Here is a 70,976-nt window from a genome sequence, read left to right on the forward strand (position 1 = left end):
CTACCAAAATATTATTTCACGAAAACTAGTTCTTGCATTTTCCCCCCCCCAAGCACTAGGAAGAGGATATACAGAGCATGGAAATTCTTAAGAGTATTCTCTATTTCCCTCAAACCCTTCCCCTCACGCCCCTATACATTTCTATCTCCTATCCTTGCCTCCTTAAAAAGCACCTAGGCATTCTTCCCTTTTCCTCTTGATTCTGTGCCACAGAAGTACAGGTAAACCAATTTGCCAGAGCAATGTTTTCCATAGAGAATGGGCAAGGCAAAGAAAAGGAGTAAGGTCCAAAATCTCCTCTATGGGTCAGTGGGAAAAAGAAGAGGCTAGAAACACTGTGTTAGTGGCTACTTTGTCCTATGGCTACTTTGGACAATTTACAGTGTCCCCCAGTCCCACCAATATGCATGAGGTGCTATGGCCACATAAAATCATTTGCTCTTTCCTGGCCACACCCTGGCCACACATGGAACTCCACTGTTATGCTGTTTCCTGGGCAATTCTCCCCTGTGAATGCACTACTCTCCTGTTTCGTAGCACCTTTTTCCTTTTTTTTTTTTAAGATTTTATTGAGAGAGAGAGAGAGCAGGAGCAAAGGTACAGAGAGAGAGGGAGAAGCAGGCTCCCCACTGAGCTTGGAGCCCGATGCGGGACTTGATCTCAGGACCCTGGGATCATGACTTGAGCCCAAGGCAGCTGCTTAACAAACTGAGCCACCCAGGCCCCCCTAGGTAGTACCTATTAACAGTCCTCCTGTGTTATATGAGGGTTCATATTCAGAATAAGTTTCAAGAAAATGGGCATTCCATTTCCGTAAGAATGTTAGGTGGATGGATATTGCCTCCCCCGACCCCAGCATCCAGATTATCCATTACTGCCACTGCAGAACATTCAATAATGCCTGAAAATGCATTTCATGAATAACAAAGGCAAGTGCATTCTCACCTTAGAAATGTTGCCTCTGTAGGGGCGCCTGGGTGGCTCAGTGGGTTAAGCCTCTGCCTTCGGCTCAGGTCATGATCTCAGGGTCCTGGGATCGAGCCCCGCATTGGGCTCTCTGCTTGGCGGGGAGCCTGCTTCTTCCTCTCTCTCTGCCTGCCTCTCTGCCTACTTGTGATATCTCTCTGTCAAATAAATAAATAAAATCTTAAAAAAAAAAAAAAAAGAAATGTTGCCTCTGGAAGAATTTGGGGGTCATGCTAAATTGTTTGCAGGAAAGGCAAGGGGAAAAGCCTATCTCTAGAGAGGGGAGCAGGGTAGGCATCAGGTAAGAACAGTGCCACAAAATAGTGCCTCGAATATTTGCTGCTGAATGAATGGGTCTACCTCTGACACCTACTTCCCAGGGGCTAGATCCAGATAGAAGGCAAGAAGATGGGATTTGTTAAACTTGAAGATTCTACCATTTCTTTCTCCTTTGAATAAGTGAAAAGTAGGTGGTTTTCTACCATAGATTTTAAGTTCAAGAATCACAGGATATGGTCATGTTCTCTTAACTGGGGTCATAACTTGTGTGAACTTTTGCACCTGCTAACATTTAAATTTGTCCGCATAAAGCAGTATCTTGCTTGTTGGTAGGCCGAACTGTAAGCCTTTTAGGGCAGAGCCCATGCCCTGTGGCTTTGTGTAGCCCAAATTCTTTCAGATTCTTTATCCTGGTAGATCTCAGACAGCTGTAGGATAAACCCTGCGGGAGCCCACAGCCCTCATTTATTAAGGTAGGGGGGGGCTACTACCACCAATGAGTTGTTGAGGCTTAATGGGATAATCAAGGTATTTGACTACTCAGGGGTTTTGGAGCAGGGCCCTCCCTCCTTGGCTGCAAACTGGACTCACCTAGAAGAGTTAGTACTGGGTCGCATTCCTTATCAGTTCTCTTTTCGTTGATGTACGTTGCTGCCTGGGTTAGGGTTAGGGTTTAGAAAATAAATCTCTTCAGGGGCGCCTGGGTGGCTCAGTGGGTTAAAGCCTCTGCCTTCGGCTCGGGTCATGATCCCAGGGTCCTGGGATCGAGCCCCGCATCGGGCTCTCTGCTCAGCAGGGAGCCTGCTTGCCTTCCTTTCTCTCTGCCTGCCTCTCTGCCTACTTGTGATCTGTCTGTCAAATAAATAAAATCTTTAAAAAAAAAAAAAAAAAAAAAAAAAAAAAGAAAATAAATCTCTTCAGGTGATTCTACTGAGCACCTGGGACTGTTAACTACCTGTTTAGAGGCTGTCAAGGGAGGCTCCAGCCGATCAGGACCTAATGTTTACCTTCCTTTTCCTCCCCACAGTCTCTGAGGACTTACCCCCAAACCTATGCCCGCCCAGCGACCCCCTAGCAGCGAATTTCCGGGACAACGGACCCGGCCAGCGAACGCGCGTACACACGTGGGGACCACGCCTCACCTGCAGGCGGCCCTGCGGCCTCGGGAACACCCGCGCGCCCCCGCCCCGCGCGCCCCCGCCCCGCGCGCCCCCGCCCCGCGCGCCCCCGCCCCGCGCGCCCCCGCCCCGCGCGCCCCCGCCCCGCGCGCCCCCGCCCCGCGCGCCCCCGCCGCCAGGTCCTCTCGCGAGGAAGTCCGGGCGCCGGAAGTGCCTGCAGCGCGCGGCGGCGGAGCGGCGCTCAGGCTCCGGCGCAAAGGCGGTGGTGGGTGAATGAGGCCGCTGGGGTCGCGTGGGCAGCGGAGAGGGTTCTCGCAGGTACCGCCGGGGTCCGAGCTCTCCGGGGAGGGCCGGGGGCAGGGCAGTCTCCGGCCCCTGCCGGTCTCCGACTGGGGTGTCATTGCAGGGCCGCCCCCATGTTGCGTTTTCCGACCTGTTTCCCGTCCTTCCGGGTGGTGGGAGAGAAGCAGCTGCCGCAGGAGATAATTTTCCTGGTCTGGTCACCCAAGCGGGATCTCATCGCTTTGGCCAACACGGCGGGCGAGGTGAGTGAGCCCGACCCGACAGCAAGCGCGTTGCAGCCTGGCCCAGCCTCAGTTTCCTTTTTTGTGGACTTGCTGGGCCGCCTGTGGACACGGACCCCAAGCAGCTGTAAACCTTAGGTGAAAGTAGGAGGGAGAATCTACGGGAAGGATCATTTATGTGCCCATTTCCCCTATTTCATGGCGAAAACAATAGTTTTCACACAGCACACTCAGTCCTGCATTCCCCAGTCTCCTTTAGTCATTTGTTAGATGGGCTTTTTAAAAGCTCATAATGTGTCACTCATCAGCTAGACATCATAGATCCACAGACCCTGCCCTGAATTTGCTTAGGGTTCCATAGCAGAAGGAAGATGAGTTTCTCTCAGAGCTGAGCTGCGAATGTGCATACATGCAACTGCCACAGAGAACAGGTTAAAAAATCGAGAATCTCTTGTCCAAGTTCGCTACTGTGGAGGGGATCACCACCTCCTCCTGAAAATACCTTTGAATTTAGGAAGGGAGTGATGCTTTCCTGGGTTCCTGACGGAGTGTACATGAGTGGTGTCACTTAGGGGTTCCAGTTCATACCACACTAGGCTTCATCAAGTATACCCGCTGCATCTACCTTTCTCTGGAGAGTCCCTGGTTACCTGGCAAGCATTTTGTGAGGAAACCTTCAGCTCTGCATCTTTCCCCCTTTGGCCTTTGGGCAGGTTTCCTAGGAATTACCTGGCCAGGTGAGAGTTGTGTCGTGTGCAGACAGGCTTGGACACCAGGTGGTAAGCAATACTTAGCATCTGCAAAGCTGCGTCGCTATGCTGACTACTAATAGCTTCTCACCAGGCACTGAGGTCTCCTTTCTCGAGGCCCTGATGTCTCCTGGTCCCTCTCCTTTGCCACTGGGCCTTGGAACTCTTCATGCTCTAGAGAGGAGTGTAGAGAGGAGAGCCGCAGCAGCAGGATGGAAGGGAGAGAATGGGGCATCGGTGGGACTAGATGTGTAGATGTAATAGGCACTTGTTTCAGTGAAAAAGAAAGAGTGGTGTCCAGGAGTGAGGATGGAGAAGAAAATACTGTAAGTTTGAGGAGAAAGGAGGGGTATGGAAAGCTGACGAGGCAGGCGGACTAGGGAAACTTAGTGAGATTGCTGGTCAGTGTTAAGAGCCATGGGAGGTTAGTGGTCTTGTACTTTGAGAGACTCTAGTGAGCACAGTTGTGATCTGTTGTTCTATTTGACTGGATGAGTGTAGACATGGTTGGGGTTCACCAGGGTTGTTGTTTTGCAAACGAGACATAGCCAGAGAGATGCAAGGGAGTTAAAGTTACATGTCAGAGGTGCGATGGTAATGATCCTTGGATTCTAATATGATTAAGTATGGAAGTGGGGGTATGTGTGAGTGAGGGACAGTGAATAGGTGGAATCCATGGATTGTAGGACTTGGTGAGGTTGAAGAAGTGAAGTCGGGTATTAATAGGGGTGAGTTAGAAGGGTAGAGGCAGTGATGGAAGGTGGGAGGTTTGAGACATTCTGGCAGTGCTTGTAACTAGAAGGATGAGGTCAGGGCATGACCCTGGGAGTGGCTGAGGTGAGAAGAAGACATGGTCATTGGAAGGAAGGTAATTGAGAACTGAAAAGTCAGGACATTGTGGGTCTTGAAATCATCAAAAATGGTGATGAATAGTGTTGGAAAGCATGAGTGAACCGGACAGGAGTCTGCATCTTCCAGGAATGAGGAGAATGCCTAGGGGTCTTTAAGGAACGGCAATTAGGGGGAGTGGGTGGTATAGTGTGATTGGATATAATTCAGAGTTAAAGGATTTTAGAGAAGAAAAGTCATCCAGAAATGGCATCAGGGATCAGGGAGGAAACTTACTTTATCTCCTGGCCCAGTAGAATGGCTGTCAGCTGAGAATCCTCTGGAAAGTGGTGTCCTAGGGTGAGAAGCAGATTTCAGAGAAGAGAAGGAAGATACGAGCATCTTGATGATACCTGACCGTGAATTTCAGAGGGTGCAGAGGAAAGGTTTTGGAAGTAAGAAATGGCAGAGACAGGCTCAGAAAAGAGCAGTGTGTCTAGGGAATGAAGGATTCCATGGGAGTCCTGGCTTCCTGTGGGGTCTGATGTACCAGGAGTGAAGAGTGCTGTGAGCTAAGGGCGGGAGAGGTGAAGCTGTGAGTGTGGGGACCTGAGAAGGTGTGGAGGCTCTGCAGGGGTACATACCATTTCTTATTTTCCATGGTTGTATAGAGGATGAAGTAGGCACAGCCTTAGTTTTGAGTCAGAAAGAGCTCTCGGGGCAAGAAAGAGCTCTGGGAATTTTCCCTTATGGAAGTGGAAATTTAGAATGACTAAGTGACTTGTCCAAGATCTTTGGCCAGCTGAAATTCCATCCCAAGGTATCTGATTCCAAGTTTGGTGTTATTTGACTATTACAGCGAGTTTTCTAGTGCTGTTTATGTTCCTTGTTTCTTTCTCTGTTGTGATCTTCTTGGACAACCTCATTTCTTTCTAAGAAATAGGTCTCTTGTTGACATCGAAGATAGGAAAATGTATAGAGTACAGGGTTAAATAGGTCTTATTTCACCCATCACTTTGAATATACCTTCAGTTCATTCAGACCTTGTTGTCTTCTCATTTCTTCTGATAGCTAAATATTATGCTTTGAGATTATTTATTTATTTATTTTTATTAACATATAACGTATTATTTGTTTCAGGGTACAGGTCTGTGAATCATCAGTCTTAATTCACAGCATTATGCTTACGATTATTTTTAAAGATTTTATAGTGATGATCTAGGTTTATTTCAGTTTTGGAAATGGGTTTTTTATTTTTTGCCTTTGTATCTGTTTTGTCTTAGGTTTTACTTCATCGACTTGCAAGTTTTCATCGAGTTTGGAGTTTTCCACCCAATGAAAATACAGGAAAGGAAGTGACCTGTCTGGCATGGAGACCAGATGGCAAACGTAATGATAGGAATCTTTGAAAATACATTGTTACTATTATTATTATTCCCCAAAAAAGTATTTTGTAAAGAAAGTTTATTTATGGAAAGAATTTATTGTTCTTACTATATTCTTATTCTACTAAATATCAGTTTGGAAACTTTGCTTTTTGGAAGCTTTAAAGTGTTTTCATAGAGATGAGATTAATTTTGCTATGTTGTTTCCTTGGCTGAGAACTCTCTAAAATGAAATTTGACTTCTTGGCAAAGGTAAAGCTAAAATCAAATCTGATGAAATGTGCAAAATACTTAGGCTTTGCTCTTGATGCTGTCTTGTCCTTCCATGATGGCCCAAGCTCCAGCTACATTCACTAGTCCGTTCAGTACTGTTGTGGTCTCTTCTCCCCAAAATGTATGTTAGCATTAAATGTGTGGCTCATAAATATTCTCTTAGCATGAATGCTTATCTCACCTGAAGGACTATCAGCTCTGACCCCATCTGTTTCTCTTTCTCCTCTAACCTTTATTTTGTAGTTTCTTACAGCTTTGACGGCTGAGCGCTGTGCTTCCACCTGTTGTTTTTACAATGACAGTCATAATTTGAGCTGCTGTACACATAGAGTCAGTACAGTAAAATGCTATAAATTATACAGGTTGAAGTTCATCTGTTATCATTGGTGCTTTGAGGAAAAAAAGCTGAATCATTTTTGTAAAATGATATGTACTCCTTATTGCCTGTTTTTTTCTAGTGAATATAAATGAGTAGGTTAAAAACACGCTGAAAGCCTCAACTACCTGTCCATACTCATTTTGTTCAGCTCTCGTTCTTTTAGTAAAAAAAAAAGGGGGGGGAAGTGTATGTGTAAAATTAGAGGACTTTTGTAAGTAACATCATGAGATCTTGGCACTATTCATCTAAAAACACCAGAATCTCAAAAATAAATCACGAAAGTCCATGTGTGTTGAAATGTATGAAGTGGATGAAGTTTTTATTATTAAAAAATATGCCTAGTGTTTTTGGACAGTGAAATAAGGTTTTTTAAGCAATGATTATTTCAAGATTGCTTTAAATTGTTTGAAGAAGAGGAGATGTGGATTGCCTCTCATCTTGTAAAACTGTGTGTCTTGATATACTGTGAAATGCATAGCTCCCTACTTAGAAATTCTTAAGTTTGATGTGTTAGGAAGATGTTAGTGACATACATGGAGAAACTGTACTAGATAATTCAGCCACAGTGAAAGGAGGAAGACTCATCAGCATTTGATAGTCTCGTTTCCCATTAAGGGTTAGAGACAGAAGGGGACACTGAGCCTTCTAAGAACCAAGCAAATGGAATCGCTTCTTAACATTTTAGGCTTATTCACGAGACCAGCGTCTCTTGGTGATAGGATATAATTGTTTGTCTGTTGAGACCTATTCTGTGTCTTCTGCTGGGAAGCAGGGCTCCAGTCCAGAGGCTTTGATGTGTGAGATGTGTAAGACATTAAGTACAGTACACGAGGAAGTAGTAGGTCACTCACGAGACTTTGAGCCTTTGAAAATAAGCTTAGATAACAGCATAAGTACATGTAAAGATATCTTTCTATATTTAAAAATGTTATTGGAAGGAAGGATTTTTAGGTTAAGTAATTTCTATGATTATGATGCGTTTAAAATGTAAAACTGGGCAAGAAGTGAAATAGCCATTTTGTTTTCTCGAATGTTATGGTAATTTGTCCTGATCATCTCTTCTTGTTTCAGTTTTGGCGTTTGCTCTTGCTGACACCAAGAAAATTGTTCTGTGCGATGTAGAGAAACCTGAAAGCTTGCACTCCTTCTCTGTGGAGGCCCCAGTGTCTTGTATGCATTGGATGGAAGTGACTGCAGAAAGCAGGTAGAGGAGTAGAAGGAGGAACTCCAGCAGCCACAGTGAGACAGTTGTCCACTTGCCGGGACTAAAACAGACACTTGGGAGGATCTGAGTGTTGAGCCTTGGCACATTGCATTTCACTTTGGATTTTCAGTTTATCAGTTTATTTATTTATTCAGTTTATTTATAAGATTTTGTAATGCTTTGTTAGTTTTTTTTTCTTCTGAAAAAAAAAATGTTTTCTTTATTGGAGCAATAATGCCTGAAAAGCTAAGATTTTTCTTTGTTTTTTTTTATTTTTAGTAGTTATGTCAGTGATTTGTACTTTCTTTATTATTTATTTATTTTTTCCTTAACTTAAATTTTAGGTAGTTAACAGTGCAATATTGGTTTCTGGAGTAGAATTCAGTGGTTCATCACTTAAATACAGTGCCCAGTGCTCGTCACAAGTGGCCACCTTCATGCCCGTCACCCATTTAGCCCATCCCCTGTCTGCCTCCCTCCATCAGCCCTCGGTTTATTCTCTATTGTTTAGAGTTTTTATTGCTTATTTCTCTCCTTTTTTTCTTTTCCTCCCTTCCTGTGTGTGCATTTTTTTTTTTTTAATTCTACATGAGTGAGATCCTATGGTAGTGATTTGTACTTTCAAGTAATAGAAATTAAAATCACTGATTAACAAGTTGAGGTTCTTTGTTCCTTTTTGCCGCCAATTTCTTTTGGAGCTCGGGTTTTTTTGCATCTTAGTAAATATCCTCAGAGTATAGAAAGTGCTAAGTTAAGCACTCTGGGGGTTTTGTTTTGTTTTGTTTTGTTTTAAGATTTCATTTATTTGAGAAAGAGAGTGAGTGAGCATGAGTAGGGGGAAGGGCTGAGGGAGATGGTGAAGGAGCCCCCCCACTGATGTGGGACTCCATCCCAGGACCCTGATCATGACCTGAACTGAAGGCAGATGGAGCCACCCAGGCACCTCTGAGCGCTTTGTTTTGATGCTGAATGAGTTCTTTCTGTGTCTGTGGTCCTGATAGCTTCCTAGTCTCATGAAAATAACTGCCTTAGTCTGCATTCAAGTCATATACCAGGTTTGCAGTCAAGATGGCCTGAAGGATGAGTTTGTTTAGCTAATACTGAAAATAAAAGGTTTTCTTGTTTGTTTGTTTTTAGGAAGTGTGATAATTTTCTTACCAATAGCTTTTCCTTTCTAATAAAATGTTAAGTTAATTTCAAATTAACTAAGGGGTCGTCTATAATAAAATAATAAGGATCTCAGCTGGTGTTTGAAATTCACTATAGATAAAACATTTATCTATAATTGATATATCATCAAATAATTCAGGGTTGCAAGTAGCCATGTGAATTTATCAATGCTTAGAGGAGCAGAGTATACCATGTCATTTCTGTCCCATTCCAGGTACCTGCCAAGTGTATTCCTAACATACTTTCTGCCAATAGTTTAGAAATAAAATGTGGAGATTCCAGGATCTCTCAGGACACCTAGTTTGTGTTTTAAGTGGGAAAAAAATGCATGCCAAGTCGCCACTTTTTCACCTTTTCACTCATTACCACCCTTATTTGGAGGTAGAATTGAGAAATAGGAATAAGCAAGACTATTTCAGAATGCGTGGTGCCGTCTTAGATACCTGTCAGGTTGTCAAATCCCAAATGCGTATAAGCCATAGAACGCACAGTTAAATGAGGTACTAACTGCAGTGTTCTTTAAAACCACTCATCCTTGGTACTCATGTATGTTTAGTGTTGGTTCTTAGAGTTAAAAAATCATAAATTCTTGGGGCACCTGGGTGGCCCAGTTGGGTAAACGTCTGCCTTCAGCTCAGGTCATGATGCCTGGGTCCAGGGATCAAGCCCCATGTTACACAGGCCTCCATGCTCATTGACGAGTCTGTTTCCCCCTTTTCCTCTGCTCTCCCCCACTACCTCCTGCTCATGTGCTCTCTCTCTCTCTCTCTCTCACTTACTCTCTGTCTCTCAAATAAAATCTTAAAAAGGAAAAATTCTAAATTCTTAGTATCTCATACTGAATACGTAGAGAAAATTGTTTATTAGTATTTTTCCTCTAAGTGGCTGGGTTTTTTTTCCCCTCACAAACAAAGCCCCTTATAAAGGAAGAATTTCCTATTTTTCTCTTTGTTGTTTGTGATTGTTACAATGACTGTTTTATAATAGTAAAATATGTGTGGCATCTGTTTACTTGATAATGTATAAAACTGGGCAGTTTTTAAAAAAGTACTTTTTAATGGAAAGACAAAATCTTTGGTATTTTTGTAATGCCTCTTTGTTTTTCTTTTCAGTGTTCTAACATCCTTTTATAATGCTGAGGATGAATCAAATCTTCTCTTACCTAAACTACCTACCCTGCCAAAAAAGTAAGTATCAGTTTAATTTCATTGGAATCCATCTTGCAGATTTCTCTTTCCTTTACCTTTATTATTTTAAAAAAAGATTTTATTTATTTATTTGACAGAGAGAGCGAGCAAGCACTAGTAGGCAGAGAGGCATGCGGGGAGGGGGGAGCAGGCTCCCCGCTGAGCAGAGAGCCCCATGTGGGACTTGATCCCAGGACCCTGACATTATGACCTGAGCCGAAGGCAGAGGCTTAATCCACTGAGCCACCCAGGCACCCCTTTCCTTTACCTTTAAACATTGCGATGATTTTCTCATGTGTTTTAAAAAATATATTGTTATTGCTTTTTACACTAGTCTCTGTTTTTCTCTAGTTACAGCAACACCTCAAAAATCTTTAGGTAAGATATGTCTTTTGTTTTCAGGTAAAATAATCTTTTATTAGTTGAAAGATGTAGTTGAAAGGTAACCCAATTGTTTTTATATTTTAGTGAAGAAAATTCTGATGAAATTATTAAGCTTTTGGGAGACGTCAGGTAAATTTTGCAAATATCTTAAATAACAAGTCTAATTTCTTAACATTGATGTTTGGTATTTGAGACGGAGTTCAGAGTTTCAAGGGCAGTTCCTTTATGTGTTGTTATTTCCCTGCTGACAAACACCACTGAATAATATACAGACATTAGTGTCTATTACTTACTTGTTTTTATTGTATGGTCTTTTAAATATGAAGTATTTACTTGTTTTTATTGTATGGTCTTTTAAATATGAAGTAAAGGAAGATAGATGTTACTAGAATTTCTAAAATTTAAATTTAAATATTCCAGATTTTTTAAGCCCTTTTAATGCATTTAGCATCAGAGCCATGATACCACTGATGGCGCTTTGCTCAGCTGGAAAAAAGATTGTGTTATTGAGAGTATATAAATACAGTAGTTAAAATACTGTATCCTTATTTTACTATAAACTGATGTTTTTTAGGCGACAGCAAATTTATGTTCCTCTGAGAAAAGGAAGCAGCCCAGTGTGATTGAATATTGAGTATTTGTGAACTTCTTTGGGGCTTGTTTCCCGCAGGGGAGCCTTAGCTTGCAGATTATCTGAGAGCAAGAACAATTTATATCATAGTTTAAGAACTTGGTCTTTTCTGTTGTCCTCAGCTTGTTACATTCCTTTTAATTAGGCTTAATATTCTTGTCCTCGGAGGAAGCTCTGGATTTATTGAGCTTTATGCATATGGAATGTTCAAAATTGCTCGAGTCACAGGGGTAAGTTTTCCTTTAAAATTTTCACATCATTTCTCTTAGACTATAACACCTAAAATATACCAGCTAACTGATTTATGGGGGAAAAAAAAAACAACTAGATTTTTTTTTCTCAGTTTCAATTAATGGAGTTATTCATTTTTAAAAAGTTAGGATAATTTTCTTACTAAGATAAAATAGTGGTGATATGATATCTGTGAAGCTCAGGTACTGTTAGTGGAATTAGTCAACTTTTTCTTAACAAAAAGATTGATATATGATACACTTGATTCTGACTCAGTGTCTTTCTAGCCTGTAGTCAGGGTGAGAGCTGCAGTTTGTGACTGGAACGTGAAGGAACATCATGAGAGGCACCCTTCTACTGAGCACCAGATCTGTGCTGGTTGCTCAGTCTTGGTCTTCTCCACAGCTTTTCCGTCCTATTCTCACCATTTCTGAGGGGGGAGAAATATTGTGGGCTCTCCAGTACTTGATTTGGTTCCCCTGATGGAGGGATGTGTGTCCATGAGGGGTGTGGACTGGGGGGACACACATTTTCCCTCTCTTGCACGTGTGGAATGTGTCAGGCTTGTGTGGTTTTGCTTCGGAGAGTTCCATTAGTTTCTGTTGCCTGTATTGTAAGCAGGTACAGACTAGCAGTGATACTAAATGGACCAGGGGATTTGACTGTCTTACAGATCGTTGGTACTTGTCTTGCATTGTGTTTATCCAGTGATTTGAAGTCATTATCAGTGGTCACAGAGGTTTCTGCTGGCGCTGCTTCGGAGGTCTCATACTTCCAGGTAAGTGTGGAAACCTGGTAGCAGCAGACGGTAAATATCTATATATTTTTTAAAGATTTTATTTATTTATTTGACCGACAGAGATCACAGTAGGCAGAGAGGCAGGTGGTGGGGGGTGAGGCAGGGTCTCTGCTGAGCAGAGAGCCCGATATGGGGCTCGATCCCAGGACCCTGGGATCATGACCTGAGCTTAATGCAGAAACTTTAACACACTGAGCCACCCAGGTGCCCCAGTAAATATACTTTTTTAAGGTTTTATAGTTTTTATTATTCTTATCTTTGGATTCTAATGGTTATTAAAAGAAAGCAAAAAAAAAAAAAAACACCAAAAACAACTTGGAGCTTGTAAATCTCGTGTATAGAATCTTACTCTAGTGAACACTTCATTATTCCCAGAGTCCAGTATAGTTTTCATAAAAACAGTGTTTTGATAGTTTATTAATGACCATGTTAATTGCTTGCTATATCAGTCTGTCTTTGTACTAAGTATTTTCTTTTTTTTTTTAAGATTTATTTATTTGAGAGAGATAGTGTGAACAGGGGGAGGGGGAGAGGGAGAGAGAATCCTAAGCAGATTCTGTGCTGAGCGCAAAGCCTGTCATAGGACTCCGTCTCACCACCCATGAGATCATGACCTGAGCTGAAACCAGGGGTCAGACACGTAACCGACCAAGCCACCTAGGCACCCCTGTATCAAGTGTGTTCTTCGGACTCTGATCCTAGGGACACCTGGGTGGACCTTTTGGTTAAGTGTCTGCCTTCAGCTCAGGTCGTGATCTCAGGGACACCTGGGTGGATCTTTTGGTTAAGTGTCTGCCTTCAGCTCAGGTTGTGATCTCAGGGTCCTGGGATTGAGCCCTGCATCAGGCTCCCTGCTCAGGGGAGAGCCTGCTTCTCCATCTCCCTGCTATTTCCCTGGTTGTGTCCTCTCTCTCTGTCAAATAAATAAATTATTTTTAAAAAAAGCGGGGGGGACTCTGATCCTAATACTAATAAAAGCTAATACAGATCAGTTGTTTAATATGTGCGAAGTACTGAGTGGTTCAGTATAATTCATTTGAATCCTCACAGCAACCTAATAGGTAGGTCCTATTATTATCCCCATTTTATAGATAAGTAGAAACTGCAGAACTTGCTCGGCATCACTCACATGGAAGTGATGCTGGGCATTATGGCTCCAGAGTCCGTACTCATCACCAGCACGTTGCCTCTTGTGTCAGATGATCATTTAACGTTGGGAAAAGCTTTGTACTCTGTGCTGTTTATATGGAAGCCATGTGGGCTCCTATAGAGTATTTAGGTTATAGCCTTGCCTTTAAGAAAGTATTCGCTAGATAGGTGGTTTTTTTTTTTTTTTTTTAAGATTTTATTTTTAAGTAATCTCTACACCCAACAAAGGGCTCAAACTCACAACCCCAAGATCGAGTTGCACTCTACCAACTGAGCCAGGTGTCCCTTCCCTAGATTTTCGTGCCAGATAACCCTTCTGCTTAGCCTAAGGATACACAAATTCTAAACAAAAATAGAACAAAAAGATGCACTGTGCACTCTGTCTGATGATTTCCAGTATTCATTGTTGTATTCAGAGCACCAGGGAGCTCTTGACTTCCTAATTGCCCGGAATAGTTGGTCACGTTTGCGCTTCAGCTAAGGGTTCTGTGAAAATACGATTTCTAGGATTGCATTTGGTGCTGTAATAAAAAGATTTGCTATTTCTTTGAAGTTTGGAATGGATATTTTGTTAAATAATAGCTTTTTAAAGGTATGATTCTTATTGTAATGGATATGTAACGTGTGTTTATCAGTAGCATATAGTTCTTTAAAAACTTTTTATGTATATTTGTAATCGTTTTTTAATTTTATCACAATAGTGTTACAATATAGATTGTATTTATCTAGCTATGGAGATGGCACTGCAAACCTAGAGAGGGTTGATCTGTGCACAGGTAAACATGTCAGATTAGAAAATCCTAAAGTTCTGTTCTGTTAGTCTTCAAAGTAGTAGGCTCAAAGATAGCAGAATTCAGACATGGTCTTTCTGACACATACTTAGACCTTGACTTTGACTCTTTAAATTGTAAGATTTCTTTTTTTTGAGCTGGGACTGATTTATCTTTAAAAGAAGTGTGTGTGTGTGATTGTAACTCACTTTATTTTGGTTTTACAGCTTGAAACCAATCTACTGTACTCTTTCTTACCTGAAGTAACTAGGATGGCTAGAAAGTTTACTCACATTTCAGCACTTTTACAGGTATTTATTTGTAGCTTGTTTTATGTGAATATTTACTCTTAAGTTTCTCACAGTCTATAAATAAAACACTTGCAAATTTCATTCTGTAAAGCTAACTATCTGTGGTATAAATGTCTGTTCTGATAATTTTATAATGTCTGTTAACAAGAAAAAGGAATTTAATTGAAAATCTATTCTCACCAGAAAAGAAAGTAGTAGTTCAAATCTTTTAAAAATACTCCCCTAAGTGAAATAACATTTTGGAATTTTAAAAGTCTTACTGCAAATCAAGCATTATGGAAAACAGCCATTATGTCAGTTCACTCGTATGTGTAAAAACCCACCCCAAATTAGCTGATTCCGCAAGTCACTGTCTTAGTTTGGGCTGGGCTCAGCTAGAAGGTTCTGTCGATCCGGGCCAGGTTCAGCTCATCTCAGCCGGGCCTGGTCAAGCATCATTGGCCAGCTGGCTATTCTGAGTGTCCCTCAGCAGTGGTGGCTCCCCACGTGAAATGTCCCAGCAGGCTAGCACAAGCTTGTTCGTGAAGTGGCAGCCACAGCAGGGGTGCAAGTGAGAACATGCAGAGCCTTTGGAGGCCTTGGACTCGGTGTCCCTTCTGCTATGTGTTGGTCACAGCATGATACAAGGCCAGCCCAGATTCAGGGACTGGGGAGGCCGAGTCTTCATCCAGATAGAGGAGCTACAGAGAACTGTGGCTTTTCTCTTTCAGTCTGCCACAGTCCCTGACATGTCAAAGATTTCTGGACGGTATCTTTTTAAGGATTTTGTTTGAAAATTGAATAGCTGACTCAACCAGCATTTTGACAGTTAGTGTACATGAAACATATATATATAAAAAGCTGGAGGATGTCTGTTTTACCAGATAAAAACTTAATTTCAAGAGTGTTTGATGGTTAAGTGGTTATCAAGCATTAGCTGTGGTCTTCTCTTTCACAGGCTGAGTGAAAAATGATTGAAAGTAAACTCTGGATTTCTTTCAGATAGTTGGCAGGAAGAAGCTTATATTACTTAGCACATTGATTTAACATAGGGTTTTTTTGTTTGTTTTTGTTTTTTTGTTTTTTTTTTAACTATTCTGATATTTTGTTTCCTTCTTGTTAATAGTATATAAATTTGTCACTAACATGTATGTGTGAAGCTTGGGAAGAAATACTGATGCAGATGGATTCTCGTCTCACCAAGTTTGTGCAGGTAATGTTTGTGATGTTTCCCCTGGATGGAGTGAAAGCAGGCATGCTGTGCTGCTTTCATTTCATTTCATTGACTTCATGAGCTACCTGGTGGATACTGGTCGGGTTTGTAAAAGGTGAAGGTTAAGCTTTCAGATGGCTCGATCTGACCTCACACTGTTTCCCCATAGAGGAAAGGCTCTCCTTGCATCGGGACAACGTAGGTGGGGACAGGTCTGTGAAGTGGAGCCAGTGGGGAGTGGAGAGTCAGGACAGGTACTGGAAGAGCTGACTGGCTACTTGCTATGAACTGATAGATAATCAGTTTAAATAAGGATTTGAAGGAAGTTTAAGGAAAAGGAAGGGATTCATGCTCCTATAGTTTTAATTTTGAATTATACATATAGTTAAAATTTTAAAAATACATATCATGATGTTATCCATTTTGTCTAGGAGAAGAGCACAACCACTTCCGTGCAGGATGAATTCATGCACTTGCTGTTATGGGGGAAAGCAAGGTAGTGAACTCATACTAGGTGCTCTTGTGTTTTCTTCTTTTTTTACAGTTTTGTTGTTTTTTTTAAAGTAATTCATGTTTGTTGTAAAAAAAAAATAGAAAATTCTGGTACATAAGAATAAAAAATAGTATTGATTTTTCTATTCATTTTTTGTAAATGTAATCACTTTCTGTGGCTACAATATATGTATGTATTTCTACATGCGTAAAAAAATTTTTAATTTTTTATGGTCCCATCCGTTTTCTCCTTTATGGTATCTGCCTTAGTGTTATTCTTAAAAAGACCTTTCCCATCTTAAGAGTATTCAAAGATTAATCTGTATTTTCTTTTAGAGTTTTTGTTATAGTTTATGTTTTATTCCATCTGCATGTTCCAGATGTGATTTATTTGGTTATATGCTATGGAAGATTTAACTTCTTCTTTTCTGAAGGTTTAGATAATTGCCCAGCATAATTTATTGACTATTATACTTTCTCCTTATGGATTTGAAATGCCATTTTAGCATTTCGGTATGTCTTAAGTATACTTCAGTCTGTTTCTGGACTTTATTGTTTTCTGTTTTCTGTCTGTTCCTTAAGTCTTAATTTTTGTTGGAGTTTCTTTTTGTTTGTTTAAAAATGTCGTTTTACTTTTAAAATTTAAAAGTTTTAAGTGATGGATTTACATTTTGAATAGGGAAGACTAAAAATACTTCCTTTTTCATTGTAGTGCTGAACTTCAGACCCTCTTAATGAACCAGTTAACAGTAAAGGTGCAGTTAAATTATCTTTGTCTTTAAATGGCTATGTGCACTTTCTTGATTTTTTTTTTAGAGCAGCATGCAGTGTCTTACTTATATGCTAAATATATATATTTTTTTCTTACTTAGGGCTTAAAGAAGCTTGGACAGTCTATAGAATCATCATATTCCAGTATACAAAAATTGGTTATAAGTCACTTACAGAGGTATGAAGGTGATGTCGAGTTTTTGGTGTTGTGTCTGTATGTACTTGGTGTCGATGTTCTTCATCAGCTGTCATTCTCTCTTTTTTAGCCTTTTCTAGCTAAAATTGTTGCATTGGCACTTGAAGGGAATCTTGGAGTGCCCAAGATATAAAGAGCCAATAATGGTAAATCTTGAAATAATTTTCAAACATCTTTTCACTGGAGTGGGCTCTCTGTCTGGGTTTTTTTTCCCTCGGCCAGACAGCCAGGAGGTATATTTTGAAAAGACATATACCATTTTTTTTCTTTTAAAGATTTTACTTATTTGTCAGGGGGAGCTGCAGGCAGAGGGAGAAGCAGGCTCCCCACTGAACAAGAAGCCCAATGCAGAACTCGATCCCAGGACACTGGGATCATGACCTGGGCTAAAGGCAGACACTTAACCAACTGAGCCACCCAGGCATCCCCATATACCCTTTTTTGATCAAGGAAATTATGTTTATCATTTTACAGTTTATAAAACACGATACGTGTTTTTACATTTAACGCTTTTGCAAGGTGTTGATTATGATTATCCTTCTTTCACACAAAAAGAAACTGAAATCCAAACTGGCCTGAAGTTACTAAGTGTCACAGCCAGAGTCTGATCTTCAGTCTCATGCTACTTCTATCCACAGCTCCCTCGTGAAGCAGTTTGCATGTGGCTGCTCAGTGTTTGACTTAAATTTGATATATCCCTTTATGCTGAGTTCCCTAGCCCCTACTGCATCACCTCAGTCTTGGATCACTTCAGTGGCCTTTGGCCTGGTTTCCAGTCCACAAATAGATTTGTGCCCCTCAAGTAAATTCCCCAGAGCAGATCTGATCATGTTACTCTTCCTTAAAAACTTCCAGCGCCTTCCTATTGCTCTCAGGACCAAGACTTTTGCATGGTCTTTAACACACCTGCCTCTCTGCTTCATGCACACTGGTGGCCTTACCAGACTTGATATTTTTTCTTCCTACCCAGGGCTTTTGTGCATCCATCTTGCCTTCTGGAACACTCCCACCCTGCTCTTCACTTGAACTTCTTAACTCAAATCTCACTTGTTCCGAGAGGCTTTCCCTAATTCCTCAGATTAGGTCAGGTTATTCCATTACACCTACGCTGGTGTGCATTTCCTTCCAGGCACTTATGATAGTGGGAATGATATGTTGTCTGATTGTGGTTATGAGTGTCCTTCCCCCATGAGACTGTCAGTGCTATAAGGATCCTTTTGTTTTGGTTACTGTTGTGTCTCCAGTATGTAGCACGGTGCTGACTTAAAGTTAGAGCTTAATACATGTTTGTTGAATGTTAAATACATATCTTTTGGGTGAATAGGATGACCATCCGACTGTCTTCAAGGTGCCAGGTCCAACTGTAGAACATAATGTGATCTCATAAGATTAAATCTTGCGATTGTGTATTCATCTCCATCGTTAGGATGGCCGGATGGTTCTGTTACAGTTTTTAGAGAAAAGTTTGAGAAATGATCATTTCTCATACAAAGAAAATTGTTACTTTCAGTTTTTATTTCTGAAAATTTGGAAATGTTTAGGCGAGGTCGTAGCTGTCTGTCACCTTGATGATGGTAATGATAATAACTTATTTCTGCTCTGTTTTGATAGCGGTTCCGAGTCTTTATTATACCATTTGAGTGAACTGAAAGGAATGGCTTCATGGAAGCAAAAATATGAACCTCTTGGACTAGATGCCGCAGGAATTGAAGGTAGTAATTTAATTTTTTGGTAGAGTACATTAAACACACTTTACTTAATGGACAAATGATATTTATTTATTTCTCTTTAGATGCTATTACTGCTGTGGGTTCTTTCATACTCAAGGCAAATGAACTTCTTCAGTAAGTATTGGGGATACTAGAATCATTGATGTGAGAATATTTTATTCTTAGAAGCAAGAACCCAGCAAATGGTCATGATTTTCTGAAAATTGACTTTATAAGTTTTTATCAAAATTAATACCTTTACATGATTAAAACAAGCCAATAACATAGCTGTCTTACCAGTTAAAACGGTATTGTATTCTGCCGCCTGTCCTCATTCCAGTCCCCTCTCCAGGGGGAATCCTTGAACTCCTTAACTGTTTCTGTTTTTAGTTCTTACCTCCATACCTCTAAATTGTGTAACTATACTGCAATTCTTTTATTTATCCAGTTGTAGAAATTCTTCTGTGTTTGTTTCGTTTTTCCTAGACTTTGTTTTCTCTTTTCTTGTGTTGTTTGCCTTTTTTATTTTTATTTATTTATTTATTTATTTATTTTTTAAAGATTTTATTTATTTATTTGACAGAGATTACAAGTAGGCAGAGAGGCAGGCAGAGAGAGAGAGGAGGAAGCAGGCTCCCTGCTGGGCAGAGAGACCAATGCAGGGCGCGATCCCAGAACCCTGGGATCATGACCTGAGCCGAAGGCAGAGGCTTTAACCCACTGAGCCACCCAGGTGCCCCTGTTTGCCTTTTTTACATCCTTAGATTCTTCCCCTGTCTCCAAGGCAGGATCACACCCTGGGATTCCCTCCCTCCCTGACATTTCTCCTGCGGCCTTCCCTCCCCCGCGCTGGTCTGGATGCGCTGTTGTAGCTGCCCCAACAACCTGCCAGGCAGGCATTTCGGTGCTTTCTTGGGTTAGGTCCAGACATCACGATCACCTTTGCTGCTTGCTTCCTTTTATCACTTTGTTGGGAAACATCTCCAGTAACTTGCTCAGGAAGTATGTTATGCAATGATAAACTCTGTGTCTTTTTTCCCACCTTCATGCTTTATTGATGGTTTCCAATGGGTATAGGATGATGAAGGGGAAATCATTTTCTCAGAGAACTTTGAAAGTATTGCTTTATTATATGCTGATCTTTCTGTCGCTGTTGGAAGGTCTGGTGCTTCTGATTCTCATCCCTCTATAGGGTTTTTTTTTGTTTTTCATCTCTCAAACTTCATTCTTTATCCTTGATATGTTGAAATTTCAAGTAGTGTTTTTAGATGTGGGTCTTTTCATTGTGCTGATAATAAGAAAATATTTGAACCTGAATTCTACTGTGTTATTATTTTAGTAATCTTCTTTTCTCTTTCTCCTCCTCTCATTTTTTTTTTTAAATTAGATTTTTTGTTCTAGAAACTTGGTTGGTCAGATACTAGGCTGTGAACTGACCTGTGTCTTCTGTTTTTCTTCACGTAATTCTCATAACTATTTCTTTTCTATTTCCTGAGAAATTTTCTTGACTGAATTATGCAACATTGTCATTCATCGTGGACCTTTATTGAGTACTTAAGTATATTTTAAACATTATTCTAGATGCTGAGAATATAGCAGTGAACAAAACTGATAAAATCTATATGGGTCTTATATTCTAATGTGGTGAGATAGACAATAGAGAAATGAATGATGAAATTAAGTAGCAAGGCAGATAGTGTCAGGAGTGGTGAGAAAAACCAAGCATGGAAGGGGGACCTTTGGGATGCGATTTATATAGGGCAGACCTCACCAAGATGATGATGTTGGAAGGAGTGAGTCATCGATATTTGGTAAAAGAGATAGCAAGTATGAGGGTGCTGAGTTTGGAGCGTGCCTCAGGAGCCACTCTAGTTGAAGTGAATGGAGCAGAGTGTGAGAGATAGAGGATGAGCTGAGAGAGCTCATGGAGGATAGGCCACATTGTGTAGAGCCTGTAGGCAGTTGGAAGGACTTTGGCTTTTACTCTGGATATAAGAAGCAGCAATTAAGGTTATTATGGTACAAGATATGACTTAGGTTTTTAAAAGATCCTCTTGTTAGTTGCTTAGTTTTGAGAATAAATTAAAAGAGGGCAAGGACAGAAGCCAAGAGAGAAATGGTGGTTACACTCCGAAGAGGTCAGAATCTGGCTACATTTTCAAAGTAGAAATAACAGGATTTGCTAAATGATTGTGTGTGGATGGTAAAATAAAAGAGTTATGGGTAATTATGAATTTAGGGTCTGAGCACCTGGAAAAGTAGGATTGGCATTTACTGAAATGTGGAAAACTAGGGAGAGAATATATAAATTATATATGTGTATCTTATGTTCCTCAATTTGGGTTTATCTGTTATTTTTACAATTAGATTTAGGTTATACATCCCTGGCCAGAATATACATAACTGGTGGAGTGTCCTTCTCAAGGTGTCACATCCAGAGGCAAATGATGTCTGTCTGCTTCTTAGTGGCGTGAATTTTGATGACCTGATGAGTGTGTCAGCCATATTAAATTTGAAATGTCTGTTAGATATCCTCATGGGTAACTGTCCAAGACGTTGTTGATCATATTAGACTAATATTCAAGGGAAGGGTCCAGGCTGGAGATGGCAGTTTGAGAGCCATCAACACATTGGTGTTATTTTGAGCCATGAGGCTGGATGAGGTAGTCTGTGTGCTTAGAGAAAAGGACAGATCTGAAGACAGCGATGAGCATTCCAGCATTTAGAAATGGTATTGATGGGGAGCTAGCAAAGAAAACTAAAGAGGCAGAAAGACCAGGAGAGTAGGTGGGTATCCTATAGGCTGAGCAATGGAAACATCGTAAAAAGGAACAAGGGATCAATTGTCAGATGCTGCTAAGTCAGGTAAGATGAAGACCAAGAATAGAACAGATAATCAGAGTATTACTAGAAACGATTATTAGTGACCTTGATCAGAGCCATGTCATGGAGTCTTGGAGCCATTGGGATGCAGAATGAGAGCAGATACAAAGAAAACAGCAGGTATCTTCTCTTGAGTAGTTTCGTTGTGAGTGGAATGGCCAGTGGTTGCAAATAGTTGTTGGGTTTTTCTGTCTTACAATAGGAGAAGTTAGAGCATATTTATATATGATGGGGTGTTCTGGAAGGGAAACAGTCGATGATGGCGGAGAGAGGAGAGGTTTGATGGAGTAAGAGTATGAGAGGGGAGGGCCATGTGGTGCATGTGGGGAATGGTCTGGAAAGATAATGTATCTATAATTACAGGAGAGAAGGCTGTGTAAAGGGTCACAGACGCTAGTATCTGGGCACATGGAGGCTTGGGGAGGTTCACTTCTAACTGTTCTTTTCGTCTTAATGAGATAGGCAATGTTCTGTCAGCTGGAGGTAAGAGTGGGGAGGTGGTTTAAGAATAAAGGAAAAGCTGTGAGCCAGTTACCTTCAGGGCAGTGGGAGAAAGAACAGGCGGGTGAAACAGGCAGATGCTGCTGGTGCTGAGGGCCACTTGGGGAGCCCTTGTGAGAATGTAGATGTGCCCCTGGTCAGCGTGGCAGCTGGCTTTTCTCCAGCCGGGGTCAGCCAAGTGTGCCGGGGCACAGGGCAGGTGAGCACTTAGATTTGCTACACTTGGTGACCAAAGCGAAGCCAAAGTGGGGCCAGGGAATTAAAGGGAGGGCATGATTCAAATGAACCTGGAATTGGAGCTTGTTTGGGGGAAAGTGGGAACACAGTGTGAGTGAGAGGGAGGAGAGGTGGGGGAACCAGTAGGCGGTAGTTGGGGAGACAAAAGCTGGGGTGCTGAAGAGAGGTCCCTGGGAAGACAGGTGGTTGCTGGTGAGTGGCATGCTTGACGTTGAGAGTCAGAGGGTTCAAGCTGGTAGTGACGGGGTGTAGGCTGTCAGCTTTGGAATTAGTAGTCAAGGTGAGTAGAGGACTTGACCGTTACCTGAACTGTCACATTGAATTCTTTATCACAGCAGTCCTTGTCTTTCAATTTCCAAATGTGTTTTCTTATTTCTTTAATCATTTTTCAGAGCTGTGATCTTGCTTTGTAGATGACATCTTCTCAAATCTCTGAGGACATTAATTAGGTATTTTTATAAGCCTGCCGTTCCCTGAATGATCTCCACTTCCCGGGTCACTTATCTGTTTGTCTTGGTCTCGTTGCCAGCTTTCTTCAGATACCCGATGCTCCAGTGTTTACTCATGTTTATTCGTGAGATGATTTGAAGTTGCTTGAAATCTGTGTGGACAGGGGCAGCAGAAAGCTGGCTTTGGGCAGGCGTGTAGAGCTGTGTGGTGGGCCGCCAGCACCTGCACGGGACCACCTCAGCTCTTCCCAGTTTATGTGCTTTCTTGGGAAAACCCTGTTCATTTCTGTTTGGGGCATAGACCCATAGGCATTCATGTTTAGGGGGGAAGAACATACTGACTGCTCTGTATTTCAGTTTGTCCTCCTGTGTCCAGCCCTGTGTGTCATCTTGAGGGCTGCTGTCGAGCCTGACATTTGCAAGGTCCGAAGTGTCCCTAGGATTCTGTAGGCCGGAAGTGTCCTTGCTGCTTGTCCTCTCCGTGTTCTGCGTGTGACTGCCTCTGTTGAGCTTCGTCAGCCACGTGTCTTTTCTGACATTTCTGAAATTAATGTCTTTTCTAACATCCTTTTTGTTTTTGTGAGTTTATAGTACACCCCCCCACCCCATTATCATTTTAATGGGGTTTTAGAAGGTAGAGGTTGGAGACATTTGTGTTCAGAAGACAAAATGAGAGGAGAGATGACATTGCTTTTCCTATATGTTGAATTATTTTTTGGTTCACCGTATTTGCAGAGAGTAGATATAAAATACTAAGCTTTTTGTGATCACTTTTCAATATGAACGGAAGGTAGTTTATTTAACTTTTTTGCTCCCTGGAAGAAGTTGAATATAGCATTGTTATTTTAGGTTATAGATGAAGAAAGTGAGGCAGTGAGAATTTTGATGTTCACCTCCAACAGAGCAGGGATTGCTTGCCCGGTATAGGGGCCGGTCAGAGTATTGATTGGGAAAGACAGAAAGGAACTTTTCTTTCCTTTTTTCGTTTTGCCACGAGAGAGTTTTGATTATATTACTTGGTAATATCAGAAATGTGGCAGTCTTTTTATGTCAGGTGTTTTACTCTAGAGAGCTAGGTTAATGATGGTGACCCACTTCTCCAGTAGTATGAAACTTCTTTCTTGGAAGGGGCTTTGAAATTTAGGAAAGAAAGATGCAGGTATTACTTGCTTAGAGTAGTATCCTATAGATGTGAGCCTAAAGAGATTTTTTTAAAAGTGATATCCCTGTCCATATTTAAAGATAGTTTTATCAAAATGAACCTGACTTCCACTTTTAATACTTAAATTTGGGGAGTCCATTTCTGTAAAGCTCAAGGAAATTCAGTTTTTGAGATCAGTTACTATAAGCATCAAAAATCAGCTTCCAAAAATAATGTCCACTGATAGCAGAGATAGTGACATAGTACAAATTTATAATCCTGGTTTTCTGTTGGCGTTGATGTTTTTTCTTCTTACTGACCAGTGAGTATTTTTTTTAACTGAGAAAAATGCTGAAAACGTTTTTTTGCCGACTTCTTTTGTTTGCAAAGTTGAAAAAGGATTTCATACTTTACTGAATGGTGGGAAAGACCATTACACAGTTTGTGGCAAGACTGTTATAACCAGTTAGAATCTGAGTCATTTGCTTTATTTTTGAGAAGAATCAGGACTTGCTCCTCTGAAGCTTTATTTTTAGGTATGTTTTTGATTTGTAAAATCAAAGGTTTAAATGTCCTTCAGATAGGATAAAAGAGAATGGTAAGGATTATTATATCCCAGAACAATTGAACGATGATATATGAACCACACATTATAATTTGATTTCTGATTTCTTTTATTTTTATCTTTTCAGAGTTACAGATAGTATGAAAAACCCCAAAGCATTTTTTCACTGATTTCTTTTATTTTTGTCTTTTCAGAGTTATAGATAGTAGTATGAAAAACTTCAAAGCATTTTTTCGCTGGCTTTATGTGGGTAAGTTGATTGAATGAAGCATTCTTGTTACCTTAACCCTTCTTTAAAAATTGTGGGTATATCAATTTAGAATACTTCAGTTATTCTGGTAAAATTCCAAGTAACTGTAGGAGTAGAGCGAGTGGTATAAATGACCCGTCTTTTACCCTTCACGGGTGTCAGTGTTTTCAACACATGGCCCGCCTTCCTCCTTCCGTACCACCAGCCCCAGCTGTCCCCCAGATGCCACTTGTAGCACCGATTGTCCCTGTCACTCACTGCTGAAGGGTAACCTTTTTTTTTTTTTAAATTTTTTTTTACCTAGTAACTTCTCCTTAGGTTAAAATAACATTTTTGCATCTCTGCTATGTAGCTGTTAGGTTTTTTAAAACAACACGGGGAAAAGGCAAAGATCTGGCCTCTGCTCTTGAGTAGCTTATTTTCTGTTCTGTTTCTTAATCTTCCGTTTCTAGAGGTATGCCATCCGTTAGGGTAGCCAGTAGCCACCTGTGGCTCTTCAAATTATTTGAAATTACAGGGCCTCTGGGTGGCTCTGTCCATTAAGCAGCTGCCCTTCAGCTCAGGTCATGATACCAGGGTCCTGGGATTGAGCCCCGCATCTGGCTCCCTGTTCAGTGGGGAGCCTGCTTCTCCCTCTCCATCATTCTTTCTCTCTCTTTCAAGCAATAAAGGAATAAAATCTTTAAAATAAATAAATTAGTTGAAATTATGTAAGTTAAACATTCGTTTTTTTTGTGACATTATGCACCTTCGAAGTACTCTGTAGCCACACACTGTCAATGCCTGCCACATTGAACAGCACCAAACAAGAAGTTTCTAGCATCCTTTCCATCAGACACTAGTGCCCTAGCTAAGTTAAATGCAGACCACTCATTGCCTTTCTTTGTTCTACATAGCATCTTTTCATTTGTAGGTAGTTAACCAGGATTTACTGACTTCATAGTCCATGTTCTAATGCTTACTCTGCAGCGTGTGCATATTTTATGTAGGTCCATTTGAACTATTTTTGTGACCCCCCCTTAATATCATTGAAATAATCCAGCATACATTCCCTTCCAACACAGGCAAAAATTTGGTTATAAATGAGATTTATTCCTCGTTTGTTAAAATTCTAAAGAGTAAATAAAATAGAAGTTAAATTATCTGTAATGTGCTCACATCTTTTAACAAATGTCCAGATCTTCAATTCTGGTATCTTACAAACAAACTTTGTATTTGTCAGCCTAATGTAATTGCTTGTGGTAAAAAAAGAATGGGATCCACAGATGTTGGCATTTAAAATTCTTTTTTTTTTTTTTTTCTCAAAACCGTACCAGTGCTAGCCAGAATGGGGAGCCAGAGTGTTCATCAGGCCAGCCTGTTTAATATCAGAGATGCTGATTAGAATAAATTACAATATTAAAACTCAATGAGATCTTTGAAATAATTTTCTTTTACAGAAGAGGTTTGGTTTTACTTGTAGTTACTGGAGTAGTTGAGGCAGTTTATATTCTATTGCATGTCCTAACTCTAATGAGAAGCCTGATTAGGAGAGAAAATGAATTACTGCTCAATCCTTATCATTAGAGCAGGGCAGCGGAAAGCACGCTGGATGGGAGAACCCCAGACCTCATTATAATCCTGGCTCTGTCACTTGTTAGTGGTGCCGCCTGGGTTTGCTCCTTTGGAAAATGTAGCCTCCATGAAGGCAGGAACTTCTTTTGTACTGCTATATCCCCAGCACCCATAGTATGCTCAGTGAGTACTTTTTGGATGGATAAATGAATGAATGGGTGCACTAGATCATGGCTTGTTTTTCAGATAATTTAGAAGTTTGAACTAATTAAGAACGGTTTCTAAAATAATCCATGTTTGCAGAATCACATCCAGCATGCTTATTCCTGACCGAATGCAATTAAGAGGGCTATTCAAACAGTGCAAAAACACATGCAGCATTCCCCTTGACTTAGGTGGACATAATATAAAAATACAACCCTCAGAGAGGACAAAAAGAATTGGCTGCAGATATTAGAGAATCTGTAAATACATGTATATTTAAGTGTATGTATGTACACAAAAGTCTTAGTGTAAATATCTTTGTGTAGCAAAAGACCCAAGGGAGAGAAACGTGTTTGTTTGGTATTCTAAGGCTTTTGAAGGACCGAATTGTTTGCAGATTTTAAGAGAAGTGCCATATGTAAGGAGAGGAATGAATCTGGTCTGCGCACATCGTTGAGTTGACGGAGAAAATAAAAAATAATAGTTTAGCATTGTTAGACCAGCCTTTTTGAACCTGAAAATACAAGTCAATTATAGAGTCTTCACACTTCAGTTTTTAGAAGGAACATAAGTTTTCCTTGGTGAAAAGATTTCTTTGGTTGAATATTGAACATTTAGTCCGATGAAACACATTTAGTCTTTGAAATGTATCTATATTAAAGTTAGGTTTGTACCTTTCCTTTAAAGATAGTTTTTTGATTTCTGTTTCCAGCAATGTTGAGAATGACAGAAGACCACGTGCTTCCAGAGCTGAATAAGGTAGTATGTGGTAGTACGTTTTTCCACTGTGTTACTGCTGCTCTGACTGAGCTCAGCTTGGCTGCTTGGCTCAGTATTCATACACCATTGCTAGTTGACAAGATGTCAGGCTATAGACCCTAAATGCAGCTTAGTAATTGAGTCTTTTTTTTTTTTTCCTTTAAGAAATTTGTTTTATTTTTTCATCTCACAAAATACTATGGCTACCTAACTTTATAATTTTCATGTTTATATAAGATTTTGTAATCTGTATTATGTAGGGTGCTTGTATTCTTTACCTTACTTAAGTTTTGAATGCATTTTTATTTCCTTGGAAATCTGGTACTTTAAATATTAGTCTCAATGCTGATGTCTGGTAAACAGTAGTTTCTCTGATTACAAGGATTGTGACAGTGGCAGTGGAATTTCCTTTAAGTAAGAACTTTGAGACTAGGGCAACATTCCCACCTGATTTCTGTGGTCACTCATCCTCACCTCTGCCCAAACTCTTATTCAGATAGGTGAGGTAATCTGGGGCCTGTGAAAATGGAGAGCATTAGAATTAGCTCCAGTGGACTGGATGAATAAGGGATCGCCATTCTGAGACTCTTAGAAGAAGCACATCTTTTGTGCTATGGATGACTGGCCTCACAAACCAGGGAGGTTGGTTCACGTTAGGTGTTTCTCTGAGACCACTCTTTTGTTTGGGGAAGTAAAATGTGTCCGTTATTGGCGAGGGGGCGCCCTGGGTGTAATCCCCAGGTGTAAGTCTGTGAGGACTGAAGAACTGGGGTGGGGTGAATGCAGGGTCACTGCGAGAAGCAGAGACCAACCGCCAAGCAAGCATCACTGTTGAGTTGTAGGTCCTCACTCAAGTCAAGGTGACTTCTCTGGACGTAGCCTCCTCTTCCAGAGCAGGGACCCTGTACACCGTCTTAGCACAAGGCCTAAAACAATAAACAACTTCAGGCCATAAGGAATTCTGTAGCTCTTGGATTAGCTGATTGGAAAAAGGGATTTAAAATGTTTAATTACATGCTTGTCAGAGCTTCAAGATTTCATATTTTCACAGTTGCATAATCTTTTGGATTTCTATTGATGTTTCTTTGAAGGAACTTTGCCTCTTTGTATCATGGCTTTTAGTAGATAGTTAAAAAAAAAGTCACATTTATTATTACATAATGTAAGATCTTTGGGGAAGCTTTCTTTTTCCTTGATTTGTTTTTCCTTTTGTTCCTTTTTGATTTTGATAGATGACTCAGAAAGATATCACATTTGTTGCCGAATTTCTTACTGAACATTTCAATGAGGTACGAAAGTGTTATTTCTATAATGCTGGTGTTTTTTTGTTGTTGTTGAAAGAGTTAAACAGTTGCCATAAACCTGGGTAATGGTGAGAAGTAATCACATTTAATCCAACTTAATTGACATTTTTAGCAGCTGTGCTTTTTAAACTATTGAACTAATTAATGGCAATACTTATTTTAGAGCCTTTATAAATCCAACTTTTGTTTGGATGTGTGTCATATAGTCCCTAGAAGAAAAAGATAACTGCCACTAACAGCTCTCTTAAAAAATAAACGTTTTCATTAAGCTTAAGAATTTTTTTTTTCTTTCTCTTCTGTGAGTTGACTTAAGAGCTAAACTATGCTTATTCTTTCTAGGCTCCAGACCTTTATAATCGAAAAGGAAAATACTTCAATGTTGAAAAAGTTGGTCAGGTATGGGCATTTGATTGAATGTGGATATTACTTTTTTTTAGAAATTATTAAAACTAATGCTAAAACTTTAGCAGTGTTAGTCTTTATTATCCAAAGTTTCTGGAAAATAATACAATGCTAGCTTACACAGCAGCCCTTTTCTTTTAGTAAAGTAACCAAAAAGGAGCAGTTTTTAAACTTTTGGTCTCAGAACTTGTTTATATTCTTAATAACTATTGAAGACCCTGAAGAGTTTTGCTAATATAGGTTATATTTATCAATGGGAGATGTTAGTAGGCATTAGAAATATAACAGAATACAAAATTATTTAAAAGTAACAGCAATTCCATTTAACTGCTACATGTTATGTAAATATTTATAATAAAAATGACTATATTTTTTTAAACAGTTTAGTGAAGAGTGACATCGTTTTGTAGTTTTGCAAATCTCTGCTGTCTGCCTTAATAGAAGACAGCTTCTCATAGCTGCTGCTTCGTCTCCTGTGTTGGGTTTTTATGTATAATGTATGTAAAGAAAATCTGGCCTCACATAGGTTTTAGAAAGGGAGAAGTATTGTAATGGCTGTTTCAGATAATTGTGGATGTTTTTTGATATTATACCAAGTCTTGATAAGAGATAGTGTCTTAAAGGTTAGCTTTAATATGGAATCTAAAATTGCATCAGTGAACTTTTCATACTCTGATACATTAAAATCCATTCATCTGTCTTATGCTTTGAATGGATCTTTTACCTGTGCTTGATTTTGTAGTATTATGTATTGGTCGTTTGGAAAATACTGGCTCACTGAGTTATGCAGATCTTCTGAATGCTGACATTTTCCCCCATGCAGTATCCAAAAGTCAGATTTATGAATATCTGCACCAATATCATCAGAAAATCTTTAAGTATCATGGCTGTCAAGTACACAGTGGCAGATACAGATTTTCCAAAATTTTAATTTTTGCTTGAATGTTTAAATTTTATCATTGGCAGCAAATACTGTCAGTTGTTTTGCTTAAAGTGACAGGCTTGCTTTATTTTCAAGAAAATATCTACCAAATACCCACATACGAATAATCATAGCTTATCTGCCAGTCATTCTTTCAAATAAAAATGGAATTCCATTAACAGCAACAAAGTGCCTGGCTTACCCCACAACTACAACAATTTCTTAAATGTTTTTCCTCATGGTCACCATTGTACTTTGGTATTGGCCAAAGTGCTTTATGTTTACTTCCAACTTTGTCACAGAGAACAGTAAAAAGATTTGTACTCCAGGGTTGAGATTTAATAAAATTAATTATTTTAATAGCTTCATTAAATAAGTGAAACTGTCAGTATGTAACAAAAAGGAATACAGTGCCCACTAGTGTGACTTAAGACCACCACCTTGCCTCCTGGCGTCAGTTTTCCCCACCTGTGCTTTTGACCCTTAATGCAGATGTCAACAGAGTTGAAAGGGCAAATAACATTTTGACGTTATAAAAATAATGTAATGAAATCTAGAAATACTAAAAAAATAAATAAAAAATAAGATAAAATAAATAAAAAATAGTATTGACCACATGGATCCTTAAAGCATCTTTGGGGCTCCAGGGGGTCTGTTGACCACACTTTTAGGACTGCTGTCCGAGAGTAGATCGACAAGTTAATACTTTTAAAATTAATTTATAACACAAGTGCGCATGCGCAATCACACACACACAACACACACACACACAAAAGATTAAAATGTCCTTCGTGAAGGTGGAACACAAAATTTAAACTCTGTGTGTGGTCTCTGCATCCATAGCATTCTGATCTTCCAGAAGTTTGCACCTTGCTAAGTGGCTCGGCATTTAGTGAATTTTGGTCATTTCACTTGGAATAATAGCAGTGCAATTTCAGAGCACTTGGCAGTAAAACAATCACTTTTTAAATAGAATAATGCTAACGATAAGTCTTTGAAGCCTCCTTCTTTGTTTATGACATTTAAAATTTTGATTTGGATTAATTCTAGTACTTGAAAGATGAAGATGATGATCTCGTGTCACCGCCTAACACAGAAGGAAACCAGTGGTATGATTTTCTTCAAAATAGCAACCACCTTAAAGGTATTTAATGAACTTTGTGGATTTGGGCCATGTTTATACTTGCTTTGAGACCAGTATATTAACTAGGAGTTTTGCTGGACAGTTACTGAATATTTATTTCAGGTCTTTAGATCATTTGTGCCTATTGTTTTTGATTAGAGAAACAGCAAAATAAATATTATATGACTTTACCATGGTAGAAAACAGTCTGAAATTAACTGTGATAGGATAAGATTGTTTATTCTCAGATACTCTTGTCTGTTTTGTACCCTATGAAAAAAATAGGATATTAGGAAGAAAATTATACAGCCTGCTAGTGAGAGAAGTCTTTTGCTGATTCCCGTTTGTGAACTCCTAAAAGCATAGTGATGCTTAACTATTCTCCTGAGATTGTAGGTTTTTTGTGTACTTGTGCTTTTCATTCTCTAGGATCTTGAAATGTTGGTATAGTAAAATGATCCAACATTATTCAGGATGCAACACAAAATAGCAACCACTAAATATATCAGAACTTCACTATTTTAGGTGCAGATATTTTGGAAGCAGTATTTCTTTGCTTGCCTCACAGAGTAATTTGATCACACCCTGTCAGTTTCTTAGGTCATTAGGGTAATAGCCCCCAGCATGTAGTTCTTTCCTTCATGCCCCCAGGAACCTAGGGGGTAGGCACCTGTTATCCCCATTTCCTAATAACGAAGCTGAAGGTCAGAGAAGGCCCAAATCACACAAGCTGGTACGTGATGAAGCTAGGTGTCTGCTGACTTCAAAGCCCGAGTTTTTAACTCGACTCAGTGGTGACCTCTGCCACTCTCTCTAGTTTCTGTTTATCTGAATGATGGATGGGAGAAGGAGAGAATTCTCTGAAGCCCAAAACTTGGCTTGTTGCCCTTTTATTTTAACCCTAGAAGTTCAAATTATTTTTCAGAGCAGGACATTTTGTATTTCTCGAGATCTGTTGATTCAGTTAGTAATTGAAGGGAGGGAGAATAAAGGTACAGCTGACTCAGCTCATTGCTGTTTAATCAGGATGCATCCCCAGCCTGAGGAGAGCTCATGGCAGTGTGCCAGGAGCGGTGGCACCAGTGCCCTGTCTGAGAATGGCTAATACTGGTCGTGGGAACTTGGGTGGGCTAAAAATGGGCCCTACCCTCTTTTTCCTCACATCTATGGCTGAACAGGAAGGCCTAATCTTAGCTGGGAGCATGATGTTTAACCAAGATAAGACTTCGTATTATTAACTTCATCTCAAGGTTTTGCTAGTGTGTGAATTGGGACAAGCTCATTAATTATCGTTTCTTGGTCTAGTATGAAGAAATACTCTCATTATGGAACTGTTTCTGGTTTTTGTCTTTTTTTGTAAGATTTATTTATTAGAGAGAGAGTGTGTGGTGGGGAGGGACAGAGCAAGAGGGAGAGAGAATCCCAAACAGACTCGGGGCTGACCATGAAGCCCAACACAGAGCTCAGTCCCATGACCCTGAGCTCAAGACCTGAGCCAAAACCAAGACTTGGATGCCCAACTGACTGTGTCACCCAGACGCCCCATCATTATGGAACTGTTAAGAAAACTTCCATGAAACTTCTTTCTAGCACTTTGCAAAAATCATGTGCTAAATATTTGCTACATGTACTTTCTCAGGGTACATGAGGGAGTGCTGGGGCTGTAGGATGGGTGAAAGTCGCTGCTCTGGGCTTCGGGGGTTGGAATCTGCTTGGCGACTTCTCGTGATGTGGCTGAGGGCAGACTGTCTAACCTCTCTGTGCCCGTTTTCTCATCAGTAAAATGAGGGCGGTAGTGGTGCCTCCCTCAAAACACCATTGTGATGATTCTGTAAATGCAGGTGGAGCGCTGGGTGCCCAGCTCATGGCTCCTGAGCAGTTGGGATGCTGTCACTTGAGCTGTGGTTACTCAGAACACTTCTGACACTAAAATGAGAGGGTTTTCCTCCTGAGACCAATTCTGATACCAACTGTGTGTCCTATGATTCATTTCTGATGCTGACTACCCAGACTCCACAGCTTCCATGGCTCAGTCCCACAAGACCGCCTCTGTGGCTTCAGTCCTGATGATTAGGTCCCTGGGTGGCCTACATTTCTGTCCCCACCCTACCTCTCTCCTCCTTTCAGGTTGGTTATTTGCTAAAATGGCCCACAAAACCCAAACACTTCACTTAGGTTTACTGCTTTATTATAAAGACACAAGTCAGAACAGCCAAGTGGAAGAGCTGCAGAGGCAGGGTGTGGGGGGAAGGGCTCAGAGCCCCCACGCCTGCTCTGGGTGTGTTACCCAGCACCCAGAAGCCCTCTGTTCAGGGGTTCTTTATGGGGTTTTCATTATGCAGGTGGGATTGATTAAGTGATCGATGACTGGTGATTGGACTCAAGTCCAGCTCCTCTCCCCACCCTGGTAGTTGGGGGATGAGGGCTGGAAAGTCCAGGCTTCTATCATGGCTTAGTCTCTCTGGTATCCAGTCCTCATTCTGAAACTATCTAGGGATCTACCCACAGTCGCATTGTTACACCAAAAGATTGTTACACCCTTATCACTCAGGAAATTCCAAGGGCTTTAGATGCTCTGTGCCAGGAACCAGGGACAAAGATCTGATACCTTTCTCTGCTCCCACAGCATCTCTCACCTGTGGGAAGCTTAAAATGTTAGCCTGATTAAAACTCACTTTGTCCAGCATAGCTGGGACATGAGATGCTGGAAGTGAGGGAAGCCTACAGAGCTCAGGAGAAGAGGGTGGGCCTGGGAATCTGAGGGTTGGATTCAGAGGTGTGAATTCGTTATCATTTTCACCCCAGGCAGATTGCCCAAACCTCCTGGGCCTCATTTTTTAAATCTGTAATTTGGAGAGTGTGATGCTTACTTTGTCCAGCTGTTGTAAGCAATAGAAGTAACAGGATGGAATCTCGCATAGTCGCTACCCCTGAGGACTTAATTATGTATTACTCGCTACTGGTAAAGTAGCCTTTTGCAAAGTAAAGTGCTTATTTACACAGCACTAGTTTCTTGTGTCTTGTTTCTGTTTTCAGTATTATACTTTTCAAAAACAATACTGGACTGCTGTTGTCAGCCCGTTGTGGCAAAGAGTAGAGAATGAACTCTATTTTATTGTGTCTTGTGGTTCCCAGATCACCCCTTCCTTCTTATACCCAGCAGAAGCAAACTGTCAGATTTGGGTAGGGGAAAATAGAATAAAGAGTACGGAGCTGCTAGGCCTCGGCCTGCAGTGGGTGCAGCAGGTTTTAGTGGGCCTGTAGCAGGGGATGGTAAAGAAAAGGCAGGAGGCCACAGTCATTCGTGGTGAGATTGTGTGAGGGGCTAATGAAGCAGCCAGGGAGATTGCCACTGTCAGATGAGCGGTGCGGGCTGCCTCTGACAGATTATTTTCTCCTACTAATCATTTGGTTTACTATAACTTTGTGATTTTGTTTTTGTTTCTCTTTTTGTTTGAAACCAGAAAGTCCTTTGCTGTTTCCTTATTATCCTCGAAAATCATTGCATTTTGTGAAAAGGCGGATGGAGAACATTATTGATCTGTGCTTGCAAAAACCAGCAGTAAGTTTGAAAAAGCAATGCATGCCTTTGTGGAGGAGTGAGAATATCTACAGTATGGGGTTCACTTATGTAAATGGTCATAGTTACTAAGGTGAGCTGTATGAAATGCTGTTGTTCACCCTTTGGCTAACAAAAATGGCAGGTTCATTGGGTTCACCCTAACATTTCCTCTTACTGTTAGTTTCTTACATAAACTAAGTAGTAAACAAATAACAAGGTTATTAGGAGTGTTGGTATCCTTATTATTTTATTTGTTCCTAGAACAAACTTCTTGTAAACAGTCTCAGCTAGAGAACTATCGTGTGTCTAGCTTACTGCTGCAGGAGGGAAGTAAGATGCTGTGAGATGCCGTGAGAGAAGGGGATGGGCTGGGTGTTCTTAGTCTTCTATGCATACTTCTTTCTGGTGCACTTTTCAGAATTTCTTCGGTCTCTTTTCCTTGCTGTTAGAACTGTCATTGAAGTTTCTTGTGTGAAAGCTTGGTGATCTAGATGGTTTTTTACTAGACTTGAATAGTGAAGGTCAGGTACTTTCTGTAGAGTACTTGGGTGTATGTAAATGCTTTAATTGTACTTTTAAAAATCTATTTTATTTAGGATGTCATTGGAAAATCGATGAATCAAGCAATCTGTATTCCATTATACAGGGATGCTAGAAGGTAATTCTATTTACTTTTTGGGTGGTAAAATTTAGTGGCCAGTTTAACTTTTTCTTACCTTTTTTTCTTTTGTTTTAGTCAGGACTGTACACGCAGATTATTCAAATTTCCTTTTCTGTAAGTGTGTGTTTCTTCTTGTCTCATACGAGCAATACAGTTTTGTTCTCTGCTGTGATAGCTAAAGACCGTGTTTTGACGTTAAATTTTTTTCCTCAGGTGGAATAATAAAACCTCAAATCTACATTATCTTCTTTTTACTATTTTAGAAGATTCACTTTATAAAATGTGCATTTTAAGGAGACATACTGATATTTCCCAGTAAGTATTAATCTAAAGTTGAGTTAGAGAGTGAGATTCTATTATTTTTAGTAATAAATGTACAACTTCCCTCCCTTATATTTTGGGGTTCAGTTAAGCTACCTTATGAGTTTAGGCTTGTTGGTGCACTGTTCTTAGACTTATATTTCACATCATTAAGATGATAATGCCAAATCACAAGCTTCAAGATCCCTTTTGATTCTAGATTATTAATTTTGTACAGGTGTAGTTGTGACTTGTAGGATTTCTTTAGCATTAAGAAAGATACAACAGCGGAACACTCAGGATTATATCTCTTGAACTTGTAGCATTCAGAACTGTTGTTTGGGTTCCTTATGGAAAGGATTTTAGCCTCGGGTTAGGTATGCCTTTCATTAAACAAGAGGCCTGCCTGTAGAGACTTCTTTTGAGAATCTGAAGTAAAAGTTCTAAAAAATAAATCATGTACAGAACACCATTAATATCGTAAATGGTTTTTAATCTGAATTTGAAGGAAATGTTTTGAGACCCGAGATGGGCCAAAGAGAAATAATTTGGTTGTTCCCAATTGTCCTTAATTTTATAAGGTATCAGTGACTAAGATTTTAAATGAGTTGCAATTTTGATGTAGGTTTGTCTATCTCAGGGTTTAAATTAGTTGTCGGTTTTGCAGAGTGAACATAATGGTATTTTGGGTCTGGGACTTGGCTGTTTAGGTAAATATACTAACACTGACAATCATGTTCTTTCAAGCATTTAGATTATTGGCTATCCAAGTTGTTCCACAGTCTTTTTTTCCCCCCCTTCTTTCTTCAAGATCTGTAAGTAATGGACTAATTGCTATTAAATTTGGGAGCTTCACGTATGCCACAACCGAAAAAGTGAGACGAAGGTAAATCTTGAATCTTGTTTGGATGAGATTATATACATATACAAATGATATGTGCGTATGTTTAATTATAGAAATATGGTCAGACTCAGGTACAGTGATTATGTTACGCTTAGGAGGCCTTTGTAACTTGCAGCAGAGGGCACAGGATTGCTTACATAGCTTATACTTTGACTTAACAATTGAATAGAACCTTACTGCCCTTCAGGAACTTACATAACTGTGGTTTCCTATGATTAATACTTCCGAGCTCCCCGTCTGTTCAGAAAGCAAGATGGCTCCAGGGAGCATGTGGCTGCGGTTGTTGTTACAACCAACAGTAACGTGTGGTGGCCTCATTCTCACTGCTCTGGGATGTTCTTAGAATATAAAAGGGTAACAGTAGCAAAGTCATCCCTGAGGCTGTGGAGTGGACACTCCTCACAGGCCAAACCTTTTCTCACTCTCTTTTCCTTACATAAAAGGAGTTTTTTATGATAATGTCTTTAAAGTTGTTGTGACTTTTCCTCTATCAATCTTATTTTTACTTCTCAGTCTAGTTAGCCCTGTTTGTTTAGCCAGTATATCTACAAGGTGCCATTCCTGGAATTTCCATAGCCTTAAGGCCTGACTATTGGTATCAGGAGTTTTCTGAAACTGTGAACCAACCTCACCCTCCCAGATTTTTCTTTTTTCATGATGACCTGTTTTTTAGGGCCTACTTCTGTTTGTGAATAATCGGTGCAATTGGTAACTGATTTTAATGCAAACTGATTATGTATTTTCAGTGTATGAGTATAGAATGTCACTTGGTTTTTGTTGTATTAAATTTTTGCGTGGTACTATAATACTTTCTCAGTTGTCCCAATCATCTATGATGTAACAGAACGTCATTCACTTCTAGCGCGTACAGCTGCTTAGATGCACAGTTCTATGATGATGAGACTGTAACGGTAGTTCTGAAAGACACCGTGGGGCGTGAAGGGAGAGATAGACTTCTGGTCCAGTTACCATTATCTTCAGTGTATAACAGTGAGGATGCCGCAGAGTATCAGTTCACGGGGGCTTACTCCACAAGGTAACTAACTCATCAGTAAGAAACTCTTGCTGACAAAATAGTTATATGCTTTTGAATGTGTATCGTACATTGTGGTTCCTTAGGTATGCTAGGCAGTGCTCACTAGGGATAGGAAAATCAGCTGGGCAGAAGTACTTTTTTTTTTTTTTTTTTAAATACTGGCTTCAACAGCTCTCTTGCCCTTTTGCTTTGCTAATAAATCAAGAGTATTTGGTGAAATAAGGTGGGGAATTATTTGGAGTAGCGAATGGGACTTCTGTACTATTTTTAAGGGTAGCTTGAACCCCAGTTAATAACAGAATTAGTTATTTTAGATTTTCTTCTGTTGGTTTCCTCCCAGAATCAGGACTTCAGTAGCAAGTGGAGGGTACACAGCCAATTCTAGAGATGGCTTTAGTTTTCTTAGATTTAAGTGAGTAGGTCCCTTCTCTAATTAAAAAGTTTGTCTGTTTGCTTTCCTTGAGCAGGAATCAGAAACCTTAGTAAGATGCCATTCTAGCTATTTGGAATTGCAGTATTTTCCTAGGATATAGGAAAATGCCTTTTATACAGTGGCTGATAGAATTATTTTGAAACTGGGAATGTTGGTAGAAATCAAACCCATGGTAGATCCTTATATTACCTCCTTGTAAACCAGAGAGATCACCTTTTCATTTTGGGGTTGGATTTTCCCTTCTCCAGGCTAGATGAACAGTGCAGTGCTATTCCCACACGTACCATGCATTTTGAAAAGCATTGGCGATTACTGGAAAGTATGAAAGCACAGTATGTTGCTGGGAATGGTTTTCGCAAAGTGTCCTGTGTGGTAAGTATTTACAGATTGTTTACTGACTGAGAGTAATGGGAGGAAGTGACTTTGGATCTATAAGGTCCTTTCAGAAAGTGTAAACATTTCATGGTGTATTGCTTTTATTGATTATGAACATGTTGTGGACTTAGCTATGTAGCTTTCTCATTCTGAGAAAGTTGACTGAGTAATACGGTTCTAGATGTTAATTAATTATTTATTTTTTAAAGTAGTCTTGACACCCAGCCTGGGGCTCAAACTCATGACCCTGGGATCAAGTATCTCATGCCTTTGTGACTGAGCCACCAGGCACCCCTTGATTTCAATTATTAGGAAAATTGTCACTATTGTATATAGCGATCCTTTTATAGGAAATGAGGCTAAGTTTAGTGATTTTGTTGTGAATCGATGGAAAATAACTTTCATACAAAACCATTTTTCAAACTTTTGATTTCTTATATATTATTTGTTAGTTCAGCCATTAATTTAAAGATTCTTTATTTGACCTTTTCTTCTCCAGTTAAGCTCAAATCTCCGTCATGTAAGAGTATTTGAAATGGACATAGATGATGAATGGGAGCTTGATGAATCTTCAGATGAAGAGGAGGAAGCCAGTAATAAGCCCGTGAAGATAAAGGAAGAAGTGTTGTCGGAGTCAGAGGTTGAGAACCAGCAGGCCAATGCTGCCACATCCGCTCCGGAGATAGTCATCAAAGTGGAAAAACTTGACCCTGAGCTGGACTCCTAATCTAGCTTGCCCTGATTTTGTATGTCCTCATTATGTCAGGAAGGACATGGGAGATGGGTGAAGATGTTTTGGATCACTTTTAATTTTCTTTGTATGACAAAGAAATAAACCATACATTTTATTTTTCCTTATTCTGCTTCAGCTTCTCTTAGTAGTAGAGTCACTATGATAGACTTTCTTTTTGGTGAGATTTCTTTTTAATACTGTGTGCAGAACTCATGTTTAAAGAAAACAAATTGAGTGAAGAAAATTTCAGTCTTTTCTGTTAAAAGATAGGTATCAGGAATCATTCCTATACCAAGAAGAAATTACATTTAAGTAGTCATTCATCACTAGAATTTTTGATGCCTTTAGTATTTTAAATAAAAACATAGATATTTATTCCTTTTCCATCTTCCCCCTTCTAGTTGATTCTCGGTCTCCAGAATGCTTTCAGAATTATATTTTCAAAATTATACTGCTTTACTGTAATGCTAAATAAGCCAAAAATGGGTACTGTCTTTATCATCTGAACAGCAAAAACACTGCTTGACACCTATGTAATTATCTTCTCATTTTGTTACTGGATTTGAGCTCTGAATACTTTGAATTGGCAGCGTTTAGATGTGTCTTTTTCCTCTGTTTAGAATTGGCCAAGGACACATGGTGGCTTTGTGTGCAACGTCTTATAAACACAAGAAATGTGGATCAACTAAGCCTAATGTAGCATTATTGCAAATGAGCTCCTATTGATTTCCTGGTGCTCATTCCTAAAGTTGAGCAGTGTTCTCATGAGACTTTCAAAGAGTTTCCGTTTTATATATGAATTCTAGTATCAGTTCATCGATGAATGAAAGCGTCACTTTTTAAAGCTTTCAGGCAGGAAAATGCACTATAACCACATGAGTGGCTAACTGCTGGATTCTGTGTCATTTGTCTGTTTCTTTCATAACACCTGTTGCACTTGGAATTTAGGTACATCATGCTTTAGATACTCCAGGTACCTCAGTTGGTCTGATCTGTGTTGGTTTTGAAGGGAAAACTGAAGAGAAGCCATTATTGTGTGCTTGAGTTTGGCGATGAGTACTATGATCTTCAGGAGCCCGGCTATGTCCGTGTGTGTCCTGGCACATAGCAGGCCTCCAACTTGCTTAATATATGGTTTACATCAGTACTTCGTGGTGGTTGGTCAGTTTCATGGCATAGTGCACATGTCTTGAATGAGCTTTTGTGAGCAAGAAAGGTAATCTCTCAGGTGACATTATAGCTTGTTAGAATGAATTACAATTTCACAATGAGCCACCAGTTCATTAGACGGTAATCTGTCCCATGTGACTTCAGCATGAAATTTATAAAGATTTTTTGATATGTACATGCTTGCTTTCTGCAGTTCCAGGCTAGGGATGAATTGAAACCAATTGCCTTCATCTCAAACCAGGCATCAGTACTAGTTCTACTGATGTACTAACTATCCCTTATCATCAAGTAAAATAATTGTGAATCATTCCTAATTTTAGGAGGAGTGCTTTTCCATTAATGATTTTAATGATTATCATAAATAATTTAGGAACTGCCTTTGTGTTACACCAAAGCAGAAAATTTGAGCTGATACCTGAATTCCTTTTTAAGTTTTAATCATTGTAGTGCAGATAATGTTTTATCATTATATTTTTAGATAGAGGCTATGATTTCCACACCATTAGAAACTTTACTTTTAATATTTAGAAAGAATTTGAGCATTATAGACTATCATTTCTAGTTTATTTAGCAGATGCTGAATTTGAGTTTTGAATTGAGTTAATGACAAGGAAAGTGGGACATGTGGGATCCTGGTCCCTGACCTTCAGGGGTCAGTGGGGATAATCGATTACCTATCTCACTGTCTGAGAACTAAATGGGTGTCGTAGAGCATTGTGGTTGGCCCATAGGAGACACCTGATAAAAATCAGCATTTATTAAAATTCTGTGCTGCTCTCTTCCAGGATAAAATGTGTTGATATTTTAGGAATTCAAATAGCGCCCCCTCCCCGCCTTTTTTTTTTTTTTTTTTTGGTGCCTGACTTAATGGCACTATGATAATAGTCTTGCTAATTCTCTGGCTTTGTAGGGTTTTTTTTCCATTTTCTTCTTGACTTTTTTCCAAAAAAAAAAATTTTACACTTAGCAAAATACTGAAACATTTTCTCTTTTTTATTCAGAGCATTTGAATATAAATGTGAAGAAAACTATTCATTATAGAATAACCTTGGGTTTATGACCCCATAACTAGGGAATGTCTCTTAGATATAGGTACAGATACAGATGTCTGAGTTAATCTAAATACTTGCAATTCTTGAGGAAATCCAGCAAGCAGACGTGCTAAATACTTCTAGAGAATGTTGTAATTGAAATCATGGGTTGCATGAATTCTCCAGGGCAAATCAGTTTCTTTGGCACCTCTTGCATTTGTGACAGTTACTGTAGACTGATTGCATTTATTAGAATATGCATTTGACTGTCCAACATATCATTTTTAGTTCTCACTGAGTAGAGGGAGATGGTACTTAGGATTATACCAAGTCAAGGTCACAAAAACCTTAACAGTATGAGAGTAAGGATTATTTTAGAGCAGCAATAGTATGTGAACTCTTAGGAATATTCAGTTTAGAAATTCTCACTTATTAAACGGTTGGTTTTAAGTAAATGAATTATTAATATGTAGATAATGTTTTTCACTTTCTGGGGTCAGAGGAACAGGATCTTACATGAAGTACACACCTATCACATCAAAATTTCCTGGGCCCGTGATTAACAATGCAAATTTATAGGCGTCACCCAAGACCACTCAGAATGTGGAGGTAAGGGCACTGGCCTGCATTTTTAACCAACTCATCTGATCTTACACCCACTAAAGTTGAGAACCTTTGTAGCCTATGAAGGCTATTTTTAAATTTTTATCATTTAATGTTTATCATTTTTTAATTAAAAGCTGCTCCCTTAGATGCATTGGAAACATATTTTTTTCCCTATGAATGACCCTGATGTGATTAATTTTACATGCAACATGCTCACAGTTCTGTAAATCTGTTTAAACGATGGTGAGCCTAATTATCCCAATTCTGTGCACCGCAGCATGTAGAACCCAATCCCAGAAGGCCACATTTCAACCCTAAGCTCACGTTCCACGGAATGGTAGATGCCGAGTGGGTCTGTGTGCTGAGATGCCAGGCAGGCCAGCTAATAGGTGATTATGACTCATAAATGACACCCTCGCTCTGGGGTGTGTAGTCAGACTGAACACACAGTACCCCAGATGCTAAGTGGACTGTGTGGTTACTGCCGTCCAGATGACCAGTCCACCCTTCGGACGTGAGTGCCTGACGCGTGGCACCAGTGCATAGATACTTTCAATGTTAAAGCAGGGGGACAAGTTTGTAATTCGTGCCTCCTCCCCTTCCAACTGCCAGTGTTCCCATATTCTCCCAACCAGGCTGGAAAACTTTAGGAACTGTTTCTATTCAGTTCTGTATTCCTAATTCTTGTTCCAGAATGACCATTATTATTTTAAGTTGTATTTTTTTCCCACTTTACAGATAGCGGAGCGAGAAGCAGGTTTCCCGCTGAGCAGGGAGCCTGATGAGGGACTCCATCCCGGGACCCTAAGATCATGACCTGAGCTGAAGGCAGACGCTTAACTGACTGAGCCATCCAGGCGCCCTTGTAGAACTGGGTATTTAGGAGCCCAACCAGATACTATGAACTGGCAGCTGTGACTGTCAGCATGTCAAATGATGCTGCAAAGTATTCTCACAACGATAACACGTTTTCCTGTTTTCCCTTCCACCACTTACTTTGCACCACTGTGCCCTGCCTGTCTACTGCAGGAAGAGGTATGAAGGATAAAATTTAATATATATGGTACGGTTTGCTGTCTTAGGCTGTAAAGTCAAGATCTCTGAGTCGCAGAGTGGACATGGAAGGAGCAAAGACCATGGCCGTGGGGTCCTACGGGGTGTAGAGCCCACTCTCTCTCTGGGGGGGGAGCCATCGGAGGAGACTTGGGAATAGTGGTCCCTAGAAGCAGGAGGAGACCCAGGTGATGGCTTTAATGGCAACCCAGTCAGGGGAGCCTTCAATCATGTCAAATGCTGCCAAGAAGTGGAGGAAGGGAGTGATGAGGATTGGCTAGTATGTCTGAACACTTGAGTCAGTGGTGGTTGCATTTGGAGCAAATTTCAGTCTTGTGAGCATGTTCCCCAAGGCTCGGCAGCCCCTGCAGTCTTCCCTGGCATCATCTTGGGGCTCATCTTAGTTTTCTTTCCCGTTTTTGGAGGAACCGGGTTCTTTCTGCCCCAGAGATTTGGGATGTGCCGTTTGCCAGGAATGCCCTTCCCTTACTCCTGACTCTCAATTCCTCAGGCTATGTTGTTCTCAGAAAAACCCACTGAGATTTCAAGAGTTTCTCCTCCCCTTCCCCATCCTGCCAGATGTCACAATTTGCACTTACGTCCTAATCAGGTGCTTATTTTATTGCCTAAATTAGATTATAAGCCCTGTGACAGAGATCATGCCCATTTTGTTTACCTCTCTATACCCAGTGCCTACCAGAGTGCCTAGCACATAGTAGGTGCTCAAGAAATACTTCCTAGCACACAGCAAAGTGGACACTGGTTTGAGGTATGAAAGATAAATTATCTTGAAATTTTAACAACAATACAGTGCTTTGAATTGTTCACAAACAGGTTGGACCCCCAGATTTGCAAACTGAATGACAGATTACATTCGTCTCCTTAAAAACCACAATGGGTGGTCCAGGCTGCGCCCACTGAAAGTGACCATTACCAATATTCTGGGAGCCTGCCTTCCAACCAAATACTGGTGACCTTACACCCATATTTCCAAATCAGGATCCCTAGTTTTCAGCCTCCACATAATTTTTAAGGTCTCTGTTTTTGTAACCTTAAGAAATGATGTATTTAAAAGATGACTTATAGTTAAAAAAGAAAAATCAGTCATGACAACAATGGGCATGGTTTCTCAGGGTGGCGGAGGCAGTGGCGGCAGCCCGGTGTGAGTGGGTGTGGAGCAGGGGTGAGGTGAGAAGCAGAGGCCACCCAGAGGGGCAATGCACAAAGAGTTTTGCTGCAAGAGTAGGAGGGGTCATGGATGGCATCAGGAAGCTTCAAAAAAGACTGATGACAGGGAGGCATAGTTAGACATCCACAGCAGTGACGTGCTGAAGGGTGAGAGACTGGCCATGTCTAGAGAGAAGGGGAAGCATGAAAGTGAAATCCTTAAGAAGTCCAAACAGTTGAGACCCAGCGACCAGGGGAGATCTCAGCGCTGGACTGGACCATGATGTCCCTTGCATCCCAATGGGGGCCGCATGGGCACACGGGTGGGCGGTCCATACAATTTCCCCTGGGAACTTAGGTGTCAAGGTCTCAGCCTAGAGCCCCGAACCATGGCTTCCCCCTGCTTGCTGGGGAGGCGGGAATGTCGAGGGCGCCCAGGAGACCTGTGGTGTGCATTTCAAGGGAGTCCAGTTCATGGGATCTTCTTCTCCACTGGGGTGTTGAGTTTAATCCAAGTTGGGGTTTTGTCAACCCATTAGGACCAGACAGAGAGGGTGAGGGGGTTGGGAAGGTAGTCACCCCGTGACAGGGGCCGTGGGTTTGAGGGTGGGGAATTGTGGGATTCTGGAATCAGCATTGGAAGGACAAGGAGAGATGGTGGCCAGAGAGGGCCATTTTCAGTGACTGTTCCAGAACTGATGGAGCCCATGTGTTTCCTGCAGGGCGACTGCGGGGCTGGGGGCTTCCCCCCGGGAATGAGGGACTCACCGGAGCCAGGTGGGTCAAGAACGGAGGGGCCGGGGTTTCGGGATGGCTATGACAGTCCCCGAGCGGTGACAGCTGCAATGGTGGGGAAGGTAGGAGGGCATGGACCAGAGGTTGCCTGTGAGAGGCGAGGACAGGACTGAGCACAACAGCAGAGACAGGAAGCTGTCTGTGCTTCCAGAGGCCTAGAAGGAGTCAGCGACTCACTTACTCGGTAGGTGATGAGGCTGGATTTGATCCTAGGCAGGCTGAGGCCATGCCAGCTCCCAGGTCCCGGGCCAACTGCCCCAGAGGAGCTGGAAACAGATAACCACGCTGCGTCTAGGGTGGCCGTCCGGCCGAATCCTGCCCTTGGTGCAGGGCTGCTTGCGGAAACAGTGGTGTGGCAGAGCACGCGGGCCGCGAGGGGACTGCTTCGAGCTTGAGGGAACCTGGCTCAAGGGCTGGACAGGGCCCTGGAGGAGCTCAAACAGAGCCATCCGCCCCACGGGGCGGAGGTGCTGGGCAGGGCCTGCTGGCTCTGGGTCGGCAGATCTGGCTCTGGGAACCTGTAGATCTGCCAGGCTGTATGTGAAAATCCTGTGTGCTTGGGGCTACAGGCCTTCCGGGGCCAGGTCTGAAGCCTTCGTCATCCCAGGGTCTTTTCCTGCACCTGCGGGTGTCCATCCCCTTCGTCCTTCTCCACCTGCAACTTGTCCAGGTTCTCCTATGCAGACGTCTGTCCCAGAGGAGGAACAGCACGGGAAGGACCACAAGGTCCCCTAGAATCCTCTGATGAGCTCTACAACCAAGGCACTGCTGTCCTTATTTTATAGAAAAGAAAGTAAGTTCAGAGGGCTTTGCTGTGTCTCAGATACACTCGTAGGTGGTGGAGCCCGGAGGCAACACCGATGATCTGAGCCCAGGTAACAACAATTGCTGACCATGTTTGAGGGCTTAGGAGGCACTGTGCACCGTGCCAGCCACCACTCATGAGTAATGCACTGACGCCCACCACGGTCCTGCAAGGCAAGTGCTCTTACTGACACCATCCCTAATTCACAGATGAGGAAACCAATGTGGAGGACAGTTTTCTAACCTGTCCATGGCAGTGACATGGGCAGTGGGGGGTGTGGTGGAGGGGGTGAGGCCAGGTGGTGCAGGGCAGGAACCCTCGCATCTGGGGTCTGTGTTGTTCCGCGACCCCCCCCACCCCCCTGCCAGCTGCCTTGCCCACAGTTGTCTCCTGAGCACAGTCTTCCCTCAATGGCCTGGTCACCATCCTGTCTGTGCCATGTGGACCGGATGGCGACGCAGTTTCCTCTCAGGCCGAGCTCCTTCATTCAGGATTGCTGTCAGCTCTGTGAGCAGACAGGCTGCGAGGTGGAGCAATGCTTTTCCTCCTGCAGACAAGGGGGTGGCATGTGGTCCAGCCGGGACGCGAAGCCCAAGTTCGGACCCCCAAGAGGAGGGTGGTTTCCTCCCAGGCAGTACTGCCCACAGCCAACTGCCCGTGTCCTCTACCTTTGCCTCCTGAGAAGGTTCTGGAACGTGTGGGTCCGTGTGTCAGAGAGAGAGTCGTGCTTTCTCCCCAGCAGGGCCCAATTCATCAAGACTGTGCTGCATTGTGTTCGTCTGCAGACTTTCTGTGGGTAAGGATGCCCGCAGCGGATGGACGGCGGGTGAGCTTGGGAGAGGCAGGGAGCTGATCTTCAGGCTGAAAACATGGGCCCAGCAGAGGGCGAATCTGCAGTCTACGGTGGGCAAGCCGTGGAACCCAGGACGGTCAGCTGTGAACCCTGAGGAAGACGGTGAGACTCTATGAAACCCAAATGAGAACAACACACTCAGGCCATTAGTTGTAGGCTAGAAACGGTGATAATGCAGCGTCAGGAAACACCGGGGACATCTTCTGTTTTTGCACAAAGTAGCTCGGAACACCACAGGCCAAGGATGCTGCTTACCCGACAGGTAAAGGGGGTGTGACAGGGTGAGAGAGACTGGCAGGGGGGCGGTGTGGCAGAGCGGGGCCATGTAATAATGCAGCTTCCATTTGAGAGGTGGAAGTTAAAGGAACACATTTGCGGATTGGCTCAGCAATGCCACTCACTCACGATCCGTGGCCCCTGGGAAGCTCTGCCCCTGAAACTGGTGGGGTCTGGGCCCCCTGAGGCCTTTTTGGAAAGCCACAGCACCCCCTGGGCCTGAGAAAGCTTATTTGAGCCCCCCATGGGCCAGCGCCCAAGGCTCCCAGCCCACAGGGCCAGGTCCGCAGAGCCAGCCATCCGAGGTAGGAGGGACTGCTCCCACAGCCACGGCCACGGCCACATGGGTTTCTGAGGGTGCTCTGTGGGAATGCCTCCACCCAGCAACCCAGGCACAGCATGGGCCTTCTGGCTTACGCTGGTCATCAGGCAGCGCTCTGCCAGCTCCAGGGGCCTGCGATGGATATCCCCGAAGGGGAGATTGTGTGGGAGGCTCCCCGTCCGGAAATGGGGTCCCCGAGGTCTTCTTGGCCTGGCAGTTGAAGGAGGTCGGAAATCCCAGCAGAGGGCAGTAGTTCGCTTGTTTGCTCATTTGTGTGAGGCTCCGCTTGGCGACCTGTCAGTGGGGCGGGGGCCTCTAGCTCCGAAGGGCCAGGCTTAGCTGGGGCTAAATGAGGACCAACCAAGTGAGCTGAAGCAAAGGCTGCTTACCCTTAGCAAGGGTGCCAGTCCCATCCCGTGGTAGAGACTCGAAGGTGGCAGAGGGGTGGGGAAGCTTTGGAGGGCAGAAGAGGGGAGGGTCCAGGCAGGGAAGCGGGAGGCAGGCGACCTGGAAACAGGGCCGCCTCTGGGACCAGTGCAGGGTGCAGGCTGGGCGTCCTCTGGGTGGTGCCAGGTGGGAACTGGGAGCAGACACTAAGGAAGCTGTTGCTTGTTGATCAAGTCCTGGCCACTTGGGGAGGGTTGTTACAAGTGTTATTGTTTGGTCTCCCGGATTGTCACAAGAGAGAGCAGTGTGACTTCCTGCAGGAATGACAGCGGGCAGGCTGCCTCCTTAGGCTGAGTGTGGTGGGTGGGGTGCTGGTGTCCTGGCCGGGCTGCTGCAGGCTGGGGGTCAGAGTCCTCCTTTTTATACATGCTCCTGCCCACTGACCATCCATTTGTAGGTTCAGTCTGTCACCCTGCTGTCGCTGCCTGGGGATTCTGGACAGGGGTTTCCATATTTCCACGTCATCCTGGGCCCCGCAAAGGCCATCATTCCCAGGTTCATTTTTGGACTTATGACCAGGCAGGCTTGCGTGTGTGGTTTTGGCTGGAGGCTGATCAAGCTGCAGGTTTCCCAACTTTTACTTAGATTGGGAGATGGTATTGTCCCTAGGAACTGAGGGCCTGGGGCGGGGCGGGGGGGGGGGGGGGAAGAGTGGGCAGCCCAGGCACCCAGAAGAAAGCCCTCAGGGCCTGGCTGATGAGCTCTTTTCCTTCTCAAGCTGGCAAACCTTCTGGTTTGCTCTTTCCATCCTGGCATGGCTGGTGTCTTCTGGGCCGGGTGAGTCTGTGGTAAGTGCTGGCCGAAACGCTCATCTACTTCCACTCCAATCTTACTAATTCGGATCCTGTTCATTTTAAGTAGAGAAGTTTTGGTCTATTTTTTGGGAAAAAAAAAAAAAAAAAGATTTGCTAAGCAAATGCACTGTGCAAAAAGTTTGCAGGGGGAAGGGTAATATTTAATCGGTTGCAAAAGCAACATTTTCAAGCATCTCAGCAGTACCATGTTAATACAAAACCAGTGAATGACCTTACAAGTGTAAAACCCAATTTCAAGGCATTCTTTGCTATTCCTTTGTTGGAAGAGATCCTTAAGAGGATGTGACCTCTGGTTGACCCAGGAGCTGCCCCCGCACCCCCCCGCCCCGGGCAATCCAGCAATCCTCACCCCCTTCCCCTGGCCTTGGAATGTAGTTCTGCCCACCGTTCCCACGAGGGAAGCTGTTTCAAGGATGTAGTCTTGGTGTTGAGACCATCTGGATGGTCTAGATGTAACTGAACCACGTTAAGCCCTCCACATAAAGTTTTACGGTTGTGGCAGGCAGGGGTGGGGGCAGGGATCTTGCAGCTTGATGACACCTGCCACTTACCAGTCTGGAGTGACCTTTTTCTTCAGTGCCTTGTTGCCCTGTTGTGTATGGGGCCAGTTTCGGATTTCACGTGGGGAACTCCCCAGGTTTGCAAATCCACATTCTGGCAGGGACTCCCCTCGCCTACCCTTGTAGCCATGTCACGGTCCCTGAAATTCTCAGAAGCAAGAAAATGGAAACTTTTTACAATAATTTGCTAATCTGGGCTCACAGCAAAAAAAGCGGCATATGGCTTTTTAAACCCTTGCATGGAAGTGTTGAGGCTTTTTGGTCCATATTAGTCACTGCTTCCCGTGTCACAGTTCTCCCAGGGTCACCCAACTTTCCTCCATCCTCCGCCCACTCCAGGCCCTCTGTGTCAGCACCCTGCACAAAGCCAGCCTCCCCAAGCAGTGGTCCCCCAGCCCCTTCCCCAGCCCTGACAGAGCCTGGGGAGCAGACAAAGCCAGCTCCCAGGTCATACTCTGCCATCTAGTAGCCACGAGGTCTTAACCAGACTACTTAACCTCTCTGAGCCTCAGCTTCCTTGTCTGTGAAATGGGACAGTGGTCCTGCACTGCAGGGGCCCAGGCCCAGACCCATAGTCTGCAAACCCGCTCGCCTGTGGGCCTAGCTCTAGATCAGCACCATCACCTCACTGCTGGGGTTCAGGTTTGCTTTCTGGTCAAAAAAATATTCCTATTTCCTATCACCTGGGACATCACAGCTGTGAATGCCCTCCAAACTCTCAAAGGATGACAGCCTATCTCCACGGAGGGGATTCAAGAGAATATGCCACAGATGGCTGTGGGCAGCGGCCAAGGGGGTCCTCCCTGAACTTTGGGAAAAGCAGTAGTTTGGGTTGGAGTAGAAAGATGGCCTCCCCCGTGGCCATTTGCAAGGAGCAAGAGCTCATTTGCATGTACAAGACTGGGGTTATTTTGGAGGAAGCTGCCCCACTCTATAGTCCCACCTCCAAAGCAGAGTATTGGGGAAGGGCGGTGGATACGGTAAATGGCATGGATTAGTAACCAGCGCCCATGGGTACTGTCACCTTCCTCCACACCAGGTGTCCCCGGTTCCCCCCTGTGATGCTATCAGTTTCAAGACTGTTGCATCTGGCTGGTCCCGGTGTGGGTGACTCATGGGACAATGCTGTTGTGATGCTTTGCAAATGCCTGGTGCTTACCTTGGTTCTGAGTGGCCAGAGAAACAGAGTCAGTGCTCACTAATGCCTTACCTGGCCAAGGGCCCCCTGCCCCAGTTTCTCGGGGATGTCCATCCCACCCACCCTCCTTCAGTACTTTGCAGCCCTCACAAAAGTCTCCGGAAAGCCTGAGAATACCTGAGTTAAGACTAGAAAACAAGATTCAGATGCACTTTCTTTTGATTGAACCAAACCCAAAGGTTTTTGACCCAAAGGTTTTTCAAACACAAGTACCAGGCTTCTTATAACTGACGTGGGAGATGACTGTCAAAAATGTACATAAACCAAGACGAGACTTTTGTCCTGCTCCGGTTTGCCCGGAGCTGTTGCGGCTGGAGCCGGCACTCTCCCTGCTACCAACAACACCCCAGGATTCCCTTCACCTCTGTTTCCTGGGTCCCTTTCCTCCCTCTTTCTGAGTCAACCCCCCATTTGGGAGGAGCATGTTTTCCAGAAGCTTCTTAAGGAAGGGTACATGAGAGTAGCCTTTCTGAGATGTCTTGTCTCTGAAAAAGTCTTTGCTGTGACATCCATTGACACTTTGGTTGGGTGCATGCTTCCAGGTTAGAAACCATTTCCGCTCAGGGTTTAGAAGGTGCTGCTCCCTTACCCCCCAGCAGTCCGTGTTGGCCAGTGACCTGTCCTTCCTCCATGATGACCTGGGCTGTGGGTTTGTGTCTCTTTTCTCCTCTGGATGCATTTAGCATCATCCCTTTCCCCGCCCAAGTATTCTGAGATCTCAGTGATGTGTTTCCATGTGGGACTCTTTGCATTTGTTTATCAGGACCTTAATGGGCTTTCATCTGGAAAGCCAGACCCTCCATTTACAAAGAAGAATAAAATATGCAGTAGGCTTTGCTCTAAATTCTACATGGCCAATCGATTCTCAAAGAGTGCTTTCCTTGTTGCTGCTGAACTCTTAAATTGTAACCGACCATTAGCTCCAATTCAGGCATGACTGGACAAAATCAGACTATGGGTTTATTAGCCAGTTCAGCCAAGGGGGCGTTTGTGCCATCGATGAACCTGTGTACTTCCGGAAGGGTTGTTGGTTGTTGTTCTGCTCATGTTAAAGAGTAAGACAAAGTCAGACAGCAAAGATGTTGTACGTTGCAGACACAACAGGCGTAAACAACCTCGAAGGCATGGAGAATAATAGTAATTTATAAAATGTCGCAAACTAATGAGAAGTAGGGCATTTTGAGTGTTTGTTACATTTGTTTTTAATACAATTTACTTAATCATAAGTTTACATATGTCTTTTTTCTTAGTAGGTCTCTTTAGAAAACACCTTGAAAAATTCCTGAAAATTTAAAAAGTGGCTGTCACAAGTCAGGATAAGACCACACCCACTCACCCCTGCAACATGTGTCCTTCAGCTCTGGGACTTAAAAAAAAAAATTATGTTTTCTTGACTTTTTTCTTCTCTTCATTTTTCTCTGTTCTCTTGGAATTTGTGTGAACCGGTTTTTTTATTTTTAAAATCTTTTTTCTCTTTCTTTTTAAAAAAATCTCACTGCTTTTTGGCTTTATTTTCTGAAAGATTTCTTCAACTTCGTCTTCCAATCTTTGAATTAATTTTAATTTTTTCAAGCATATTTTAATTTCCAAGAGCTCTTTCTTGTTCCTTGATTATTAAGATTTTCCTCCTCTACACCCATCCCCTTCTTCTGCAAGATCCTGTTCTTGTCTCCTTGTCTCATGGGTGTCTCTGTCTTGTCTGATGTCCCTGAAAATGTGTGCGATTGAGGTGTCTGTGTAGTTTTTGTTTCCAAGCATAATCTTTAGCTTGACTTTGGACACATGGTATGGGAGGTGCCTTCAATATATCCAAGTGTGGTTGTTGGCTATCTGGGCTGTTCAGAAGAGTGATTTAAAATTGGGATATAGGGACACCTGGCTGGCTCAGGTGGTAGGGCATTAGACTCTTGATCTTGGGGTCATGAGTTCAAGCCCCATGTTGGGTCCAGAGCTTACTTAAAAAAAAATTAAAAATGAATAATGAAAAATAAAAGTTGACTATAACTTCTGAAACTGGCCTGGGAGTGATGAGATGATCTAAGGAGGGAACGGAGAGTTAGATAAGCACAGGGTCTTGGTAGAACCTGTCTGTAGTCCTCCCAAATGTGGGAACTCTGCAAAAGGGAAGGAGCTGTAAAGACACCCAAGAAGGAGCAGCTGGGAGGGTCAGAGGAGCCTGGGCACATAACGGTCAGAGAAACCAGGTAGGGCTTTCTGGAAGGAGAGGTGGTCAAATGTGGAAGATTCTGAGAGGCCTGGTAAGATAGGGAGTAAAAACTCCTCTGGTGAGAAATCCCATGGAGTGGTTTGTGGCTCATCATTTATTTGTTTATTTTTTAAAGGTTATTCATTTGTTTGAGAGAGAGAGAAGGAGGGGCAGGGGGAGAGGAAGAGAGAGAGAAAGAGAGAATCTTAAGCAGACTCCCTGCTGAACGTGGAGCCCAACTCTGGGCTTGGTCTCATGACCCTGAGACCATTTTGGCCTGAGCCAAAGGCAAAAGTCAGATGCTCAACCAGCCGAGCCATCCAGGCGCTCCTGTGGCTTGTCGTTGAGACCCAAGCGTCTGCCTCTTCTTCATTTCCATTTGTTCCATGCCTTTTGAGCTCATACTCCCCTAGATGCAATATTTCCACATCAACATCCTCCTTCCTTCCTGGCACCTTCTGCTTTTCCTCTCCACGTGCATTTGCATCCTTAGCACCTACCACACGTGCCACTGGGACCTGTGTCTCTTCCTCACTGTGTTGCCCTTCACAGGAAGAATGGGTGGCCTCCTGGGGACAGTCGCGGTGCTCTGTGGACCGTCTTTAAGTCTTGCAACAACGCCGAGGTCAGCGATTCGCAGGGGAGTCACAGGCTCCGGGGGTAAACTGCCCAGGGTCACCCCAGGGGAGGGGCCCGCAGGACCCCCAGCCTCATCAGAACAACTTCCAAGTGTTCCCAGCTCTTTCCTTTTTCATAGCCCATCGCTGTGTCTGGTGGACCCCAAGCCATGACACTTAGGTCGTCCTGACCCACTTTCTGAGGAAATGTCACCCCCTTGACAAGACCCACTTTGACTCCTCAGGGGGTCTGTGACAAGGGTGAGAAGTCTTAGGTCTTTGGTCTCCGGCTAACTTCAGACTGAGCTAAAGATGGATCTTGGACCCTTTTCACCCTTGCGTTCCTTTCCCCACTTACAGACACAAGCCTCATCGTTCCTACTCCTGGAAAATGTGGGGTGAAAACAGCCCCAGACTTGCTTTTGAAATCCCACCACCTGGATAAATGTTCATCCAAAAGCACGCAGACATTGGGTGGGCCCATGGTGGGAGTGGGGCTCCAGGCCTGGACTGGATGGCTGTGAGTCCTGGTGCCCCCTTCCCTCTTAAGAGGCCTTGGCTCACTCATAAAGCCTCGGCTTCTTCAGCAGGAAACTGGGGGCAGACGGGCCCACAGAGGGTGTGAGAGAATCACGTGAGCCAAGGGGTGGAAAGTGTGAAGTTCCCTGTGCTCTTGGAGATGTGCTCAGAAATGTTAGTGGCCTCTGCTGTGGGCAAAAGGAGTGAGAAATCTGGTGGTCCTAGGACCCCCCCCCCCACACCCCAGATCCACCCCCCCTCCCCACACAATGCTTATTGAGTAACCTTGAGTCAGTCACCGAATTGCTCTGTGCCTCAGTTTCCTTACCTGTAAGTTGAGGATTATCATGTTACCCACAGCAGGAGGCTGTGAATATATGTGTGTGTGTGTGTGTATTTGGATTTTACTTTTTTATTTGAGAGGAAGAGGCAGAAGAGCAGAGGGAGAGGGACAACCGGATTGTGACCTGGTTTTCAAGGGACTTGAATTTACATGTTCTAAGTCTCTTGTTGATGTTAGAACAAAGTTTTGGGCCTCTTGCTCAGGATTTTTGAAACTTAAGTTATTTATGGCATCCTTTATAGGAAAAATTTTTAGAGACCTCTGAGAGTCTTCCATCAGTGAACCTTTTGGGTACCCTGGGGACCTTGTTTGAGAAATGGTACATTAGGTGGGATTGGTAAATGAAGAGAAGGTGAATAAATGGATGGGCCTGGGCAGCAGACACCTGCCTTGGCAGATAGCCATCCGGGGCCTATGAAAAAGGCTTCCGCTGTGTTCCGCTGTGTTGGACGCGGAAGCTTTTGGCCGTGATCCATATCAGTAATGCAGGCGTGGTTCAGACCAACAGCCAACCATGAGCCGTTCCTGCTACTTGCCATCCATTCTGTCTTTTGACTCCTGTTCAGACTTCTTTTTGTTCTATTTGTAGCGCCCAGGCTACTCCGTCTGTAACTGTTTCCACCTACCCATGACTCTAGTAGGTAACCCGCTCCACCAACAGGGAAAGATGTGAGATTGTCTATATCATTCCAACCCACCACCATTGAAGCCTGTATTTATCCTCTGCCCCTATTAAACTAACAGAGTCTTAAAATCCTTCAGGGAAGTATTACCTGCAGTCAGAAAGGTAAGCCCATGATCGCCGTGTAGTCTGATGAATTATCATGACCCGAGAACTTCAGGTGACCAGCCCTCAGATGAAGAAACAGGATGTTGTCAGTATCCTAGAAGCCTCTGCGATGCCCCTTCCCCATGGGAATCCCATGCTGACCATCCATCACCTTTGCCTGCCCTTGAACTTCTTATAAGCAGACCTATATGCAGACTATATGTATTTTTTTTGCAATGTGTTTAATTTCTTTGTGAGATACTTCTGTGTTACATGGAGTGACAGTCTGATATTCTCACTGGTGTCATATTGCATTGTCTGAGTATACCAGAATGTATTGCTCTGTTCTATTGCTAATAGATATTGAGTAGTTTTCAGTGAAAGGCTCTTCAAAATGAAACAGCCATGACATCCTTGTACATGTATTTTGGATAACCCATGTAAGCATTTCTGCTGGCATATACCTAGGAGTGAGGCACACGGTGTATGCCAGCAGTTTTTCCAATGGTCGTACCAATTTACACTCCCACCAGCAGTGTAGGAATGTTCCAGCAGCACCGTCTCTTCACCGAGACTTGGCCTCACCCCCATCTTTCACCTCAGCCTTTCTGTTGGATGTGTGGTGCTATCCCATTGTGGTTTCACACGCATTTCCATAGGACTTGTGAAGTTGAACACCTTCTCCTGTGGTGGTTGGCCATTTATAAGTCATCTTTGGTCAAGGGCTGTTTCAAGGGTCTTACCTGGGGAAGTGGGATGGGAAAGAATCCAGAGATGGGCCAGGGTAAAGCCATGAGGACTTTGGGGCCGCCATTTTATTGAAATGTAAGGACTGACTCCAGGGTGACTGGGAAACAATACCCCATTATTCTGAGATGTCTGGAGCTGCAAAATTCTTTTGCATGACATGCTGCCTGCCTGGAGACTCGATCCCTCACGTAAGCTGGGACCCGTAAGACAGATGATAGCTCGTGAGGAGCATGTCCTAGCCTGACTCATGGAAAGCCTGCTGTGTGTCCTGGGCCATTGGAATGTCAAGCTCCCACCATCGGCTGGAGCACAGCCTGACTCCGTAACACCCGAGAAGACACCGGCTGTAGTGCTACTGAAGCTAAATGAACCAGCCCTGCCTGGCCCAAGTCATGCATTTGGCCAGAACTGACATAATCCTCTCCGTTCTACTGAGTCTCATTATAGTGCTTTGCCCACCCTGTGATGCTTATTAAAATGATGAAATCTGGGGCTCCTGGGTGGCTCAGTCAGCCAAGTGTCTGCCTTCAGCTCAGGTCATGATCCTGGGGTCCTGGGATGGAGCCCCACGTCGGGCTCCCTGCTCAGCGGGGAACCTGCTTCTCCCTCTCTCTCTCTGCCTGCCCTCCCCCTGCTTGTGTTCTCTCTCTCTCTCTCTCTCTCTCTCTCACTAAAATAAATAAATAAATAATCTAAAATGATGCAAATCAACACCTCTCTTAGTCTTCTCTATAGTTCTATCTTTTTCATTTTTTTAAAAAAGGATTTTTTATTTATTTATGTATTTGAGAGAAAGGAGAGTGAGAGAGAGGGAGAGAGAGAATGAGCAGAGGGGAAGGCAGATGGAGAGGGAGAAGAAGGCTCCCAGACGGAGCAAGAACCACAGCACGGATCCCTGAGGCTCGTCTTCTCATCTTGGTTTTGCCACAGGAGGCGCAAGTGTGCTCAGTGTGCTGGCTTAGTGCAATCTTCTTCATCATTTTCCCGTGCAAGGCACCATCCTGTTTCCGTATTTACTGAGGATTCTGACCTTCTCGGTGCCTTCAGCCCTGTCTCCGCAAACCAGGTCCGAGCCCAGGGAGCTTTTTCTCTGTATGTCAGATGAAGCAGATGATCTCCCCTGGTGTGCCGCAGTGCAGCTGGAGAAGCACCGCCTCTGGATCAGACTGTGCACGTCCGTGTCTCAGTGCACTATGTAACCCACTGTGCGATTTTGAGTGAATCGCAGTCCCTTTCTGCTGCTCAGTCTTCTCCCCTGTAACATGGGTCTCCGCTCCCCACAAGGAGAGGGTTCAATCAGATAATTGATGCAAAAGCAAATCGTGAACCTTAGGTATCAGGCAGATGTGAATTATGATTTACATTGAGGTATGGACCTGGTACATTTGGTCAAGCAAACCAGTGAGAGGAGACCTTGGAAAAGGGCCAGTCTTGGGGGCCAGAGCCAGGGACCATGACGAAGGTGGTAAAAGGGACGCGGAGTAGACTTTGGAAAGCTAATGCCCAGAGTTCTTTTAGGAGTGAAAAAAATTGAAAAATCACAACGTACAAGGAGAAGTACAATTTTCGAACCAAACAGGGACTCGTTTCTGTCAACCGGGACATCATTTTTCTGTAGTAAAATTGTGCGGGATGCCAACTTTTGAGCTGTAAGTAGGCTGGCTCACCTGGGTCTACCAGAAGGACGGGCTGCCTTGGAGTGCTGTGTGGGCCTGACCGCCAGGGGCCTACGGTGGTAGCATTTGATTTCTGCAGAAGGAGAATCCCAAGGCCATGGTGGGAGTCCAGCTTGAGAAAGAATCTGTTTATTTCCAAAACCAGGAGAAGAAGAAGAAATAGAAAGGTCAAACTTTGAACAAATCCATTTTCCTGATGCTAATGTTAGCAACTTCTCCGGGAAGTTTTAATGTGGGCAACCCCAAAGGGATAAGAGAGGGGCATCTGCACATTTTCTCCTGGACTGGGGGGAGGGGAAGGCAGAGGGGGTCACAGGTTTCTAGTAGAGGAGTCAGCTAGTCTCCTGTGTCAGCCTCAACCTCTTCACTGGGGGATTTCACTCTCATTTCTGCTTGGTATGTGCACAGGGGACCTGGGTAGGCCATGGCCAGGTCCTGGGGCTGGCTCCTTTCCCTGCACCGTCTGGCTCTCTGCCTGGGCTCCCCGAAGCTAGAGAGGAAGTGCTTGGGGTCAGAAGCAGCTCAAGAGAGTCCTGAAAAATTCAGAATTTTTCTTTTCTCTGTATATGCACACTTGGGTATTTGCATGACAACTCATTAGCATGGATTACCCTTGTCATTTTAAGAATGATGTTAAGAGAAATGCAACTCAGAAGGTTTGGCTGATTCTTTCTCTTATTCAGCTAACACCCCTTGGGTACATGTGCATACCAGGCTCTTGGTTGGCTCCTGCAGATTCAAGATGAAGGAGGCCCTGGCCTTGCCTTAAGTGGCTGGAGGAGGATACAGATGGACAAGCACCGAGGTGAAATAAGAGGTGTAGAGGCTGGAGTATAGGAGGTACCAGACAGAGGGGTGAGAGGGGTAGGTTGGTCCGTGGGAGCCTGGGAAGGCTTTGTTAGGATGTAGTGCTCGAGCTGAACTAGAACTAGAACTAGAACTAGAACTAGAACTAGAACCAGAACTAGAGTAAGCTGTCTGCAGACAGACAAGGGAAGGGAGAGCATTCCAGACCATTAGTACATTCTGAGCAAAGGGCTTGGGTGCAGTCAATGACTGGGTCACCTCCCCAGCCCATCAGTGTTCAGTATTGTTGGAGTGTTCTTGGAGAGAAGGACAGGACATCTGGCTGGAGAAGTGGGCAGGGGCCAGATCATGGAGAGACTGTGTGTCATGCTAAGAAGTTAGGATGTCATTTATTCATTCGACAAACATTTATTGAGCACTTCCTATGCGCTCTCACCACTGTTGGCACTGGTGATAGATATCCACTGACACTCCATCCTTGCCCTTATGGTCTTACATGCTAATGGGAGGAGGGACAGACCATGAAGTAAACAAATACATGAGCAGGATTATTTCAGATAATGGTTCTGCTTGTAAAGAAGCGTCAAGCAGATTAAGGAACTCAAGAGGAGGATGGAAGGAAAAAGAAAGAAGTTGCTATTTCAGGTTAGGCAGGGCCTTCTAGCAGAGATCTGAATGAGGTGGGAGGGGAGTCCAGGTGAGTCTCTGGGATAGATTCATTCCTGATGGAGGAAACAGCACCTGCAGAGGCCCTGTGGTTTGCACATGGGGGCAGGGAGGGGGCAGGCAGAGGTGGTAGAGGCCAGATAGAAGCAAGGTCTGTGGGTTTTATCCTGACTGAGATGGGACACCGCTGGAGGATTTTAATCAGAGGAAGAACATGACCTGCTTTCTGTTCCAGAAGAATCATTCGTGCTGCTGTGTTGAGAACAAAATGTAGGGGAGAGAGGGCAGAGAGAGGGCGACCTCTGAGGCTCTTGCAACAGTCCAGCATAAGGTCTCTGGTTGGGCAGAGGAGGGAGCAGTGGAGGGGTGAGAGGTGGTCCGATTTCATCTGCCGTATCCCCCAGGCCAATGGTTCTCGAAGTGGGGTCATGGGGGTATCACCTGGGAATGTCCTAGCAATGCAGATTCTCAGGCTGACCCCAGACCTTCTGACCCCAGAGATTCAGGGAAGGACCCAGCACTTCATGGCGCACACACATATCAGGTGACTCGGCGACAAGCAGAGGGTCACTGCCGACACATGATGGGGGCGGTCCTGAGGAGTCTGGGGCCAGAAGCTGGACTCGATGATTTGTTGGCTGGGAAAGGGGGTCTGGGGGCCCCATAGAGGAGGAGCGGGGGACCAACTCTTTGGCAATAGGTGACGAGGATGCCCTGAGGGTTGGTGTGACTGAGGTGGACATAGGAGGAAAAAGGATGCAGGCCACCGAATGGCATGCTTGAAAAGGGCTACAAAGGCACATTTTACGTCACATGGGTTATCACAATTTAAAATATTTCTTCAAAGAGAAAACCAGCGTGGCAAACCGAAACCACACAGTTTCATCTGTGAGATACCCCGAATTCAAAGGCAAGCAGAGCGAGCCCCCCGGCATGAGGTCACGAGGGAGGTCATCTGAAGACTGTTCATGGCAGGGCACCTGGGTGGCTCAGTGGGTTAAGCAGCTGACTCTTGATTTCAATTCAATTAATTAACATATAAAGTATTATTGGTTTTAGAGGCAAAGTAATTCATCAGTCTTCTATAACACCCGGTGCTCATTACATCATGTGCCCTCCTTAATGACTGTCACCCAGTTACCCCTCCCCCACCTTTCTCCTCTCTAGCAACCCTTAGTTTGTTTCCTATGATTAAGAGTCTCTTGGGGTTTGTCTCCCTCTCTGATTTCATCTTGTTTTTGTTTTTCCCTCTCTTCCCCTATGATCCTCTGTTGTGTTTCTTAAATTCCACATACGAGTGAGATCATAATTGTCTTTCTCTAACTGACTTATTTCTAAGTGCCCAACTCTTGATCTCAGCTCAGGTCTTGATTGCAGGGTGGTGAGTTCAAGCCCCACATTGGGCTCCGCCCTAGACATGGAGCCTACTTTAAAAAAAAAAAATGTTCATGTTTAATGTATTAATTTTTGTCATTTTATGAACATGTGCCACAGCCCGTGTTCCTGGACCAAAAACCAATGACTTGTCTTGGACGCTTTCCTCTTACTGATCACTGCACCCTGTCTGGATTATGCTTTTGAAGTCTTTCCTGGGTTTCACACCCCACTGTCCATCCCCAGTGCCACCGTCTGACCGCTGCAGGCCAGAACTTCTAGCAGCCTCCTCACGGGTCTCCCAGACTCCCTCTCAGCTCTTTTCCACACCCTACTTATCATCCTACAATCCTGGGGTCATAGTGGACCTCTTTACTCAGAAGCTCACAGCTCTAGTCTGATGATTTTCAGGTCCTAGAGGTACTGGAGTGAGTCCTCTAACCAACATGCTGATTCTGCTCTTCTCAAAAGTCTCAAACAGTTCCTTTCCACAGAGTAAAAGACAAAGCCCTCAGGTACCAGCTCCTGAGAGATTCTGCACCCCACTCTGCCCCTGCTACTTTCACACACACTTAACTTTCTTCTTTCCCTATATTGATTCTGCTCCAGCCTGACTGGACTCCTTGTTGCTCTTGGAACCTGCCAGGCACATTCCCCCTCCAGGCCTTTGTCCTGTGCCCTCTGCCAGAAACACTCTCCCTTCGGCCATCGGGATGGCTCCCTCCTTCTCCTGAGCCTGTTGGCTCAATCTGATGCCCTATTTCAAACTGCAGTTCCTTCCCCAGGCCCCTGAGCTCCCTTACTCTCTCCCTCCAAGGCTCTCATCATCTTTGCACAGGGCATTGGAATCCAGGTGTGACTTCCGTCTCCAGTGAGGACGAGGACTTCTGTTATTTCATTCACAGATGTCTCCTAAACTGCTGGGACATAGTAGGAGCTCGAGAAACATCTAGAATGGATGAATGAATGAATGAATGAATGATTCTTTTCCAATCTCCCAAGGAAAACCTGGCACCCATCATTTGCTTCTTACTTCTGTGACCGTTTGAGCCTCAGTGAATATTACAGCAGACTCAAGCGAAGACTGAGTTTCCACCTGACCTAGTGTAGGGACGATGGCCAATGCCTCTTTCCCAGGTCCGGTCCTCCACCCAGTGCCCTCTGCCTCACTCCAGGTCTTGCCTTCCCAAAGGGCTGAGCAGAGGAGAAAGGGGGCTACAGCAGAGAGGGGTGGGGGTGCCCATGGAGGGGCTTGGAATTGGTTTGTGCTTCTCCGTAGGGATGGGGGCAGGAGGACCAAGGCCCAGGCACTGGGTGATTTCTCATTTAAAGAAAGATGCTTTGTGATCTCTCTGAACTCAGCCTAGCAAGGGCACACTAGGAAGAGTGGAAACGAAAGTATCCTTGAAAGGTGTCCTTTGGGTAGCTTATTCTGTCACCTGGAGCTTTCCTGTCACCTTCTCTGCCCGCATCCCCCTCTGTGTGCATGTGGCCAGCTGCTGTTTCCCTGGGAGGGAGCTGGTGCCGTGAGCAATGGGCCGCCTTGACCTCCCTTCCCGTGGTCTGGGCCATGCCAACGTGGGAATGTGGGGGCGCCGGGTCCCAGCTTGTTTCCCCACCATTGTCACTTCAGAGGTTATAGCACTGCACCCCCGATGCTCTGTGTGGACACCCCGAGGGCTCTGAAACCCAAAAGCCATGTACTGATTTTGGTAGCTAATTTGGCACCAAACAGGACCTGAATTTGGTGGCCAAAGCTCACTGGAACAGCTGTCTTTTGGGCTTCGGTCCTTATTTAGCCCACGGAGTGTGAAGATGAATCCGTTTTGTTGCCGAAATATGAATGTGTTGAATCATGTTGAGCTATGTGGCAATGTTCAATGGCGGCATGCTCTTCTGGATACCCCCACCACCCAAACCGGGGTGTCACAGGTCACCTCGTACCTGTAGTGCGGGGACTTTCTAAAATCAGTGCCTTCTGGATTTTGAGCCATGGCTGGCCTTGGTCTGTGGAGCAGGGGTGTGGGTCCGTGTGTGCGGGTTCTGTGGCAGGGACCCAGTGAGGCGTCAGGCCTCTCCAAGTCAGGCGGCCTGACTTCAACTTGCATGTACTGGCTGCGTGGTCTTGGCAAGCCCTGTGACCTCCTGGACCCTCTGTTTCTTCTCTTACAAGCTCCTCACAGGGTCCCTCTCCTTGGACTGTTCCTCCCCTAGATGTGTTCATGCCTGGCTCCCAGCCTGCGTTCAGATGTCTGCTCTGCTCAGAAGTCCCCTCCCTAGAGAGGTCTCCCAAACCTGCGGGTGAGCCCCTGAGCTCCCTCCCTCACCTCCTGTCTCGTTCCTGCCTTCGCCCAGGCTCCCACTTTGCTTTTCTACCGAGCATATGTCCCTGTGTGCCATGATTTAGCTAATTATTGGTTTCCTTGTAAATCGCCCTTCTCCTTCCTAGAAGGCGAGCTCTGAGGAGGTGGGGAGTCATTGCCAGATTCGCTGCCGCGGGGCCAGCCTGTGCTCACTGTGGGACCACAGAGAGGGTGGAGCAGCAGCCTTTGCAAAAGGGGCCTTGTGGAGCCCAGGAAAGAAGGCCGCAAGGCCAGGATGGACTCGCCCCCCGTCCTCCCCTCCCAGGGTTCTGTCTTGTCCTCCTGGAATGTCACCTGGAGTGAGTGAGTTCTCATCTTACCTGTAGCAGGGATTGGGGGAGGCCGAGAAATACGTGTATGGGCGTGGGGGGCTTCTGAGGTAGGAAATAGAGGAACACTTGGGTTTTTCTTGTCAGGACCCAAGTATAAGCCGATTAGAAAAGTCCTTAAATGGGGCGCCTGGGTGGCTCAGTGGGTTAAAGCCTCTGCCTTCGGCTCAGGTCATGGTCCCAGGGTCCTGGGATCGAGCCCCGCATCGGGCTCTCTGCTCAGTGGGGCGCCTGCTTCCCTTCCTTTCTCTCTGCCTGCCTCTCTGCCTGCTTGTGATCTGTCTGTCAAATAGATAAAATCTTTAAAAAAAAAAAAAAAGTCCTTAAATGCCTGTTTGCTGTGGATTTGGGGAAATAACTCGGAGGGGCATTCTTCTTGCCTCAAAGTGAAATTCTCCAAACCCTGGGCGTTGGTCTCTGCTTTTGGCAAAGGCAGACAACAACCTCCCAGCCCCCCAGTCCTCCCGAGGATGGAGATCAGCTGAGAGCTTGGAGGGGAGCCAGGCCTTCCAGGGGTGATGAGGACCGGAAAAGCCTTCACTTCTGCACAGGGGTCCTCAGGGTTCCCGGTACCGGGGCCTTCCAGAGTCAGCTGGTGAAGAAGATGATTTTTCCGGACTCGTTTTGTCATGCTGGAAGCCTCTCGAGGGATCACGCAGAACTAAGTCAAGTGGAGTCAGGCTGCATATGAGATGATGCTTGAAACAAATTGGAGCAAATGCTGGATTGAAGAAAGGTGCGTTCTCCAGGACTCCAGGCTGGGCTGAGGGAGCCCTGGGGTGGCTTTTAGGGAGCCCATGGGCAGAGGCTAGTGGGGGTTGCAAGTACTTCGGGACGAGTGAGCCAAGTTAGTTAGTTAAAGGGTGATTTAAAATATTCAGCCCCAGGGTCCCAGAATGACATTCATGAAATATTAGAGACCTTGAAAATTTATGCAAGATCCCAGTGAGCAGAAGAGCAAGTCATCTAATGAGCACCCGTGTACCCGCTACCCAGGTTTATAGAATTTTAATTTTGCCTGATTTTCTTCAGATTTTTTTAAAAAAGCGATACAGACACAATCAGAGTCCCCTCCATACCCTTCCCTGATTTTTCCCTTTCTCCCTCCCTCTGAGTTTAGTTATTATTCCCAGGTGTGTTTTTACATTATTAATACAAATATTGTCTCCATAAATAATTATGCTATTGCATAGGGTGTTAAAGTTCACATATCATTAAGTTTTTTATTCTATAATATTACATAATAGGAATAGATACACACACACACACACACACACACACACACACATTAGAGACTGTTATACCACTATATACTGCCTGGTGCAACTCACCTTTTCTTGTTCAATATTACGCTTTGGCAATTTGCCTGATGTCGATACATAGAGCAAGAGTTCAGTCACTTTGTGTCTGTAGAACATTCCATCGTGTTAATACACAGCAGGTTATTGATGCCTTCTTCTGTCGACGGGCATTTTGACTGTTGCAAGTTTCTGCTGTTACAAACAATACGTTGATGACCATTTTTGCACTGGTATCCTCGCACTCTTGCCCGAGTTTCTCTAAAATATGTATCTCAGAGTGGAATTCTAGCTCAAGTGCTTTGCAAACACATCGCTGCACTTAGTCCTGCCGGGTGGGTCTCCAGTTGGTCCATCCCAATTCATGCCCTCAGCACATCATCAGAGTTCCTGTCTCTACCTCCTCACCACCTCTGTAGTGTTGCCGAAATGTGTCACCCCCTTGAGGGCAGGGTTCCGGGCCCTGGTGTCCAGACAAGGGCTGACAGCTGAGAACTCCCAGAAGCTGAGGAGGGCTCTTCAGTCGTCAAAGGGGAGCAGAGGCCCGTGATGCCCTCCCCTCGCTCCCCTACCGGGTCTCCGCCTTTTGAGTCCCCGAACCTGTGCCGGCCAGCCTGGCAGCTATGGGTTGTATCACGCAGGCTCACTGGCCTTCTGCCTTCTGTTGACTTTGACCCGAGGCGCAGATGGGAGGCAGGTGGACAAGAGAGGAAAGAGGTGGGGGTGTTTGTTCCTACCGACACCCCTCCTGGCTGAGGTGGGGTCCTCTCTGGCTGAGCTTCTGCCGGGACAGCTCCAGCAGCCCTGGGTTCCAGTTCCTCTTGCCCCGCCACTCCCCCCCCCACCCCTCCCCGCCAGGCCTCGCGGGCTCCTCTCTGGGGGCTTGACCAGCCTCAAGGGCTTCCAGAATGACCCATCTGTTGCAAACAGTAACTGTGATCCCTTTAGTAAGCTCATCAGCTCAGCCCTCAGGGTGTGCCAACTCCCTCTTTCCCTGAATGATACACTTCTTGAGGTTTTAAAAATAATTGTAATGTTTAGGAATACTACTCTCCTCCATCAAGCTCTCGCTACAAAAGGGGAAACAATGGGGCACGGCAAAGGGAGGTTACAGCAGGAGGACTTCAGAGCGGGAATTCGCCTCTGAGCAGCGAGCCAAGCAAGGCCCTCCAGCTGGAGAGTCTGTGCCCCTGCCCGTGTGCTGGGTGGCCTCTCGGCCTCTTGGCTCTCCCGGAAGGAAGTAACCACTGGGTCCTATAATGGAGCCTCTGGCTTCTCCAGCCCCTGCCCAGCCTCTGCCCCAGGAGGGAGAATTTGGGAGGGAAGGAAGAGACGGTGAGGAGGTCGAGAGTGCCCCCCACCTCCCAGGTACCCAGAATCAATCTTCTGCTCCTGGGATGGGGGTCAGGCCGAGCTCTCCAGACAGGGCAGTGGAGAGAAAGGCCAGGACTCCGGGAGGACATGAGGACCCACCGGGCCCAACTGGTCAGCACCCTCTCTGTTGGGGAGCTGGCCTGGCTCAGCGTGGCATCTGGGCAAAGTGCGTCCCCAGACTTGGTAAACTTTCATTTGAACTTCTGTGATCATATAGATGTCTTGGTTTCACTGTTTTAGAGAGATTGATGCCATGTGGTTTGCTAAGAAGAAAGAGGAGTGTTTTCCAAAGCATTCTTGTCGGAGACAGACAGACAGAGACAGAGATACAGAGAAAGAGACAGAGAAGGGGAGAAGGGGAGAGACAGACACACAGAGAGTGACAAAGACAGAGAGGGAGACAGACAGAAAAGGGGACAGAGAGAGAGGGAGACAGAAAGACATAGGGAGAGAGAAAAGACGAAGAAACAGAGATAAAGAGAGAGAGAGAGAGGGAGACAGACACACAGAGAGACAGATAGGGAGACAGAGAGAGACAGAGAGAGAGAGAAAGGAGACAGAGAGAAAAGTAGAGAGAGAGAAGAGATACAGACTCCCAGAGACCATGAGTAGAGTGGAAGGGGCGGGGAGGTGGCTCCCTCTAGTGGGCAGCAGTGGTGACAGCGTCCCACAGGAGCAGTTCCTACTGAAGGATCAGGAGGTGGAGCAATGACCCCAGGCGTGTTTCTGCCCAGGAGAGCCCGGACCCCTGTCCCTCTTCCATGGCTTCTGTGACAGCGGATCACTTGTTGTAACAAAGACTCCTCTGTAGCAGACCCTGAGTCCTTTAGCAGCAGGAATCCATTTAATGATAACAACCCTGTGAAGTGGGAACTACTGTGAAACAGAGGCACAGAGAGGTTAGATAACTTGCCTGGGAATGCACAGCCAGGAAGGAGAGAGGCCAAGGGCTACAGGCTGCAGAGTCTAGGCCCTGACCACTGGCTGGGTGGCCCGGGACCCCAGTTTCTCCAGAACTCTTGTTGTGCGTGGGTGCAGACAGGAGCAGTGGTGCCATCTCCCTGTCACCTTGGGAGTGAGGGTGGCCAGAGGCCTTTACTGTTCCCTATTCTTCTTCTTACCTGGTGCCCTGCGGAGTTGAAGGCCCAGGAGCTGCTGTCACCTCCTTTGTACGGATGGGGACACGGGGGCTCAGGGAGGACAGAGAGAGACGGGGGGCAAGGTCCTGCTCCTCTGGGCCACTCTCCTGCCACCCCCACCCCGGCGGTGGCCCCCAGCTGCTGCTGCTCCCCATGAGGCCCTCCACTCCATCCCACTCTGGGCCCTGAGGCCCCGGATCCACCCTCCTTCAACCTGGGCCCTGGCCCCGGAACGTCTGTTCCTGATCTGCTTTCTCCTTTACCGCGTTCTCCAGGAACCGTGTGGACATGTCCCTACTCCCTGCCTGACCGGCAGCGGGGTTCTTGGGGCCACAGGACTTTCTGGGAAGCGAGATGCCCAGTGCCAGAAAACACATCTGAGCCTGTTCTTCCGCACACTTTTCTGCCCGAAGAGGGCCACAAAGTGCCTGTTAAAAATGTGGATTCCTGGGGCGCCTGGGTAGTTCAGTGGGTTAAAGCCTCTGCCCTCGGCTTGGGTCATGATCCCAGGGTCCTGGGATCGAGCCCCGCATCGGGCTCTCTGCTCAGCAGGGAGCCTGCTTCCCTTCTTCTCCCTCTGCCTGCGTTTCTGCCTACTTGTGATCTCTTTCTGTCAAATAAATAAAATAAATAAAAAATCTTTAAAAAAAATGTGGATTCCTGGGCCCCGGATATGGCTGGAGTCAGCTGGGCTGGGGCCTCTCACACAGTTGTCTGCAGTGATTCCGATCCAGGGGGTGCCGCCGTTGGAAGAACAGCGCTCCCAGCTGTGTGATTCTGGGATTCTGGTGTGGATTTGGGTGAATGCCCCTGGGGGATTATGCCCGGGTACCCCATCAGTCAGAGCTCTGATCGTTGCTGCAGAACTCAGAGCTGTGGTGGGAAACGGGTGGGTGGCCAGAGGCGGCGCTGGGAGCTTGCGGGTGGCCGGTGGCCAGTGGCCTTGGCCTGGGTGGCTGTGTGGGCAGGCTGCTGACCAATGGAGGCTGTGTGAGCCTCTTAGGGCTGCGATCATCAAGTACCATGAACAGGGTGGCTTGAAACAACAGAAATGGCTTCTGTCTCACAGTTCTAGAGGCTATGAGTCTGAAATCAAGCGGTCAGCAGGGCCATGCTCCTCCCCAAGGTGCTAGGGAAGAATCTTTTCTTGCTTCTTCCGCTTCTGGTGTTTGCTGGCTGTCCTCGGCATTCCTTTGCCCTTTTGATGCCTCACTCCAGCGTCTGTCCCTCTCTGTCACCACCTAGCTGCCCGCTCCCTGTCTCGCTCTGCTTGTAAAGACACCGTCCCGTTGGGTTTAGTGCCCACCCCACTCTAGTAGACTTCACCTTCACTTTCAGCTGATTATCTCTGCAGCAACCCTATCTCCAGATAAAGTCACGTTCCCAGGTACTGACTAGAGGCAGGACTTCAACAAATCTTTTTTGCGGGGGGGGGGGGGGATGTAGGTCAACTCTCAGCAGAGGGGATGGGATCATTTTGATGCTTTTGCTCAGGATGGGTACAGACAGATGTGAGAATTTTCTCTCAGCTCACAAATGGGGAGTGGATAGCATTAAATCGCATAAAATGTCATCTTCTGCACATAACACAGCCTTGGCTTTTATAAAAAGACGGGGGAAGTATTCCCAGACCTAAGTCGCTTTCCTGCTGACAAAGACTTTCCCCGCGACAGCAGCGCATAAAAGCAGGAGCTGGCGTTGCAGGTGTCAGTTCTGGGGAGGCCTGGGCACCTGCCAGGTGAAAGAGGAGAAGACATAAAGACCAGCGATATGAAATGTTCCTAGAGGGTGATTCGAAACCCCCTCGTTGATTCTCGCCAACCCCCACGATGCTGAGGGTTCAGATCACACAAACTCTGTGAACTCAGACAAACCTTCCGGGCTTCAAGTTTGCTCGGGGTTTTCCTCGGAAGGGGAGAAGATCACACACGACGCGTCCCGGGCAGGATTGCCGCGAGGCATAAGAGAAACATGGTGGAGAGGGAGTAGGTTACTAAGTAGGCGTCTGGAACAAATTCCCTTCCCTTCCCCTTCTCCCTTTCCCTCTCTCTCTCTCCTCCTTAGGGGAAACCTAAGGCATCGGGGTCACGATCTTCAGGCATGCCCCGAGTGGAGGGCCATTTCCTCTCTGGGAAATCTTGCCATGTTAGTGTATAGTGAGTGGGCACTCGTGATACTAAACTCATGATGGCGTGAACATGTACGCTGTGCTCGGCGCCGACAGCTGGGCATGTAAGGACTCCGGTTCAGCTCCAGAAACTCTACGAGGTCACGCTATCAGCTTTCGTCTACAGCGGAGGAAATGGAAGCACACTTTTCTCAGCCCCATCTTCATTCAGTACAGGCTGTTACGTGCTGGCTTTTAGTGGCTGAAGGGGGACGGTGGGAGAATACGCCCCGAGGACAGGGCACCAAGGCGGCACCACGCCCAGTGGCCAGCCCGGGCCCAAGCTCCCTGTCCTTACCCAAAGAGTGTGCAACTCAGGAGTGAGTGGTTCCGACACTTGCAAGTTAAGAGGCCGGAGCTCTTGAATTCCTGCTCATGATCATTGAGAAATATTAGTAAATATCTTATCTTACCCCGATAAGAACCAAGAGGTGATCAGGGTTCCTGGGTGACACAGTTGGTTGAGCCTGTGACTCTCGGTTTCGGCTCCGGTCATGATCTCAGGGTCGTGAAATCGAGCCCCGTTCTGGGCTCTGCACTGGGGGTGGAGCCTGGTCAAGATTCTCTCTCACCCTCTCTCTCTGCCCCTCCCTGCATTCTGTCTCTCTCTCCAACAAATAAATAAAATAAAATAAAAAATAAAACAAAACCAACAAACCTTGATTTATAAATGAAATCAGAAGGCCTGGACCAGGTCTCCTTCACCCTCTCTGTTCTTTGCCAGGTTGCCCCAGGGTCATTGGCAGGCAATGAACAGATCCTTATCTCCATGGATTGCTCTAGAATACCACTGCTCTTTCTGGAACCCTATGGGTGTAAAACCAACTCCACCAATACAACCATTTTGGTGTTTTGGGATCTTCCAGATCCGGTGCAGGACAGTTGACGGGGACCCCGGTCTGGCTTCATCAAGGGACAAGGACCCTGGATGAGATAGAATTATTCCTTCCCCTCTGTTTGTCATGGGATCTTGTTGCCATGGTGAGAGGAGACTGGGGAGGAGAGTGAGAACACACTATAACATGAGAACTTCAAATTCTTGGTGGAAGTGTGACAGCTTCTTTCATCTCTGGGCCTTCCATGGCCTGGGACATGCTGAGATAAGGGGGTGGGAATGAGGAGTTGGTGTTTCACGGGGACAGAATTCCAGTTTGCAGCATAAAAAGTTCTGGGGTAACCCAGGTGCTGAGTTGGTTAAGTGTCTGACTTTGACTCAGGTCATGATCTAAGGGTCCTGGGATCAAGCCCCACATCAGGCTCCATGGTCAACGGGGAATCTGCTTGTCCCTCTCTCTCCCTCTGCCCCTACTCTGGTGTGGGCTTTCTCTCTCTCTCTCTCTCTCTCTCTCTCTCTCTTAAATGAAATATTTAAAAAAAGAGGTCTGGGGGTGGACAGTGTATGGTGGCACAACAGTATGAATGTATTTTGTACTATTCAACTGTGCACTTAAAAATGATTAAGATGGTTGGGGCTCCTGGGTGGCTCAGTGGGTTAAGCCTCTCACAGATCAGGATCTCAGGGTCCTGGGATCGAGCCCCACATCGGGCTCTCTGCTCAGCGGGGAGCCTGCTTCCCCCTCTCTCTCTGCCTACCTCTCTGCCTGCTTGTGATCTCTCTCTCTGTCAAGTAAATAAATAAAATCTTTTTTAAAAAAATGATTAAGATGGTAGATACTCCATTATGCATATTTTACCACAATTTAAAAAAATAAATGAAAGAACAACTAACGGAATGAGGTAAGTTCACACTGGATGCAGTAGAAGGAAAGATGAGGATGAAGAGAGAAGGACACGGGGCGCCTGCGTGGCTCAGTGGGTTGAGCCACTGCCTTCAGCGTGGGTCATGGTCTCAGGGTTCTGGGATCGAGCCCTGCATCAGGCTTTCTGCTCAGCGAGGAGCCTGCTTCCCCCTTTGTCTCTGCCTGCCTCTCTGCCTACTTGGGATCTCTCTCTGTCAGATAAATAAATAAAATCTTTAAAAAAAATAAAAGAGAGAGAGAAGGACATCTGAAGGTGGGAATGAAGCAGCCAGCAGGGAGCTGGGAGTGCGGCAGGCTGCAGCCAAGAGAAGGGCTCTGACCAGGCAGAGATGGGGGACGGGCCGACCAAGGGAAGGAAAGTGTGGGCAGAAAGCAGAGGGATAAGACTGAGCCTTGGCTCAAGGAATGGCGTGTCATTTGGTACAGCCTCATTCCAATTGCTGGAGGGAGAGGCACAGAAAATAGTCAAAACCTGGGGAATTTCAGCTAACATTTCTGGAGCACTTCCTAGAGACGAGGTACGAAGTTACCAAACCTATCAACACATGGCCATCAGCATGGCTGCTATGAACAGAAAGAAAGGAAGGAAGGAAGGGAGGAAATAAGTATCAGCAAGAATGTGGAGAGCCTGGAATCCTTATACACTGTTGGAGGGAATATAAAATGATGCAGTCACTATGCAAAATAGTATAGCAATTTCTCAAAAAGTAAAAGAGAGAATTCCTA

General features: G+C 44.5%; 1 protein-coding gene across 3 annotated transcripts; it reads left to right on the forward strand.

Annotated features, from left to right (window-relative positions):
* The first annotated feature begins 2,562 nt into the window (after positions 1–2,562).
* Positions 2,563–39,120, forward strand: ANAPC4 (anaphase promoting complex subunit 4). 3 transcript variants are annotated; one of them, XM_080797784.1, is made up of 29 exons: positions 2,563–2,681; positions 2,770–2,908; positions 5,748–5,853; positions 7,573–7,705; positions 9,988–10,062; positions 10,414–10,440; positions 10,531–10,575; positions 11,223–11,307; positions 11,982–12,086; positions 14,254–14,337; positions 15,443–15,529; positions 15,961–16,025; positions 16,734–16,776; positions 16,894–16,970; positions 18,600–18,700; positions 18,781–18,832; positions 24,668–24,723; positions 27,194–27,240; positions 28,473–28,529; positions 28,884–28,940; positions 30,919–31,012; positions 34,456–34,553; positions 35,150–35,211; positions 35,290–35,328; positions 35,428–35,529; positions 36,326–36,400; positions 37,281–37,454; positions 38,136–38,259; positions 38,762–39,120. In XM_080797784.1, exons 2-29 carry the CDS (start codon positions 2,780–2,782, stop codon positions 38,987–38,989), a joined length of 2,427 nt encoding a protein of 808 aa, XP_080653910.1. In that variant the 5' UTR covers positions 2,563–2,681; positions 2,770–2,779; the 3' UTR covers positions 38,990–39,120. The 3 variants fall into 3 exon arrangements, with proteins under 3 accessions (XP_080653910.1, XP_080653912.1, XP_080653911.1); XM_080797786.1 differs by lacking the exon at positions 37,281–37,454; XM_080797785.1 differs by having other exon boundaries at positions 2,569–2,908.
* The last annotated feature ends 31,856 nt before the right edge of the window (positions 39,121–70,976 follow it).

Source organism: Martes martes (genome assembly GCF_963455335.1).
Source record: "Martes martes genome assembly, chromosome: 2".
NCBI classification, from domain to species: domain Eukaryota; kingdom Metazoa; phylum Chordata; class Mammalia; order Carnivora; family Mustelidae; genus Martes; species Martes martes.

Bases quoted from the DNA above. Each gene is read 5' to 3' on its own strand.
- ANAPC4 (XM_080797784.1), top strand. From the start codon at position 2,780: ATGTTGCGTTTTCCGACCTGTTTCCCGTCCTTCCGGGTGGTGGGAGAG. The intron at 12,087-14,253 runs GTAAGTGTGGAA...TTGGTTTTACAG, and splicing joins CGGAGGTCTCATACTTCCAG to CTTGAAACCAATCTACTGTA. The intron at 37,455-38,135 runs GTAACTAACTCA...TCCCTTCTCCAG, and splicing joins ACGGGGGCTTACTCCACAAG to GCTAGATGAACAGTGCAGTG.